Below are 60,948 nucleotides of genomic sequence, written 5' to 3' on the forward strand. Positions count from 1 at the left end.
CCTGGTTCTGGTCCCCGTCCTCAGTGTGGCCCCTGTGTCTGGTCCCCGTCCTCAGTGTGGCCCCTGTGTCTGGTCCCCGTCCTCAGTGTGGCCCCTGTATCTGGTCCCCGTCCTCAGTGTGCCCCTGTATCTGGTCCCCGTCCTCAGTGTGGCCCCTGTATCTGGTCCCCGTCCTCAGTGTGGCCCCTGTATCTGGTCCCCGTCCTCAGTGTGGCCCCTGTATCTGGTCCCCGTCCTCAGTGTGGCCTCTGTGTCTGGTCCCCGTCCTCAGTGTGGCCCCTGTGTCTGGTCCCCGTCCTCAGTGTGGCCCCTGTGTCTCGTCCCCGTCCTCAGTGTGGCCCCTGTGTCTGGTCCCCATCCTCAGTGTGGCCCCTGTGTCTGGTCCCCATCCTCAGTGTGGCCCCTGTGTCTGGTCCCCATCCTCAGTGTGGCCCCTGTGTCTGGTCCCCATCCTCAGTGTGGCTCCTGTGTCTGGTCTCATCCTCAGCGTGGCCCCTGTGTCTAGTCCCCGTCCTCAGCGTGGCCCCTGTGTCTAGTCCCCGTCCTCAGCGGGGCCCCTGTGTCTGGTCCCCGTCCTCGGTGTGGCCCCTGTATCTGGTTCCCGTCCTCATCGTGGCCCCTGTGTCTGGTCCCCATCCTGTATCTGGTCCCCATCCTCAGTGTGGCCCCTGTTTCTGGTCCCCATCCTCAGTGTGGCCCCTGTGTCTGGTCCCCATCCTCAGTGTGGCCACTGTATCTGGTCCCCGTCCTGTGTGGCCCCTGTATCTGATCCCCGTCCTCAGTGTGGCCCCTGTATCTGGTCCCCGTCCTCAGTGTGGCCCCTGTGTCTGGTCCCCGTCCTCAGTGTGGCCCTTGTGTCTGGTCCCCACCCTCAGTGTGGCCCCTGTGACTGGTCCCATCCTCAGTGTGGCCCCTGTGTCTGGTCCCCATTCTCAGTGTGGCCCCTGTGTCTGGTCCCCATCCTCAGTGTGGCCCCTGTGTCTGGTCCCCATCCTCAGTGTGGCCCCTGTATCTGGTCCCCATCCTCAGTGTGGCCCCTGTGTCTGGTCCCCATCCTCAGTGTGGCCCTGTGTCTGGTCCCCATCCTCAGTGTGGCCCCTGTGTCTGGTCCCCATCCTCAGCGTGGCCCCTGTGTCTGGTCCCCGTCCTCAGAGTGGCCCCTGTGTCTGGTCCCCGTCCTCGGCGTGGCCCCTGTGTCTGGTCCCCGTCCTCAGCGTGGCCCCTGTGTCTGGTCCCCATCCTGTATCTGGTCCCCCTCCTTAGTGTGGCCCCTGTTTCTGGTCCCCATCCTCAGTGTGGCCCCTGTGTCTGGTCCCCATCCTCAGTGTGGCCACTGTATCTGGTCCCCGTCCTGTGTGGCCCCTGTATCTGATCCCCGTCCTCAGTGTGGCCCCTGTATCTGGTCCCCGTCCTCAGTGTGGCCCCTGTGTCTGGTCCCCGTCCTCAGTGTGGCCCTTGTGTCTGGTCCCCACCCTCAGTGTGGCCCCTGTGACTGGTCCCCATCCTCAGTGTGGCCCCTGTGACTGGTCCCCATCCTTAGTGTGGCCCCTGTGTCTGGTCCCCATCCTCAGTGTGGCCCCTGTGTCTGGTCCCCATCCTCAGTGTGGCCCCTGTGTCTGGTCCCCATCCTCAGTGTGGCCCCTGTGTGTGGTCCCCATCCTCAGTGTGGCCCCTGTATCTGGTCCCCATCCTCAGTGTGGCCCCTGTATCTGGTCCCCATCCTCAGTGTGGCCCCTGTATCTGGTCCCCGTCCTCAGCGTGGCCCCTGTGTCTGGTCCTCGTCCTCAGCGTGGCCCCTGTGTCTGGTCCCCGTCCTCAGCGTGGCCCCTGTATCTGGTCCCCGTCCTCAGCGTGGCCCCTGTATCTGGTCCCCATCCTCAGTGTGGCCCCTGTATCTGGTCCCCATCCTCAGTGTGGCCCCTGGTTCTGGTCCCCGTCCTCAGTGTGGCCCCTGTGTCTGGTCCCCGTCCTCAGTGTGGCCCCTGTGTCTGGTCCCCGTCCTCAGTGTTGCCCCTGTGTCTGGTCCCCGTCCTCAGTGTGGCCCCTGTATCTGGTCCCCGTCCTCAGTGTGGCCCCTGTATCTGGTCCCCGTCCTCAGTGTGGGCCCCTGTATCTGGTCCCCGTCCTCAGTGTGGCCCCTGTATCTGGTCCCCGTCCTCAGTGTGGCCCCTGTATCTGGTCCCCGTCCTCAGTGTGGCCCCTGTGTCTGGTCCCCGTCCTCAGTGTGGCCCCTGTGTCTGGTCCCCGTCCTCAGTGTGGCCCCTGTGTCTCGTCCCCGTCCTCAGTGTGGCCCCTGTGTCTGGTCCCCGTCCTCAGTGTGGCCCCTGTATCTGGTCCCCGTCCTCAGTGTGGCCCCTGTATCTGGTCCCCGTCCTCAGTGTGGCCCCTGTATCTGGTCCCCGTCCTCAGTGTGGCCCCTGTGTCTGGTCCCCGTCCTCAGTGTGGCCCCTGTATCTGGTCCCCGTCCTCAGTGTGGCCCCTGTATCTGGTCCCCGTCCTCAGTGTGGCCCCTGTGTCTGGTCCCCGTCCTCAGTGTGGCCCCTGTGTCTGGTCCCCATCCTCAGTGTGGCCCCTGTGTCTGGTCCCCATCCTCAGTGTGGCCCCTGTGTCTGGTCCCCATCCTCAGTGTGGCCCCTGTGTCTGGTCCCCGTCCTCAGTGTGGCCCCTGTATCTGGTCCCCGTCCTCAGTGTGGCCCCTGTATCTGTGTGGCCCCTGTGTCTGGTCCCCGTCCTCAGTGTGGCCCCTGTATCTGGTCCCCGTCCTCAGTGTGGCCCCTGTATCTGTGTGGCCCCAGTCTCTGACCCCCGGCCTCCTTATACAGCTGCAGTACACTTCTCCTCTTTGGTCTCCCCGATGCTTCTTGCTGACAGTTTCCAGGATGCAGCGCCCCCTCTGATGCCCCGCTATGTGGGGGAGGGGGCTCACATGCTACCTGGAGGAGCGCTGCTCTGAAGATCACTTGTGGTTATTCTGCTCTTCCTGTTTACCAGGGAACCTTCTATCTCATCACTAATCGGCTGTTTTCACACATTTCACTATTTCTGTCGCTGCCGCCATCCACAGTGAGAGGAAGTGACGGTTACTGAGAGCGGCAGCTCCACTGCTCTAACATAGGGCTGCACCACTGCTGAGATACCTCCACTGCTCTAACATAGGGCTGCACCACTGCTGAGATACCTCCACTGCTCTAACATAGGGCTGCATCACTGCTGAGATACCTCCACTGCTCTAACATAGGGCTGCACCACTGCTGAGATACCTCCACTGCTCTAACATAGGGCTGCACCACTGCTGAGATACCTCCACTGCTCTAACATAGGGCTGCACCACTGCTGAGATACCTCCACTGCTCTAACATAGGGCTGCACCACTGCTGAGATACCTCCACTGCTCTAACATAGGGCTGCACCACTGCTGAGATACCTCCACTGCTCTAACATAGGGCTGCACCACTGCTGAGATACCTCCACTGCTCTAACATAGGGCTGCACCACTGCTGAGATACCTCCACTGCTCTAACATAGGGCTGCACCACTGCTGAGATACCTCCACTGCTCTAACATAGGGCTGCACCACTGCTGAGATACCTCCACTGCTCTAACATAGGGCTGCACCACTGCTGAGATACCTCCACTGCTCTAACATAGGGCTGCACCACTGCTGAGATACCTCCACTGCTCTAACATAGGGCTGCACCACTGCTGAGATACCTCCACTGCTCTAACATAGGGCTGCACCACTGCTGAGATACCTCCACTGCTCTAACATAGGGCTGCACCACTGCTGAGATACCTCCACTGCTCTAACATAGGGCTGCACCACTGCTGCTGAGATACCTCCACTGCTCTAACATAGGGCTGCACCACTGCTGCTGAGATACCTCCACTGCTCTAACATAGGGCTGCACCACTGCTGAGATACCTCCACTGCTCTAACATAGGGCTGCACCACTGCTGAGATACCTCCACTGCTCTAACATAGGGCTGCACCACTGCTGAGATACCTCCACTGCTCTAACATAGGGCTGCACCACTGCTGAGATACCTCCACTGCTCTAACATAGGGCTGCACCACTGCTGAGATACCTCCACTGCTCTAACATAGGGCTGCACCACTGCTGAGATACCTCCACTGCTCTAACATAGGGCTGCACCACTGCTGAGATACCTCCACTGCTCTAACATAGGGCTGCACCACTGCTGAGATACCTCCACTGCTCTAACATAGGGCTGCACCACTGCTGAGATACCTCCACTGCTCTAACATAGGGCTGCACCACTGCTGAGATACCTCCACTGCTCTAACATAGGGCTGCACCACTGCTGAGATACCTCCACTGCTCTAACATAGGGCTGCACCACTGCTGAGATACCTCCACTGCTCTAACATAGGGCTGCACCACTGCTGCTGAGATACCTCCACTGCTCTAACATAGGGCTGCACCACTGCTGCTGAGATACCTCCACTGCTCTAACATAGGGCTGCACCACTGCTGCTGAGATACCTCCACTGCTCTAACATAGGGCTGCACCACTGCTGAGATACCTCCACTGCTCTAACATAGGGCTGCACCACTGCTGAGATACCTCCACTGCTCTAACATAGGGCTGCACCACTGCTGAGATACCTCCACTGCTCTAACATAGGGCTGCACCACTGCTGAGATACCTCCACTGCTCTAACATAGGGCTGCATCACTGCTGAGATATCTCCACTGCTCTAACATAGGGCTGCACCACTGCTGAGATACCTCCACTGCTCTAACATAGGGCTGCACCACTGCTGAGATACCTCCACTGCTCTAACATAGGGCTGCACCACTGCTGAGATACCTCCACTGCTCTAACATAGGGCTGCACCACTGCTGAGATACCTCCACTGCTCTAACATAGGGCTGCACCACTGCTGAGATACCTCCACTGCTCTAACATAGGGCTGCACCACTGCTGAGATACCTCCACTGCTCTAACATAGGGCTGCACCACTGCTGAGATACCTCCACTGCTCTAACATAGGGCTGCACCACTGCTGAGATACCTCCACTGCTCTAACATAGGGCTGCACCACTGCTGAGATACCTCCACTGCTCTAACATAGGGCTGCACCACTGCTGAGATACCTCCACTGCTCTAACATAGGGCTGCACCACTGCTGAGATACCTCCACTGCTCTAACATAGGGCTGCACCACTGCTGAGATACCTCCACTGCTCTAACATAGGGCTGCACCACTGCTGAGATACCTCCACTGCTCTAACATAGGGCTGCACCACTGCTGAGATACCTCCACTGCTCTAACATAGGGCTGCACCACTGCTGCTGAGATACCTCCACTGCTCTAACATAGGGCTGCACCACTGCTGCTGAGATACCTCCACTGCTCTAACATAGGGCTGCACCACTGCTGAGATACCTCCACTGCTCTAACATAGGGCTGCACCACTGCTGAGATACCTCCACTGCTCTAACATAGGGCTGCACCACTGCTGAGATACCTCCACTGCTCTAACATAGGGCTGCACCACTGCTGAGATACCTCCACTGCTCTAACATAGGGCTGCACCACTGCTGAGATACCTCCACTGCTCTAACATAGGGCTGCACCACTGCTGAGATACCTCCACTGCTCTAACATAGGGCTGCACCACTGCTGAGATACCTCCACTGCTCTAACATAGGGCTGCACCACTGCTGAGATACCTCCACTGCTCTAACATAGGGCTGCACCACTGCTGAGATACCTCCACTGCTCTAACATAGGGCTGCACCACTGCTGAGATACCTCCACTGCTCTAACATAGGGCTGCACCACTGCTGAGATACCTCCACTGCTCTAACATAGGGCTGCACCACTGCTGCTGAGATACCTCCACTGCTCTAACATAGGGCTGCACCACTGCTGCTGAGATACCTCCACTGCTCTAACATAGGGCTGCACCACTGCTGCTGAGATACCTCCACTGCTCTAACATAGGGCTGCACCACTGCTGAGATACCTCCACTGCTCTAACATAGGGCTGCACCACTGCTGAGATACCTCCACTGCTCTAACATAGGGCTGCACCACTGCTGAGATACCTCCACTGCTCTAACATAGGGCTGCACCACTGCTGAGATACCTCCACTGCTCTAACATAGGGCTGCACCACTGCTGAGATACCTCCACTGCTCTAACATAGGGCTGCACCACTGCTGAGATACCTCCACTGCTCTAACATAGGGCTGCACCACTGCTGAGATACCTCCACTGCTCTAACATAGGGCTGCACCACTGCTGAGATACCTCCACTGCTCTAACATAGGGCTGCACCACTGCTGAGATACCTCCACTGCTCTAACATAGGGCTGCACCACTGCTGAGATACCTCCACTGCTCTAACATAGGGCTGCACCACTGCTGCTGAGATACCTCAACTGCTCTAACATAGGGCTGCACCACTGCTGCTGAGATACCTCCACTGCTCTAACATAGGGCTGCACCACTGCTGAGATACCTCCACTGCTCTAACATAGGGCTGCACCACTGCTGAGATACCTCCACTGCTCTAACATAGGGCTGCACCACTGCTGAGATACCTCCACTGCTCTAACATAGGGCTGCACCACTGCTGAGATACCTCCACTGCTCTAACATAGGGCTGCACCACTGCTGAGATACCTCCACTGCTCTAACATAGGGCTGCACCACTGCTGAGATACCTCCACTGCTCTAACATAGGGCTGCACCACTGCTGAGATACCTCCACTGCTCTAACATAGGGCTGCACCACTGCTGAGATACCTCCACTGCTCTAACATAGGGCTGCACCACTGCTGAGATACCTCCACTGCTCTAACATAGGGCTGCACCACTGCTGAGATACCTCCACTGCTCTAACATAGGGCTGCACCACTGCTGAGATACCTCCACTGCTCTAACATAGGGCTGCACCACTGCTGAGATACCTCCACTGCTCTAACATAGGGCTGCACCACTGCTGCTGAGATACCTCCACTGCTCTAACATAGGGCTGCACCACTGCTGCTGAGATACCTCCACTGCTCTAACATAGGGCTGCACCACTGCTGCTGAGATACCTCCACTGCTCTAACATAGGGCTGCACCACTGCTGAGATACCTCCACTGCTCTAACATAGGGCTGCACCACTGCTGAGATACCTCCACTGCTCTAACATAGGGCTGCACCACTGCTGAGATACCTCCACTGCTCTAACATAGGGCTGCACCACTGCTGAGATACCTCCACTGCTCTAACATAGGGCTGCACCACTGCTGAGATACCTCCACTGCTCTAACATAGGGCTGCACCACTGCTGAGATACCTCCACTGCTCTAACATAGGGCTGCACCACTGCTGAGATACCTCCACTGCTCTAACATAGGGCTGCACCACTGCTGCTGAGATACCTCAACTGCTCTAACATAGGGCTGCACCACTGCTGCTGAGATACCTCAACTGCTCTAACATAGGGCTGCACCACTGCTGCTGAGATACCTCCACTGCTCTAACATAGGGCTGCACCACTGCTGCTGAGATACCTCCACTGCTCTAACATAGGGCTGCACCACTGCTGAGATACCTCCACTGCTCTAACATAGGGCTGCACCACTGCTGAGATACCTCCACTGCTCTAACATAGGGCTGCACCACTGCTGAGATACCTCCACTGCTCTAACATAGGGCTGCACCACTGCTGAGATACCTCCACTGCTCTAACATAGGGCTGCACCACTGCTGAGATACCTCCACTGCTCTAACATAGGGCTGCACCACTGCTGAGATACCTCCACTGCTCTAACATAGGGCTGCACCACTGCTGAGATACCTCCACTGCTCTAACATAGGGCTGCACCACTGCTGAGATACCTCCACTGCTCTAACATAGGGCTGCACCACTGCTGAGATACCTCCACTGCTCTAACATAGGGCTGCACCACTGCTGAGATACCTCCACTGCTCTAACATAGGGCTGCACCACTGCTGAGATACCTCCACTGCTCTAACATAGGGCTGCACCACTGCTGAGATACCTCCACTGCTCTAACATAGGGCTGCACCACTGCTGAGATACCTCCACTGCTCTAACATAGGGCTGCACCACTGCTGAGATACCTCCACTGCTCTAACATAGGGCTGCACCACTGCTGAGATACCTCCACTGCTCTAACATAGGGCTGCACCACTGCTGAGATACCTCCACTGCTCTAACATAGGGCTGCACCAGTGCTGAGATACCGCCACTGCTCTAACATAGGGCTGCACCACTGCTGAGATACCTCCACTGCTCTAACATAGGGCTGCACCACTGCTGAGATACCTCCACTGCTCTAACATAGGGCTGCACCACTGCTGAGATACCTCCACTGCTCTAACATAGGGCTGCACCACTGCTGAGATACCTCCACTGCTCTAACATAGGGCTGCACCACTGCTGAGATACCTCCACTGCTCTAACATAGGGCTGCACCACTGCTGAGATACCTCCACTGCTCTAACATAGGGCTGCACCACTGCTGAGATACCTCCACTGCTCTAACATAGGGCTGCACCACTGCTGAGATACCTCCACTGCTCTAACATAGGGCTGCACCACTGCTGAGATACCTCCACTGCTCTAACATAGGGCTGCACCACTGCTGAGATACCTCCACTGCTCTAACATAGGGCTGCACCACTGCTGAGATACCTCCACTGCTCTAACATAGGGCTGCACCACTGCTGAGATACCTCCACTGCTCTAACATAGGGCTGCACCACTGCTGAGATACCTCCACTGCTCTAACATAGGGCTGCACCACTGCTGAGATACCTCCACTGCTCTAACATAGGGCTGCACCACTGCTGAGATACCTCCAATGCTCTAACATAGGGCTGCACCACTGCTGAGATACCTCCACTGCTCTAACATAGGGCTGCACCACTGCTGAGATACCTCCACTGCTCTAACATAGGGCTGCACCACTGCTAAGATACCTCCACTGCTCTAACATAGGGCTGCACCACTGCTGAGATACCTCCACTGCTCTAACATAGGGCTGCACCACTGCTGAGATACCTCCACTGCTCTAACATAGGGCTGCACCACTGCTGAGATACCTCCACTGCTCTAACATAGGGCTGCACCACTGCTGAGATACCTCCACTGCTCTAACATAGGGCTGCACCACTGCTGAGATACCTCCACTGCTCTAACATAGGGCTGCACCACTGCTGAGATACCTCCACTGCTCTAACATAGGGCTGCACCACTGCTGCTGAGATACCTTAACTGCTCTAACATAGGGCTGCACCACTGCTGCTGAGATACCTCCACTGCTCTAACATAGGGCTGCACCACTGCTGCTGAGATACCTCCACTGCTCTAACATAGGGCTGCACCACTGCTGAGATACCTCAACTGCTCTAACATAGGGCTGCACCACTGCTGAGATACCTCCACTGCTCTAACATAGGGCTGCACCACTGCTGAGATACCTTAACTGCTCTAACATAGGGCTGCACCACTGCTGCTGAGATACCTCCACTGCTCTAACATAGGGCTGCACCACTGCTGAGATACCTCAACTGCTCTAACATAGGGCTGCACCACTGCTGAGATACCTCCACTGCTCTAACATAGGGCTGCACCACTGCTGAGATACCTCCACTGCTCTAACATAGGGCTGCCCTCTGCTGAGATACCTCCACTGCTCTAACATAGGGCTGCACCACTGCTGAGATACCTCCACTGCTCTAACATAGGGCTGCACCACTGCTGAGATACCTCCACTGCTCTAACATAGGGCTGCACCACTGCTGAGATACCTCCACTGCTCTGACATAGGGCTGCACCACTGCTGAGATACCTCCACTGCTCTAACATAGGGCTGCACCACTGCTGAGATACCTCCACTGCTCTAACATAGGGCTGCACCACTGCTGAGATACCTCCACTGCTCTAACATAGGGCTGCACCACTGCTGAGATACCTCCACTGCTCTAACATAGGGCTGCACCACTGCTGAGATACCTCCACTGCTCTAACATAGGGCTGCACCACTGCTGAGATACCTCCACTGCTCTAACATAGGGCTGCACCACTGCTGCTGAGATACCTCCACTGCTCTAACATAGGGCTGCACCACTGCTGCTGAGATACCTCCACTGCTCTAACATAGGGCTGCACCACTGCTGAGATACCTCCACTGCTCTAACATAGGGCTGCACCACTGCTGAGATACCTCCACTGCTCTAACATAGGGCTGCACCACTGCTGAGATACCTCCACTGCTCTAACATAGGGCTGCACCACTGCTGAGATACCTCCACTGCTCTAACATAGGGCTGCACCACTGCTGAGATACCTCCACTGCTCTAACATAGGGCTGCACCACTGCTGAGATACCTCCACTGCTCTAACATAGGGCTGCACCACTGCTGAGATACCTCCACTGCTCTAACATAGGGCTGCACCACTGCTGAGATACCTCCACTGCTCTAACATAGGGCTGCACCACTGCTGAGATACCTCCACTGCTCTAACATAGGGCTGCACCACTGCTGAGATACCTCCACTGCTCTAACATAGGGCTGCACCACTGCTGAGATACCTCCACTGCTCTAACATAGGGCTGCACCACTGCTGAGATACCTCCACTGCTCTAACATAGGGCTGCACCACTGCTGCTGAGATACCTCCACTGCTCTAACATAGGGCTGCACCACTGCTGCTGAGATACCTCCACTGCTCTAACATAGGGCTGCACCACTGCTGCTGAGATACCTCCACTGCTCTAACATAGGGCTGCACCACTGCTGAGATACCTCCACTGCTCTAACATAGGGCTGCACCACTGCTGAGATACCTCCACTGCTCTAACATAGGGCTGCACCACTGCTGAGATACCTCCACTGCTCTAACATAGGGCTGCACCACTGCTGAGATACCTCCACTGCTCTAACATAGGGCTGCACCACTGCTGAGATACCTCCACTGCTCTAACATAGGGCTGCACCACTGCTGAGATACCTCCACTGCTCTAACATAGGGCTGCACCACTGCTGAGATACCTCCACTGCTCTAACATAGGGCTGCACCACTGCTGAGATACCTCCACTGCTCTAACATAGGGCTGCACCACTGCTGAGATACCTCCACTGCTCTAACATAGGGCTGCACCACTGCTGAGATACCTCCACTGCTCTAACATAGGGCTGCACCACTGCTGAGATACCTCCACTGCTCTAACATAGGGCTGCACCACTGCTGAGATACCTCCACTGCTCTAACATAGGGCTGCACCACTGCTGAGATACCTCCACTGCTCTAACATAGGGCTGCACCACTGCTGAGATACCTCCACTGCTCTAACATAGGGCTGCACCACTGCTGAGATACCTCCACTGCTCTAACATAGGGCTGCACCACTGCTGAGATACCTCCACTGCTCTAACATAGGGCTGCACCACTGCTGAGATACCTCCACTGCTCTAACATAGGGCTGCACCACTGCTGAGATACCTCCACTGCTCTAACATAGGGCTGCACCACTGCTGAGATACCTCCACTGCTCTAACATAGGGCTGCACCACTGCTGAGATACCTCCACTGCTCTAACATAGGGCTGCACCACTGCTGAGATACCTCCACTGCTCTAACATAGGGCTGCACCACTGCTGAGATACCTCCACTGCTCTAACATAGGGCTGCACCACTGCTGAGATACCTCCACTGCTCTAACATAGGGCTGCACCACTGCTGAGATACCTCCACTGCTCTAACATAGGGCTGCACCACTGCTGAGATACCTCCACTGCTCTAACATAGGGCTGCACCACTGCTGAGATACCTCCACTGCTCTAACATAGGGCTGCACCACTGCTGAGATACCTCCACTGCTCTAACATAGGGCTGCACCACTGCTGAGATACCTCCACTGCTCTAACATAGGGCTGCACCACTGCTGAGATACCTCCACTGCTCTAACATAGGGCTGCACCACTGCTGAGATACCTCCACTGCTCTAACATAGGGCTGCACCACTGCTGAGATACCTCCACTGCTCTAACATAGGGCTGCACCACTGCTGAGATACCTCCACTGCTCTAACATAGGGCTGCACCACTGCTGAGATACCTCCACTGCTCTAACATAGGGCTGCACCACTGCTGAGATACCTCCACTGCTCTAACATAGGGCTGCACCACTGCTGAGATACCTCCACTGCTCTAACATAGGGCTGCACCACTGCTGAGATACCTCCACTGCTCTAACATAGGGCTGCACCACTGCTGAGATACCTCCACTGCTCTAACATAGGGCTGCACCACTGCTGAGATACCTCCACTGCTCTAACATAGGGCTGCACCACTGCTGAGATACCTCCACTGCTCTAACATAGGGCTGCACCACTGCTAAGATACCTCCACTGCTCTAACATAGGGCTGCACCACTGCTGAGATACCTCCACTGCTCTAACATAGGGCTGCACCACTGCTGAGATACCTCCACTGCTCTAACATAGGGCTGCACCACTGCTGAGATACCTCCACTGCTCTAACATAGGGCTGCACCACTGCTGAGATACCTCCACTGCTCTAACATAGGGCTGCACCACTGCTGAGATACCTCCACTGCTCTAACATAGGGCTGCACCACTGCTGAGATACCTCCACTGCTCTAACATAGGGCTGCACCACTGCTGCTGAGATACCTTAACTGCTCTAACATAGGGCTGCACCACTGCTGCTGAGATACCTCCACTGCTCTAACATAGGGCTGCACCACTGCTGCTGAGATACCTCCACTGCTCTAACATAGGGCTGCACCACTGCTGAGATACCTCACTGCTCTAACATAGGGCTGCACCACTGCTGAGATACCTCAACTGCTCTAACATAGGGCTGCACCACTGCTGAGATACCTTAACTGCTCTAACATAGGGCTGCACCACTGCTGCTGAGATACCTCCACTGCTCTAACATAGGGCTGCACCACTGCTGAGATACCTCAACTGCTCTGACATAGGGCTGCACCACTGCTGAGATACCTCCACTGCTCTGACATAGGGCTGCACCACTGCTGAGATACCTCCACTGCTTTAACATAGGACTGCCCCACTGCTGAGATACCTCCACTGCTCTAACATAGGGCTGCATCACTGCTGAGATATCTCCACTGCTCTAACATAGGACTGCACCACTGCTGAGATACCTCCACTGCTCTGACATAGGACTGCACCACTGCTGAGATACCTCCACTGCTCTGACATAGGGCTGCACCACTGCTGAGATACCTCCACTGCTCTAACATAGGGCTGCACCACTGCTGAGATACCTCCACTGCTCTAACATAGGGCTGCACCACTGCTGAGATACCTCCACTGCTCTAACATAGGGCTGCACCACTGCTGAGATACCTCCACTGCTCTAACATAGGGCTGCACCACTGCTGAGATACCTCCACTGCTCTAACATAGGGCTGCACCACTGCTGAGATACCTCCACTGCTCTAACATAGGGCTGCACCACTGCTGCTGAGATACCTCCACTGCTCTAACATAGGGCTGCACCACTGCTGCTGAGATACCTCCACTGCTCTAACATAGGGCTGCACCACTGCTGAGATACCTCCACTGCTCTAACATAGGGCTGCACCACTGCTGAGATACCTCCACTGCTCTAACATAGGGCTGCACCACTGCTGAGATACCTCCACTGCTCTAACATAGGGCTGCACCACTGCTGAGATACCTCCACTGCTCTAACATAGGGCTGCACCACTGCTGAGATACCTCCACTGCTCTAACATAGGGCTGCACCACTGCTGAGATACCTCCACTGCTCTAACATAGGGCTGCACCACTGCTGAGATACCTCCACTGCTCTAACATAGGGCTGCACCACTGCTGAGATACCTCCACTGCTCTAACATAGGGCTGCACCACTGCTGAGATACCTCCACTGCTCTAACATAGGGCTGCACCACTGCTGAGATACCTCCACTGCTCTAACATAGGGCTGCACCACTGCTGAGATACCTCCACTGCTCTAACATAGGGCTGCACCACTGCTGAGATACCTCCACTGCTCTAACATAGGGCTGCACCACTGCTGCTGAGATACCTCCACTGCTCTAACATAGGGCTGCACCACTGCTGCTGAGATACCTCCACTGCTCTAACATAGGGCTGCACCACTGCTGCTGAGATACCTCCACTGCTCTAACATAGGGCTGCACCACTGCTGAGATACCTCCACTGCTCTAACATAGGGCTGCACCACTGCTGAGATACCTCCACTGCTCTAACATAGGGCTGCACCACTGCTGAGATACCTCCACTGCTCTAACATAGGGCTGCACCACTGCTGAGATACCTCCACTGCTCTAACATAGGGCTGCATCACTGCTGAGATACCTCCACTGCTCTAACATAGGGCTGCACCACTGCTGAGATACCTCCACTGCTCTAACATAGGGCTGCACCACTGCTGAGATACCTCCACTGCTCTAACATAGGGCTGCACCACTGCTGAGATACCTCCACTGCTCTAACATAGGGCTGCACCACTGCTGAGATACCTCCACTGCTCTAACATAGGGCTGCACCACTGCTGAGATACCTCCACTGCTCTAACATAGGGCTGCACCACTGCTGAGATACCTCCACTGCTCTAACATAGGGCTGCACCACTGCTGAGATACCTCCACTGCTCTAACATAGGGCTGCACCACTGCTGAGATACCTCCACTGCTCTAACATAGGGCTGCACCACTGCTGAGATACCTCCACTGCTCTAACATAGGGCTGCACCACTGCTGAGATACCTCCACTGCTCTAACATAGGGCTGCACCACTGCTGAGATACCTCCACTGCTCTAACATAGGGCTGCACCACTGCTGAGATACCTCCACTGCTCTAACATAGGGCTGCACCACTGCTGAGATACCTCCACTGCTCTAACATAGGGCTGCACCACTGCTGAGATACCTCCACTGCTCTAACATAGGGCTGCACCACTGCTGCTGAGATACCTCCACTGCTCTAACATAGGGCTGCACCACTGCTGCTGAGATACCTCCACTGCTCTAACATAGGGCTGCACCACTGCTGAGATACCTCCACTGCTCTAACATAGGGCTGCACCACTGCTGAGATACCTCCACTGCTCTAACATAGGGCTGCACCACTGCTGAGATACCTCCACTGCTCTAACATAGGGCTGCACCACTGCTGAGATACCTCCACTGCTCTAACATAGGGCTGCACCACTGCTGAGATACCTCCACTGCTCTAACATAGGGCTGCACCACTGCTGAGATACCTCCACTGCTCTAACATAGGGCTGCACCACTGCTGAGATACCTCCACTGCTCTAACATAGGGCTGCACCACTGCTGAGATACCTCCACTGCTCTAACATAGGGCTGCACCACTGCTGAGATACCTCCACTGCTCTAACATAGGGCTGCACCACTGCTGAGATACCTCCACTGCTCTAACATAGGGCTGCACCACTGCTGAGATACCTCCACTGCTCTAACATAGGGCTGCACCACTGCTGCTGAGATACCTCCACTGCTCTAACATAGGGCTGCACCACTGCTGCTGAGATACCTCCACTGCTCTAACATAGGGCTGCACCACTGCTGCTGAGATACCTCCACTGCTCTAACATAGGGCTGCACCACTGCTGAGATACCTCCACTGCTCTAACATAGGGCTGCACCACTGCTGAGATACCTCCACTGCTCTAACATAGGGCTGCACCACTGCTGAGATACCTCCACTGCTCTAACATAGGGCTGCACCACTGCTGAGATACCTCCACTGCTCTAACATAGGGCTGCACCACTGCTGAGATACCTCCACTGCTCTAACATAGGGCTGCACCACTGCTGAGATACCTCCACTGCTCTAACATAGGGCTGCACCACTGCTGAGATACCTCCACTGCTCTAACATAGGGCTGCACCACTGCTGAGATACCTCCACTGCTCTAACATAGGGCTGCACCACTGCTGAGATACCTCCACTGCTCTAACATAGGGCTGCACCACTGCTGAGATACCTCCACTGCTCTAACATAGGGCTGCACCACTGCTGCTGAGATACCTCAACTGCTCTAACATAGGGCTGCACCACTGCTGCTGAGATACCTCCACTGCTCTAACATAGGGCTGCACCACTGCTGAGATACCTCCACTGCTCTAACATAGGGCTGCACCACTGCTGAGATACCTCCACTGCTCTAACATAGGGCTGCACCACTGCTGAGATACCTCCACTGCTCTAACATAGGGCTGCACCACTGCTGAGATACCTCCACTGCTCTAACATAGGGCTGCACCACTGCTGAGATACCTCCACTGCTCTAACATAGGGCTGCACCACTGCTGAGATACCTCCACTGCTCTAACATAGGGCTGCACCACTGCTGAGATACCTCCACTGCTCTAACATAGGGCTGCACCACTGCTGAGATACCTCCACTGCTCTAACATAGGGCTGCACCACTGCTGAGATACCTCCACTGCTCTAACATAGGGCTGCACCACTGCTGAGATACCTCCACTGCTCTAACATAGGGCTGCACCACTGCTGAGATACCTCCACTGCTCTAACATAGGGCTGCACCACTGCTGAGATACCTCCACTGCTCTAACATAGGGCTGCACCACTGCTGAGATACCTCCACTGCTCTAACATAGGGCTGCACCACTGCTGCTGAGATACCTCCACTGCTCTAACATAGGGCTGCACCACTGCTGCTGAGATACCTCCACTGCTCTAACATAGGGCTGCACCACTGCTGCTGAGATACCTCCACTGCTCTAACATAGGGCTGCACCACTGCTGAGATACCTCCACTGCTCTAACATAGGGCTGCACCACTGCTGAGATACCTCCACTGCTCTAACATAGGGCTGCACCACTGCTGAGATACCTCCACTGCTCTAACATAGGGCTGCACCACTGCTGAGATACCTCCACTGCTCTAAACATAGGGCTGCACCACTGCTGAGATACCTCCACTGCTCTAACATAGGGCTGCACCCTGCTGAGATACCTCCACTGCTCTAACATAGGGCTGCACCACTGCTGAGATACCCTCCACTGCTCTAACATAGGGCTGCACCACTGCTGCTGAGATACCTCAACTGCTCTAACATAGGGCTGCACCACTGCTGCTGAGATACCTCAACTGCTCTAACATAGGGCCTAGCACCACTGCTGCTGAGATACCTCCACTTGCTCTAAATAGGGCTGCACCACTGCTGCTGAGATACCTCCACTGCTCTAACATAGGGCATGCACCACTGCTGAGATACCTCCACTGCTCTAACATAGGGCTTGCACCACTGCTGAGATACCTCCACTGCTCTAACATAGGGCTGCACCACTGCTGAGATACCTCCACTGCTCTAACATAGGGCTGCACCACTGCTGAGATACCTCCACTGCTCTAACATAGGGCTGCACCACTGCTGAGATACCTCCACTGCTCTAACATAGGGCTGCACCACTGCTGAGATACCTCCACTGCTCTAAACATAGGGCTGCACCACTGCTGAGATACCTCCACTGCTCTAACATAGGGCTGCACCACTGCTGAGATACCTCCACTGCTCTAACATAGGGCTGCACCACTGCTGAGATACCTCCACTGCTCTAACATAGGGCTGCACCACTGCTGAGATACCTCCACTGCTCTAAACATAGGGCTGCACCACTGCTGAGATACCTCCACTGCTCTAACATAGGGCTGCACCACTGCTGAGATACCTCCAATGCTCTAACAAAGGGCTGCACCACTGCTGAGATACCTCCACTGCTCTAACATAGGGCTGCAACCACTGCTGAGATACCTCCCACTGCTCTAACATAGGGCTGCACCACTGCTGAGATACCTCCACTGCTCTAACATAGGGCTGCACCACTGCTGAGATACCTCCACTGCTCTAACATAGGGCTGCACCAGTGCTGAGATACCGCCACTGCTCTAACATAGGGCTGCACCACTGCTGAGATACCTCCACTGCTCTAACATAGGGCTGCACCACTGCTGAGATACCTCCACTGCTCTAACATAGGGCTGCACCACTGCTGAGATACCTCCACTGCTCTAACATAGGGCTGCACCACTGCTGAGATACCTCACTGCTCTAACATAGGGCTGCACCACTGCTGAGATACCTCCACTGCTCTAACATAGGGCTGCACCACTGCTGAGATACCTCCACTGCTCTAACATAGGGCTGCACCACTGCTGAGATACCTCCACTGCTCTAACATAGGGCTGCACCACTGCTGAGATACCTCCACTGCTCTAACATAGGGCTGCACCACTGCTGAGATACCTCCACTGCTCTAACATAGGGCTGCACCACTGCTGAGATACCTCCACTGCTCTAACCATAGGGCTGCACCACTGCTGAGATACCTCCACTGCTCTAACATAGGGCTGCACCACTGCTGAGATACCTCCACTGCTCTAACATAGGCTGCACCCACTGCTGAGATACCTCCACTGCTCTAACATAGGGCTGCACCACTGCTGAGATACCTCCACTGCTCTAACATAGGGCTGCACCACTGCTGAGATACCTCCAATGCTCTAACATAGGGCCTGCACCACTGCTGAGATACCTCCACTGCTCTAACATAGGGCTGCACCACTGCTGAGATACCTCCACTGCTCTAACATAGGGCTGCACCACTGCTAAGATACCTCCACTGCTCTAACATAGGGCTGCACCACTGCTGAGATACCTCCACTGCTCTAACATAGGGCTGCACCACTGCTGAGATACCTCCACTGCTCTAACATAGGGCTGCACCACTGCTGAGATACCTCCACTGCTCTAACATAGGGCTGCACCACTGCTGAGATACCTCCACTGCTCTAACATAGGGCTGCACCACTGCTGAGATACCTCCACTGCTCTAACATAGGGCTGCACCACTGCTGAGATACCTCCACTGCTCTAACATAGGGCTGCACCACTGCTGCTGAGATACCTTAACTGCTCTAACATAGGGCTGCACCACTGCTGCTGAGATACCTCCACTGCTCTAACATAGGGCTGCACCACTGCTGCTGAGATACCTCCACTGCTCTAACATAGGGCTGCACCACTGCTGAGATACCTCAACTGCTCTAACATAGGGCTGCACCACTGCTGAGATACCTCAACTGCTCTAACATAGGGCTGCACCACTGCTGAGATACCTTAACTGCTCTAACATAGGGCTGCACCACTGCTGCTGAGAAACCTCCACTGCTCTAACATAGGGCTGCACCACTGCTGAGATACCTCAACTGCTCTGACATAGGGCTGCACCACTGCTGAGATACCTCCACTGCTCTGACATAGGGCTGCACCACTGCTGAGATACCTCCACTGCTTTAACATAGGACTGCCCCACTGCTGAGATACCTCCACTGCTCTAACATAGGGCTGCATCACTGCTGAGATATCTCCACTGCTCTAACATAGGACTGCACCACTGCTGAGATACCTCCACTGCTCTGACATAGGACTGCACCACTGCTGAGATACCTCCACTGCTCTTACATAGGGCTGCACCACTGCTGAGATACCTCCACTGCTCTAACATAGGGCTTCTCCACTGCTGAGATACCTTCACTGCTCTAACATAGGGCTGCACCACTGCTGAGATACCTCCACTGCTCTAACATAGGGCTGCACCACTGCTGAGATACCTCCACTGCTCTAACATAGGGCTGCACCACTGCTGCTGAGATACCTCCACTGCTCTAACATAGGGCTGCACCACTGCTGAGATACCTCCACTGCTTTAATATAGGGCTGCACCACTGCTGCTGAGATACCTCCACTGCTCTAACATAGGGCTGCACCACTGCTGCTGAGATACCTCCACTGCTCTAACATAGGGCTGCACCACTGCTGAGATACCTCCACTGCTTTAACATAGGGCTGCATCACTGCTGAGATACCTCCACTGCTCTAACATAGGGCTGCACCACTGCTGAGATACCTCCACTGCTCTAACATAGGGCTTCTCCACTGCTGAGATACCTCCACTGCTCTAACATAGGACTGCCCCACTGCTGAGATACCTCCACTGCTCTAACATAGGGCTGCACCACTGCTTATCTTAGCAGAGGTCACAGGATAAACGTTTCATAAAGGAGGGAACAGGACAGCAGCACAGAGGATGTCAGGAGAGGCGTGTTATGGCGGGCACACTGGGTGATTATAATACTGACTATCATGTAGGCCATTTTGGAGGCTATCATTGTGACTATCATAGTGGCTATCATGGTGGCTGTCATAGTGACTACCATGGAGGCTTTCATAGTGACTACCATGGAAGGCTGTCATAGTGACTAACATGGAGGCTTTTATAGTGGCTATATTGGAGGCTATCATGGTGGCTATATTGGAGGCTGTCATAGTGACTATCATGGTGCTGTCATAGTGACTATCATGGTGGCTATTAGTGACTATCGTGGTGGCTATTATAGTGGCTATATTTGAGGCTATCATGGAGGCTATCATGGTGGCTATCATGGAGGCTATTATAGTGGCTATATGGAGGCTATCATGGAGGCTATTATAGTGGCTATATTGGAGGCTATCATGGAGGCTATTATAGTGGCCATCATGGAGGCTATCATAGTGACTATAATGGAGGCTGTCATAGTGACTATCATGGAGGCTATCATAGTGACTATCATGGTGGCTATTATAGTGACTATATTTGAGGCTATCATGGAGGCTATCATGGTGGCTATCATGGAGGCTATTATAGTGGCTATATTGGAGGCTATCATGGAGGCTATATAGTGGCTATATTGGAGGCTATCATGGAGGCTATTATAGTGGCCATCATGGAGGCTATCATAGTGACTATAATGGAGGCTGTCATAGTGACTATCATGGAGGCTATCATAGTGACTATCATGGTGGCTGTCATAGTGACTATCATGGTAGGCCATATTGGAGGCTATCTTTGTGGCTATATTGGAGGCTATCATTGTGACTATCATAGTGGCTATATAGGAGGCTGTCATAGTGACTATCATGGAGGCTGTCATGGTGGCTATTATAGTGACTATCATGGTGGCTATTATAGTGACTATCATGGAGGCTATTATAGTGGCTATATTGGAGGCTATCATGGTGGCTATTATAGTGACTATCATGGTGGCTATTATAGTGACTATCATGGTGGCTATTATAGTGACTATCATGGCGGCTGTCATAGTGACTATCATGGTGGCTGTTATAGTGACTATCATGGTGGCTGTCATCGTGACTATCATGGTGGCTATTATAGTGACTATCATGGCTATTATAGTGACTATCATGGAGGCTATTATAGTGGCTATATTGGAGGCTATCATGGTGGCTATCATGGAGGCTATTATAGTGGCTATATTGGAGGCTATCATGGATGCTATCATGGTGGCTATCATGGAGGCTATTATAGTGGCTATCATAGTGGCCATCATGGAGGCTATCATAGTGACTATCATGGTGGCTATCATAGTGACTTTCTTGGTGGCTGTCATAGTGACTATTATGGAGGCTATCATAGTGACTATCATGGTGGCTGTCATAGTGACCATAATGGTTTCTATATTGGAGGCTATCATGGTGGCTGTCATAGTGACTATCATGGTGGCTATATTGGAGGCTATCATAGTGGCTGTCATAGTGACTATCATGGTGACTATATTGGAGGCTATCATGGAGGCTGTCATAGTGACTATCATGGAGGCTGTCATAGTGACTATCATGGAGGCTATTATAGTGACTATCATGGTGGCTATTATAGTGACTATCATGGTGGCTGTCATAGTGACTATCATGGTGGCTATTATAGTGACTATCATGGTGGCGGACCACACTGGACAAACACTTCATACTCTACATGAGCGCTAGTAAAACCCCTCTTTGTCCCGCCGAATAACCATATTGTTGATGTAGATCTTATAGGGAAGACCCCATAAGATTGTGTTGTCTTCTCTTCCCCCAGGAGGCCCTTTCGGTGGTCACCGATGACCCCACCATCTTTCCACTTCTGATGAAGACAGAGATGCCCGAAGAATATCCATCCAGCATTAAGGGCCGTGCAAGCCTTCCCGAGACCACATGGGTGTCCTCCAGCGACCGCCAGCATAATATCAAACAGGAGACAGAGGAGCAAACCCGGACAGGTGAGGAGGGGCCGGGGGAAAGGGACATGGCTGAGGTGGAGATATATGGTCGGGGGGGAGATGAATGGCCGGGGTGGAGAAGATACATGGCTGGGGGGAAAAGATAAATGGCCGTGAGGAAAGATACACGGCCGTGGTGTAGATACATGGTCGGGGGGGGGGGGAGATACATGGCCGGGAGGAAAGATACACGGCCGGGAGGGAAGATACATGTCCGGGGGGAGAAGATGCATGGCCTGGGTGGAGAAACATGGCCGGGAGGGGAGATGCATGGCTGGTGGGCAGATACAAGGCCAGGGGGGTGAGGACGGGCCGGGGGGAAAGATACATGGCCGTAGGGAGAGATACATGGCCGAGAGGGGGAAAAACATGGCTGGGTGGGGGGAGATACATGGCCGAGAGGAGGGAGATACATGGCCGGGAAAGGGGGGGAACGTACATGGCCGCGGGGGGAGATACATGGCCGGGGATGTGGGGGTAGGGGGTGATGCATTTCCTGGCCGGGGGGGGGGGGGGTGATACATGGCTGGGAGGGAGGAGATACATGGCCGGGAGGGGGGAGATACATGGCCGGGGAAGGGGGGGAATCAGGGGCGTAGCTAGGATTCATGGGGCCCCATAGCAAAAAAACTGTATGGGGCCCCATGAATCCTGTATGCCCCCCCCCCCCCCCCCCCCCCCCCCCCCCCCCCCCCCCTATCCCCCCCCCCCGGCAAACACAGACAATGACGCACATATACACACACAGAGGCACCAATAACATATATACAGATATACCACTGACATACACACACATATACACTGTGATGTGATGACACTAGTACAGATGTATACACCATGAGTAGACTGTATACAGGGAAATCATCTCAGTGTAATAAGAAATACTCAACCAGAAATAAAAGAAAATGCTGCAGATATTAGTGGTGGGTTCTTTTATTAGAGCCCAGCATTAATAGAAGCTGCTGCAGAACATCTTTGGGAGCAAACCTGTCAATCACTTGAGACACTACTGACATACACAAACACACACATATACACCAGTGTTACAGACACTACTGACACACACACACATATAGCCACAGATACATACACATACTGACAAATAAATATATACACAGATACATATATACACACTGACATATACATATACCCACAGATACATATATACACACACTGACATATACATATACCCACAGATACATATATACACACACTGACATATACATATACCCACAGATACATATATATACACACTGACATATACATATACCCACAGATACATATATACACACACTGACATATACATATACCCACAGATACATATATACACACACTGACATATACATATACCCACAGATACATATATATACACACTGACATATACATATACCCACAGATACATATATACACACACTGACATATACATATACCCACAGATACATATATACACACACTGACATATACATATACCCACAGATACATATATACACACACTGACATATACATATACCCACAGATACATATATACACTCACTGACATATACATATACCCACAGATACATATATACACTCACTGACACACATACACAGCACTTACAGCTCCCAGGCTTCCCCCTCCTCCTCCTGTAGTCCGGGCTGATCTTCACATAGGTATTGAGGACCTTTGGGTCATGTGACCCAAAGGTCCTTCATCCCTCTCCTGTGCCGTCTGGCAGGTCCTGCTCCTCTGTTCAGCCCGCTCTCCCGGCACTACAGTGAGGGGGCTGAACAGTGCAGTGGGGGTCCCTCTTCCTCTCTGGACCCCTGGGGGAGCGGGGTACCTACCATAAAGGCAGCCCCCTTCCTGCAGGGGCCCCATAGCCGTCGCCTTCCCTGCCTTCATAGTAGCTACGCCACTGGGGGGAATACATGGCCAGGGGAGAAGATACATGACTGGGGGGGGGGGGGGAAGAGGTGCAAGGCCGGGGGAAGACACATTGACCATGGGGAAATACATGGCCGGTAGGGAAGATACATGGGTGGGGGGAAGATCATGCATGGCTGGGGAGGGGCGGGAGATATATGGCCGGGGTGGGGAAGATATATGGCTGGGGTGGAGATACATGGCTGGGAGGAAAATACATGGCCGGTTGGGAAGATACATGGCCGGTTGGGAAGATACATGGTCGGTGGGGCAGATACATGGTCGGTGGGGCAGATACATGGTCGGTGGGGCCGATACATGGCCGGTGGGGCAGATACATGGCCGGTGGGGCAGATACATGGCCGGTAGGGCAGATACATGGCCGGTAGAGAAGATACATGGCCGGTGGGGCCGATACATGGCCGGTAGGGAAGATAAATGGCCGGTAGGGAAGATAAATGGCCGGTAGGGCAGATACATGGCCGGTAGGGCAGATACATGGCCGGTAGGGCAGATACATGGCCGGTAGGGAAGATACATGGCCGATACATGGCCGGTAGGGAAGATACATGGCCGGTAGGGAAGATACATGGCCGGTAGGGAAGATACATGGCCGGTAGGGAAGATACATGGCCGGTAGGGAAGATACATGGCTGGTAGGGAAGATACATGGCCGGTGGGGCCGATACATGGCCGGCAGGGAAGATATATGGCCGGTAGGGCAGATACATGGCTGGTGGGGCAGATACATGGCCGGTGGGGCCGATACATGGCCGGTAGGGAAGATACATAGCTGGTAGGGAAGATACATGGCCGGTGGGGCCGATACATGGCCGGCAGGGAAGATACATGGCCGGTAGGGCAGATACATGGCTGGTGGGGCAGATACATGGTTGGTGGGCCAGATACATGGCCGATGGGGCCGATATATGGCCGGTAGGGAAGATACATGGCCGGTAGGGAAGATACATGGCCGGTAGGAAAGATACATGGCCGATAGGGAAGATACATGGCCGTCAGGGAAGACACATGGCCGGTGGGGCCGATACATGGCCGGTGGGGCGATACATGGCCGCTAGGGGAAGATACATGGCCGGTGGGGCGATACATGGCCGCTAGGGAAGATACATGGCCGGTAGGGAAGATACATGGCCGGTGGTGCCGATACATGGCCCATAGGGAAGATACATGGCCGGTGGGGCCGATACATGGCCGGTAGGGAATATACATGGCCGGTAGGGAAGATACATGGCTGGTGGGGTAGATACATGGCCGGTAGGGAAGATACATGGCCGGTAGGGAAGATACATGGTTGGTGGGGCAGATACATGGTCGGTGGGGAAGATACATGGCCGGTGGGGAAGATACATGGCCGGTGGGGGCGATACATGGCCGGTAGGGAAGATACATGGCCGGTGGGGCCAATACATGGCCGGTAGGGCAGATACATGGTTGGTGGGGCAGATACATGGCCGGTGGGGCCGATACATGGCCGGTAGGGAAGATACATGGCCGGTAGGGCAGATACATGGTTGGTGGGGCAGATACATGGCCGGTGGGGCCGATACATGGCCGGTAGGGAAGATACATGGCGGGTAGGGCAGATACATGGTTGGTGGGGCAGATACATGGCCGATGGGGCCGATATATGGCTGGTAGGGAAGATACATGGCCGCTAGGGGAAGATACATGGCTGGTGGGGCGATACATGGCCGGTAGGGAAGATACATGGCCGGTAGGGAAGATACATGGCCGGTGTGGCAGATACATGGCCGGTGGGGCAGATACATGGCCCATAGGGAAGATACATGGCCGCTAGGGGAAGATACATGGCTGGTGGGGCGATACATGGCCGCTAGGGAAGATACATGGCCGGTAGGGAAGATACATGGCCGGTGGTGCCGATACATGGCCGGTAGGGAAGATACATGGTTGGTGGGGCAGATACATGGCCGATGGGGCCGATATATGGCTGGTAGGGAAGATACATGGCCGGCAGGGAAGATACATGGCCGCTAGGGGAAGATACATGGCCGGTGGGGTGATACATGGCCGGTAGGGAAGATACATGGCCGGTAGGGAAGATACATCGCCAGTGGGGCAGATACATGGCCCATCGGGAAGATACATGGCCGCTAGGGGAAGATACATGGCCGGTGGGGCGATACATGGCCGCTAGGGAAGATACATGGCCGGTAGGGAAGATACATGGCCGGTAGGGAAGATACATGGCCGGTGGTGCTGATACATGGCCGGTGGGGCGATACATGGCCGCTAGGGGAAGATACATGGCCGCTAGGGAAGATACATGGCCGCTAGGGAAGATACATGGCCGGTAGGGAAGATACATGGCCGGTGGTGCCGATACATGGCCCATAGGGAAGATACATGGCCGGTGGGGCCGATACATGGCCGGTAGGGAATATACATGGCCGGTAGGGAAGATACATGGTTGGTGGGGCAGATACATGGCCGGTGGGGTAGATACATGGCCGGTAGGGAAGATACATGGCCGGTAGGGAAGATACATGGTTGGTGGGGCAGATACATGGTCGGTGGGGAAGATACATGGCCGGTAGGGAAGATACATGGCCGGTAGGGAAGATACATGGCCGGTGGGGGCGATACATGGCCGGTGGGGGCGATACATGGCCGGTGGGGGCGATACATGGCCGGTAGGGAAGATACATGGCCGGTGGGGCCGATACATGGTTGGTGGGGCAGATACATGGCCGGTGGGGCCGATACATGGTCGGTAGGGAAGATACATGGCCGGTAGGGCAGATACATGGTTGGTGGGGCAGATACATGGCCGATGGGGCCGATATATGGCTGGTAGGGAAGATACATGGCCGGCAGGGAAGATACATGGCCGCTAAGGGAAGATACATGGCCGGTGGGGCGATACATGGCCGGTAGGGAAGATACATGGCCGGTAGGGAAGATACATGGCGGGTGGGGCAGATACATGGCCAGTGGGGCAGATACATGGCCGGTGGGGCAGATACATGGCCGGTAGGGAAGATACATGGTTGGTGGGGTAGATACATGGCCGGTGGGGCAGATACATGGCCGGTAGGGAAGATACATGGCCAGTAGGGAAGATACATGGTTGGTGGGGCAGATACATGGCGGGTGGGGCAGATACATGGCCGGTAGGGAAGATACATGGCCGGTAGGGAAGATACATGGTTGGTGGGGCAGATACATGGTTGGTTGGGCAGATACATGGCGGGTGGGGCAGATACATGGCCGGTAGGGAAGATACATGGTTGGTGGGGTAGATACATGGCCGGTGGGGCAGATACATGGTCGGTAGGGAAGATACATGGCCAGTAGGGAAGATACATGGTGGGTGGGGCAGATACATGGTTGGTGGGGCAGATACATGGCGGGTGGGGCAGATACATGGCCGGTAGGGAAGATACATGGCTGGGAGAAGAGATAGGACTGGGAGACATACATGAGCGGGGGATCGAGAACCAACTAAGAATCCTAAGAGATCCCACTATTTTGAATGAGACGGTAATAAATGCCACTCCACTGCTCCGCCATCTGCTGTACATATATACACACTGCTCAAAAAAATACAGGGGACACCTAAACAACAATATAACTCCAAGTTAATCAAACTTCTGTGAAATGGAATAATAGACGACAGGTGGAAATTATTGCCAATCACCAGACCCCCTCAATAACGGAGGGTCCTGCAGGTGGGGAGCACACACCACTTCTCACTACCTAGGCTTTCTGGCTGATGTTTTGGTCACTTTTGAATGTTGGTGGTGCCCTCACCCATAGAGGTAGCATGAGACGGACTCTACACCCACACAAGTGGCTCAGGTAGTGCAGCTCATCCAGGATGGCACATCAATGCGAGATGTGGCAAGAAGGTTTGCTGTGTCTGTCAGCATAGTGTCCAGAGGCTAGAGGCTACCAGGAGACAGGCCAGTACACCAGGAGACATGGAGGAGGCTGTAGTGTCCAGAGACTGGAGGCTACCAGGAGACAGGCCAGTACACCAGGAGACGAGGAGGAGGCCGTAGTGTCCAGAGGCTGGAGGCTACCAGGAGACAGGCCAGTACACCAGGAGACATGGAGGAGGCTGTAGTGTCCAGAGACTGGAGGCTACCAGGAGACAGGCCAGTACACCAGGAGATGTGGAGGAGGCCGTAGTGTCCAGAGGCTACCAGGAGACAGGCCAGTACACCAGGAGACGTGGAGGAGACCATAGTGTCCAGAGGCTGGCGGCTACCAGGAGACAGGCCAGTACACCAGGAGACATGGAGGAGGCTGTAGTGTCCAGAGGCTGGAGGCTACCAGGAGACAGGCCAGTACACCAGGAGACGTGGAGGAGGCTGTAGTGTCCAGAGACTGGAGGCTACCAGGAGACAGGCCAGTACACCAGGAGACGTGGAGGAGGCTGTAGTGTCCAGAGGCTGGAGGCTACCAGGAGACAGGCCATTACACCAGGAGACGTGGAGGAGGCTGCATTTCTTTGGGGGGCAGCACAGCCCTCCATGTGCTGCCAGAGGTAGCCTGACCGCCATTAGGTAGCGAGACCCTCAGAGCCCTTGTGGGACCATATGCTGGTGCGGTTGGGGTTCCTCCTAATGCAGGACAATGCTAGACCTCATGTGGCTGGAGTGTGTCAGCAGTTCCTACAAGATGGAGGCAGTGACGCTATGGACTGGCCGCCCGTTCCCCTGAATCCCATTGAGCACATCGGGGACATCATGTCTCCTCCATCCACCAACATCACTTTGCAGCACAGACTGTCCAGGAGATGGCGGCTGCTTTAGTCCAGGTCTGGGAGGAGATCCCTCAGGAGACCATCGGCCACCTCATCAGGAGCATGCCCGGGGAGGTTATACAGCCACCTCATCAGAAGCATGCCCGGGCCTTGTAGGGAGGTCATACACCTCATCAGGAGCATGCCCGGGCCTTGTAGGGAGGTCATACAGACACCTCATCAGGAGCATGCCCGGGCCTTGTAGGGAGGTCATACAGACACCTCATCAGGAGCATGCCCGGGCCTTGTAGGGAGGTCATACAGACACCCCATCAGGAGCATGCCCAGGCCTTGTAGGGAGGTCATATAGCCACCTCATCAGGAGCATGCCCGGGCCTTGTAGGGAGGATATGCAGACACCTCATCAGGAGCATGCCCGAGCCTTGTAGGGAGGTCATACAGACACCTCATCAGGGGCATGCCCGGGCCTTGTAGGGAGGTCATACAGGCACCTCATCAGGAGCATGCCCGGGCCTTGTAGGGAGGTCATACAGGCACCTCATCAGGAGCATGCTCGGACCTTGTAGGAAGGTCAAACACCTCATCAGGAGCATGCCCGGGCCTTGTAGGGAGGTCATACAGCTACCTCATCAGGAGCATGCCCGGGCCTTGTAGGGAGGTCATACAGACACCTCATCAGGAGCATGCCCGGGCCTTGTAGGGAGGTCATACACCTCATCAGGAGCATGCCCGAGCCTTGTAGGGAGGTCATACAGCCACCTCATCAGGAGCATGCCCGGGCCTTGTAGGGAGGTCATACACCTCATCAGGAGCATGCCCGGGCCTTGTAGGGAGGTCATACAGGCATCTCATCAGGAGCATGCGTGGGCCTTGTAGGGAGGTCATACAGCCTCCTCATCAGGAGCATGCCCGGGTCTTGTAGGGAGGTCATACAGACACCTCATCAGGAGCATGCCCAGGCCTTGTAGGGAGGTCATACAGACACCTCAGCAGTAACATGCCCGGGCCTTGTACAGAGGTCATACAGACACCTCAGCAGTAACATGCCCGGGCCTTGTAGGGAGGTCATACAGACACCTCATCAGGAGCATGCCCGAGCCTTGTAGGGAGGTCATACAGACACCTCATCAGGAGCATGCCCGGGCCTTGTAGGGAGGTCATACAGGCCTCTCATCAGAAGCATGCCCGGGGAGGTTATACAGCCACCTCATCAGGAGCATGCCCGGGCCTTGTAGGGAGGTCATACAGACACCTTAGCAGTAACATGCCCGGGTCTTGTACAGAGGTCATACAGGCACATGGAGGCCAGACACATTACATATATAATATGCACATATATCTGTAGGGGGTGCTCTCCAGGCATGATGGGAATTGTAGCTGAAGGGCAGAAGCATAGCGCCCCTGGTGGTTAATGTGCGACATAGCAGCCCACAACCCACTCACTGGGTATCATTACTCTTCTCATTTAGACTCCCCCATGGTGGCGTACCCGTACTAGAGGTAAACAAAGCAGAAGAGAGCGAGACACCCCACACAAACTACCAAACCACCTACCCCGACACAACCAGCACCGGAGCCGAGTCACCAAGCCACATCCCCCATGGCGAGGAAAAGAGGGTGATCGTCCCCGCAGGTCAGAGACTACTAATTATTATTATACCATGAGGAGCAGTATTATAGTAGTTATATTCCTGTATATAGGAGCAGTATTATAGTAGTTATATCCCTGTATATATGAGCAGTATTATAGTAGTTATATCCCTTTATATAGGAGCAGTATTATAGTAGTATATTCCTGTATATAGGGAGCAGTATTATAGTAGTATATTCCTGTATATAGGAGCAGTATTATAGTAGTTATATTCCTGTATATAGGAGCAGTATTATAGTAGTTATATTCCTGTATATAGGAGCAGTATTATAGTAGTTATATTCCTGTATATAGGGACCAGTATTATAGTAGTTATATTCCTGTATATAGGAGCAGTATTATAGTAGTTATATTCCGGTATATAGGAGCAGTATTATAGTAGTTATATTCCTGTATATAGGAGCAGTATTATAGTAGTTATATTCCTGTATATAGGGGGCAGTATTATAGTAGTTATATCCCTGTATATAGGAGCAGTATTATAGTAGTTATATTCCTGTATATAGGAGCAGTATTATAGTAGTATAGTCCTGTATATAGGGGGCAGTATTATAGTAGTTATATCCCTGTATATAGGAGCAGTATTATAGTAGTTATATTCCTGTATATAGGGGGCAGTATTATAGTAGTTATATTCCTGTATATAGGAGCAGTATTATAGTAGTATATTCCTGTATATAGGAGCAGTATTATAGTAGTTATATCCCTGTATATAGGAGCAGTATTATAGTAGTTATATTCCTGTATATAGGAGCAGTATTATAGTAGTATATTCCGGTATATAGGAGCAGTATTATAGTAGTATATTCCTGTATATAGGAGCAGTATTATAGTAGTTATATTCCTTAATGTAGGGAGCAGTATTATAGTAGTTATATCCCTGTATATAGGAGCAGTATTATAGTAGTATATTCCGGTATATAGGAGCAGTATTATAGTAGTATATTCCGGTATATAGGAGCAGTATTATAGTAGTTATATTCCTGTATATAGGGGGCAGTATTATAGTAGTTATTGTCTGTAGAGTAATGAGATTTTCTTTCTGACTACAGACCCCTTGGCCTGGACGCAGGATCATGTAGCACAGTGGTTGGACTGGGCTGTGAATGAATATGGACTCTGTGATGTGAATACCTCCTTGATGCAGGGAGTGGATGGGAAGGAGTTGTGCCGGATGACTCGGGAGGACTTTTTACGCATGGCATCATCTTACAGTAGTGAAATACTGATATCGCACCTAGCATTTCTCCGTCAGGGTATGCATCCCCACTCTCCACAAATCGGTTCTCGCCCATTTGACCTCTCTTGTAATAATTCCTAGTTTTTCATTGGTTCTCACAGGCACCCCAGCGGTCACGTATTCTGTGGTTTCCTCTCCTTCACCTCATCCTGTGACCCCCAGAAACACAGTGAAATCAGGTAAATATGGCGTTAATGGTAGTAGTCATGTGACTGGGCCACAGTATTTGCCTCCATTTTACCTGACTATGGTTTCTGGGCTGTTTGTACAGAAACCGTACGACAATGCACAGCAGTACCAGCCAGAGGGGTGAGGACGGGGGTCATTTTTGTAGTTTCCATAATTCCCATAGTCTTTCCCCCTCTTTCCAGGAGCCGGCATGTAGGTCTCAGATGCCCTTTGGACCTCGATTTCTGTTACCGAGTTGTATTTTTATTGGCCCCATATTGGCTATAAATACATTTTTGGGAACGTAGAAAAAAACGTAATTACGCCTTGTTTTCTGGCTTTTACGCTGTTAGTTTTTGTGTGTTAGTTTTATTTTTTTCTATACCTAACCTAATAAACCTTCTTGTAGGAGATTTTTTTTAAATACATTTTATCAATTGACTTTTTCTTTTGTGCTACTTTGTGATAGTTTGATGACACCTGTATCTTCCTTGTCAAACAGATACCCGCCCCTACAGCCCCATTATATCTCTGGATTCAGCATCATTGGGCTAAACGTCAGTCGATCTGTAGCCTCATAGGGGGGCATTTATTAAGTCCGGCGTTTTTTACGCCGGACTTATAAATGCCCCCGCAGCTCCGGCGGTACGGGGATTTATGTAGAGGCGGACTGCCTCTACATGAATACCATGCGCGCCGGTGCGCACCGCCGAAAACCTACGCCAGCTGAGGACTGGAGTAGGTTTTCGGCGTACATTTGGGCGGAACAGATGGTAAATCGCGCGGACTCTGAGTCCGCGCCCTCCGTTCCGCCCACTACACACACCCTTTCCGCCCCCCCTGGCGTACTCGGCGGAAAGTGCCGATTTGCGAATATTTTATTCGCAAATCGGCCATTTGCGAATAAAAAAATACGCAAATCGGCACTTTCTGCTGAAAATCATCCGTTCGCCGGATGATACATGTGGCCCATAGTGTCCTCTGTTCTATTATAGGTTCTCCCCCCCAGACTCCAGGGCTTACCGCTATACCACACCAGGTGGTATAATATACAGATAATATACAACATAATATAATATACAGATAATATACACATAATATAATAGATAATATACAGATAATATACAACATACTATAATACACAGATAACACACAGATAATATAATAAATAACATATAGATAATAAAATATACTATATAATATATGGATAATCTACAAGGTGTCACTAATCAAACCTCGCGACATGGAGAGAAAGGAGCGGCCGCACATCCCACCTATGGCTGACACTAATGCCGCTCGGCTATGTTTAAAAACCAACACCAGGATGTTGGTATATAATTTGATCAAACCATATTGCCCCCTGTACCATGTGCCGGTCTCCTGGTTCACACGGGTCCCTACACTAACTCCACACCGTGTCGGTCAGCGACCGCCAACCCCGCAAGGCGTGCACAACCAGGGAAGGGAGGCCATGGAACGGCCCTGCAGCCCCAATGTCACAGGACCAAACCCAAAGTGCCCCACCAATACCCAGCCGACACCACGGGCGGAGAAGGCTGCCCCCAAACAGCACAAGTATGGATATGGTATTACACTCACCATTACTGCTGCAGATAGAATGGGAAAGATAGGAGATACTGACATGTGAGCACGGGTGTATCCGGCCAATGTGGGTCTTATGAAGGGAGTGCCAGACACTCAGAAAAGGGAGAAATACAAAATGCGACATGGAGAGAAAGCTGTTGCCCATAGCAACCATTTAAGAAATGAAAGCTGCACTGTGATTGGTTGCTGGTTTTATTTTAGACAACCAATCAGAGGATGTCTTTCATGTTTTATACTGCTCTGGTAAAATGAAGGCTGCGCTGTGATTGGTTGCTGGTTTTATTTTAGACAACCAATCAGAGGACGTCTTTCATGTTTTATACTGCTCTGGTAAAATGAAAGCTGCGCTGTGATTGGTTGCCATGGGTAATACGGCCACCCTAACTATCAGACAAGTGTGGAATTTCCTCATTATTTTTGCTGCTTTTTTTTTTTATATCCGGAGGCTGCAGACCCAGTGCAGATCTGATGCTTCTCACAGCTGTGGGTTTGGTACAGTTGTATCGGTCCTCTCCACTGATACATTGGGATCTGCGCTGCTGCTGGCGGTCTGGGTAAAACTGTAACAAACCCTCTGCTGTACTATACCAGTATGAATGTGTATAATGGCTGCGCTCATTCACTGTCGGAAGCGTGACGTCTGGGGGAGACCTCTCTGCATAATCCTATATGTTATATACAATACGCTCATCATATATATTTCCCTTTCAGATCCGTATGAGGTGTTAGGGCCAACAAGCAGCCGGCTGTCCAATCCAGGTGAGCGATCTGCAGATCAGCGCCGTCTGCTCATAGATTTACTCGAGATCTGCAAAACAGCAGCATGAAACGTGGGCTGTGCCACCGACCTAGACCTGACTCTTAAAGGGGACTCCGAAAGCTGGGCCGTGCCACCGACCTAGACCCGACTCTAAAATGGGACTCCAAAAGCTGGGCCGTGCCACCGACCTAGACCTGACTCTTAAAGGGGACTCCGAAAGCTGGGCCGTGCCACCGACCTAGACCCGACTCTAAAATGGGACTCCAAAAGCTGGGCCGTGCCACCGACCTAGACCTGACTCTTAAAGGGGACTCCGAAAGCTGGGCCGTGCCACCGACCTAGACCCGACTCTAAAATGGGACTCCAAAAGCTGGGCCGTGCCGCCGATCTAGACCTGACTCTTAAAGGGGACTCCGACACCTAGGCTGTGACACCGACCTAGACCTGACTCTTAAAGGGGACTCCGAAAGCTGGGCCGTGCCACTGACCTAGACCTGACTCTTAAAGGGGACTCTGACACCTAGGCTGTGACACCGACCTAGACCTGACTCTTAAAGGGGACTCCGAAAGCTGGGCCGTGCCACTGACTTAGACCTGACTCTTAAAGGGGACTCCGACACCTAGGCTGTGACACCGACCTAGACCTGACTCTTAAAGGGGACTCCGAAAGCTGGGCCGTGCCACCGACCTAGACCTGACTCTTAAAGGGGGCTCCGACACCTAGGCTGTGACACCGACCTAGACCTGACTCTTAAAGGGGACTCCGAAAGCTGGGCTGTGTCACTAACCTAGACCTGACTCTTCAAGGGGACTTCGAAAACTGGGTTGTGCCGGGGGCTGCATAACCTCTCTAGGCCAGGAGTCCAGACAGATAACATGGACACAACCTCTGTAAGTCGGGAGTCCAGACAGATAACATGGCTGCACAACCTCTGTAGGCCGGGGGTCCGGACAGATAACATGGACACAACCTCTGTAAGTCGGGGGTCCAGACAGATAACATGGACACAACCTCTGTAGGCCGGGGGTCCGGACAGATAACATGGACACAACCTCTGTAAGTCGGGGGTCCGGACAGATAACATGGACACAACCTCTGTAAGTCGGGGGTCCGGACAGATAACATGGACACAACCTCTGTAAGTCGGGGGTCCAGACAGATAACATGGACACAACCTCTGTAGGCCGGGGGTCCGGACAGATAACATGGACACAACCTCTGTAAGTCGGGGGTCCGGACAGATAACATGGACACAACCTCTGTAAGTCGGGGGTCCGGACAGATAACATGGACACAACCTCTGTAAGTCGGGGGTCCGGACAGATAACATGGACACAACCTCTGTAAGTCGGGGGTCCGGACAGATAACATGGACACAACCTCTGTAAGTCGGGGGTCCGGACAGATAACATGGACACAACCTCTGTAAGTCGGGGGTCCGGACAGATAACATGGACACAACCTCTGTAAGTCGGGGGTCCGGACAGATAACATGGACACAACCTCTGTAAGTCGGGGGTCCGGACAGATAACATGGACACAACCTCTGTAAGTCGGGGGTCCGGACAGATAACATGGACACAACCTCTGTAAGTCGGGGGTCCGGACAGATAACATGGACACAACCTCTGTAAGTCGGGGGTCCGGACAGATAACATGGACACAACCTCTGTAAGTCGGGGGTCCGGACAGATAACATGGACACAACCTCTGTAAGTCGGGGGTCCGGACAGATAACATGGACACAACCTCTGTAAGTCGGGGGTCCGGACAGATAACATGGACACAACCTCTGTAAGTCGGGGGTCCGGACAGATAACATGGACACAACCTCTGTAAGTCGGGGGTCCGGACAGATAACATGGACACAACCTCTGTAAGTCGGGGGTCCGGACAGATAAGATGGACACAACCTCTGTAAGTCGGGGGTCCGGACAGATAACATGGACACAACCTCTGTAAGTCGGGGGTCCGGACAGATAACATGGACACAACCTCTGTAAGTCGGGGGTCCGGACAGATAAACATGGACACAACCTCTGTAAGTCGGAGGGTCCGGACAGATAACATGGACACAACCTCTGTAAGTCGGGGGTCCGGACAGATAACATGGACACAACCTCTGTAAGTCGGGGGTCCGGACAGATAACATGGACACAACCTCTGTAAGTCGGGGGTCCGGACAGATAAGATGGACACAACCTCTGTAAGTCGGGGGTCCGGACAGATAACATGGACACAACCTCTGTAAGTCGGGGGTCTGGACAGATAACTAGGACACAACCTCTGTAAGTCGGGGGTCCGGAGCTCTGTAAACCAGAGGATTAGTGACACCGTCCGCCCTGTTGTGTCAGTAAACATCGCCATGTTGTAACACACATCATGGTGTCTCCTTATACTGAGGATTGTCGGTGGTTTCCCCCAGTCTCCGGTTTCATCCCCCCATCGATTACGTCCGTCCTCCCAGCTGGCGGCCACTTGTAGCTCTCAGTGTGTGGACAGCAGATTAGAGCGCTCCGCAGGACGCCGGCCCTTTAATTACAGGGGATGAATGTGTGGTGTTTGTCTTGTCTGATCAATGAGCTGTAATCTCCTTATAATGGAAACTGGAGAGAATGGAGCGGCTGCACATCCCATCTATGGCTGATACTAATGCCGCTAGGCCTATATTAAAAATCAACACCAGAGTGTCTGTATATGATTTGACCAAGCCATATTGCCCCGTGTACCACCGCGCAGGTCCTCTGATCCACACGGGTCCCTACGCTAACTCCACACCGTGTCGGCCAGTGACCGCCAACCCCGCAAAGCGTGCACGTGCAGGGAAGGGAGGCCATGGAACAGCCCTGCAACCCCAATGTCACAGGACCAAACCCAAAAAGCCCCACCAAAACCCAGCCAGCACCACCGGCGGGGAAGGCTACCCCCAAACGACACAAGTATGGATAAGGTATTGCACTCACCATAGCTATCATTCTGTGAGAGCAGCAATGGTCCTTTATAAGACCCACATGACCAAAATTAGCAGGATATGTCTGTGCTCACATGTCAGTACCTTATGTCTTCCCCATTCTGTGAGAGCAGCAATGGTAAGTGTAATACCATATCCATACTTGTCGTTTGGGGAGCAGCCTCCCCCGCCGGTGGTGCTGGCTGGGTTCTGGTGGGGCATATTGGGTCTGGTCCTGTGACATTGGGGTTGCAGGGCCGTTCCATGGCCTCCCTTCCCTGCACGTGCACGCTTTGCGGGGTTGGCGGTCGCTGACCGACACGGTGTGGAGTTAGCGTAGGGACCCGTGTGAACCAGAGGACCTGCGCGGTCGTACACGGGGCAATATGGCTTGATCAATTCATATACAGACACTCTGGTGTTGATTTTTGATATAGGCCTAGCGGCATTAGTATCAGCCATAGATGGGATGTGCAGCCGTTCCTTTCTCTCCAGTTTCCGAATCTCCTTATAATGAGGCGGCCATATTGGACAGTTATCTGACTGAGAGGGGAGGGCGGCCATGATGGGACGTGACAGACTCCATTATAGCTCAGTCTGTTGGGCTCTGTCATCTTGGTTATACTGGGGGGCCATGATGAGACCTGACAGACCCCGTTTATAGCTGTCTTTTGGGCTCGGCCATCTTGATTATATCGGGGGCCATAATGAGACCTGACAGACCCTGTTACAGCTCAGTCTGTTGGGCTCGGCCATCTTGTTTATACTTGGGGGCCATTATGGGGCCTTACAGACCCTGTTATAGCTGAGTCTGTTAGGCTCAGCCATCTTGGTTATGCTGGGGCCCATGATGTTACAGCTCAGTCTGTTGGGCTCGGCCATCTTGGTTATACTGGGGGTATCTTGATTATATTGGAGGCCATGATCGGACCTGACAGACCCTGTTATAGCTGTCTGTTAGGCTCGGCCATCTTGATTATACTGGGGGCCATGATGAGACCTGACAGACCCTGTTATAGCTCAGTCTGTTGGGCTTTGCCATCTTCGTTATACTGGGGGCATCTTGATTATATTGGAGGCCATGATCGGACCTGACCGACCCCATTTATAGCTCAGTCTGTTGGGCTCAGCCATCTTTGTTATATTGGAGGCCATGATGAGACCTGACACCCCATTCTAGCTCAGTCTGTTGGGCTCGGCCATCAGGGTTATACTGGGGGCCATGAGGAGACCTTAAAGACCCCCTTATTGCTCAGTCTGTTGGGCTCGGCCATCTTGGAGGCCATGATGAGACCTGACAGACCCTGTTATAGCTCAGTCTGTTTGCTTCAGCTATTTTGGTTGGATGGGGGCCCCGGATGGAGGTGTGAACGTGAGGCGCAGATCCTGGCTGACGTTGTTCTTGGTTTTCAGGGAGCGGTCAGATCCAGCTGTGGCAGTTCCTCCTGGAGCTCCTGTCGGACAGCGGGAATGCCGGATGCATCGCCTGGGAGGGGCTGAATGGAGAATTCAAGATGACGGACCCGGATGAGGTGGCCCGGCGCTGGGGTGAACGCAAGAGCAAACCCAACATGAACTATGACAAGCTGAGCCGGGCGCTGCGCTACTACTACGACAAGAACATCATGAGCAAGGTGCACGGCAAGAGATACGCCTACAAGTTTGACTTCCAGGGCATCCAGGTGGTCCAGCAATCCCACAACAATGACCCCACCAGCAAATACCAGGAGGGGAACTACTATATCCAACAAGCCAAGCCCACCGCCTCACTACCCCCCACCCAGAGCCAGCCCCCTGCCCTGCCCACCATCATTCCACTGCAGTACTTCACCCCGACCCCTGGTGGTGGGGTCATGTACCCGCAGCAGCCAAAGCAACCGTATGTCCACAACCAGCTGGCCTCAACCCTGATGACAGGTTACTACTGAGTCACAGCAGGAGAGTCGTGACAATGGAGAAGAGGACGGAGAACTCCTGGCAGATACAGATAGGACACCGCACTGGGGCCCGGAATGTGGGCTGATTTAGGAGTGCCCTCAGTATCGGGGGGGGGGGTCTCTTGGTAAAGGATTTACATGGGACTGCATTCATCGCTGGGTATAGAGGGTCTTGCCCCGCTCTTTGAATCTTGTTTTTGGTGGGGGGGGTTTTATTGTCATTTATGTTATTTGTATTTTTTATTATATTTTATCATTAAAGGCATTAGGCTCTGGTTTCCTCCCGGTCTATCCACTGCACCTCATTGCATCTACCAGAACAGTAAACCGTGGAGCGGGCACTGGTACTGGGGAGTGGGCATTTGGCATGGGAAGCGGGCACTGTGATCAGTTGCTGGTGATGGGGAGCGGCCGCTGGGGGGCAAGCACTGGGGAGTAAGCACTGGTGGTCGGGCACCGGGGATCAGGTACTGCCGAGCAGGGACTGGGGTTTAAGAGCTGGTGATGGGAGCGGGTACTGGGGATGGGGAGAAGGCACTGTGATCAGGCACTGGGGATGGGGTTCTGGGAGTGGGTACTGGGGAGTAAGCACTGGTGGTTGAGTACTTGGGATGGGGAGCGGGCGCTGGGAGGAAGCACTGGTGGTTGGGTGCTGGGGATCAATCGCTGGTAATAGGAGCGGGTACTGGGGAGCAGGTGCTGGGGAGCAAGCGCTGGTGATGGGAGCGAGTACTGAGGATGGGGTGCAGGTGCTGGGAATAGGTACTGGGGATTGGGCACTGGTGATGGGAGCGGCCACCGGGAAGCAGGTACTGGGGATGGGGTGCAGGTGCTGGGAGTAGGTACTGGATTGGGCACTGGTGATGGGAGCGGCCACCGGGGAGCAGGTACTGGGGATGGGGTGCAGGCTCTGGTGATGGGAGCGAGTACTGAGGATGGGGTGCAGGCGCTGGTAGCGGGCACCGGGAAACAGGCTCTGGGGATGGGAGTGGGCACTGGGGGTTGGTCGCTGGGGATCAGGTAATGGAAGTGGGTACTAGGGAGCAGATGCAAGTACTGGGGATGGGGAGCAGGTACTGGTGATAGGAGCTGAGACTGGGGGGCAAGCACTGGGGATTAGGTACTGGGGTGCAGGCACTGGTAGCGGGTACTGGGGATGGGGATGGGGAGCAGGTGCCAACACTATGGGGCGGGGCAGGCAATGAGAGGGTTTGTATCAGCTGTGTAAGGCTGCACTCCCAGCATGTCCTCTCAGGGAGCTGCAGGTTAGAGAACACTGCCCTACGCTATGAGTGACACTACTGGGGCATGCTGGGAGTTGTAGTTCAGCACCGGGATGATGGTGTCCCATGACAAACATTCTGGAGCCCCCACTATTCTGGGTCTTATATGATCAGTCAGGACTTGTGAGCTGTGACAGAGACCCCTGTATCCTGTGTGACCCCCCCCTCCTCCGGCACACAATGCACATCCTGTACACTGCGCTGCCTTCCTGTTTATCAGGAAATAGGACAATGGCCGCCCCCCCCTCCCCCATGCACGAGTAACAGGGGCACCGATACACGTCATACAGCAATGGGGGAATAAGAGGGGGCAAAGAGTCTGCCACACACTATGGGGGCCCCCCTAACACACAGAATGGAGCGAGTATACACAGGGTGCAGTTATGGGGTACAGTGCGGTAGGACAGTATACATAGGGTGCGATTATTGGGGGGGGGGGGGTCAGCTCAGGACACAGGAATATCACGGGGCGAGGCAGTAATAAGGAATTCGGTCATGTGATAGAATAAAAATAAATATAATAGAACGAAAAAAATCTTGTTTATTTACACTGCACATGGGACTCCAATGCTCAGCACCCCCGGGGGGGTGTACCCTGCACTAAGCTCACACGGGGGGCGGGGGTATTGTCAGGTTGGACACCCTATGCTCAGAATACACTGGAGAACCCGGGCACTTAGGACATGCAGGGGTGGGGGACCCTGATGGGAACACGGGGTGGGGGGGGGGGGGGGGGTTGAGGTAATTGCCGACCTAATTATACTGTAAAAACAAGATGAGAAACCATGGTCCTGGATGAGTGGCCATGTGTAATCCCTGTATGATGGCGCCACCATCCTGCCATCAGTGGTGCTGCAGGTCAGGTTGGTCTGACTGTTCTACAGATGGGGACAGAGCAGCCGGGAGCACCATGGAGAAGTCTATAGTAGCCTCTGCTGCCAGCAGTGAGGGGCATTGTGGGTAGAGGGCGGCTGCCCGGACCCCTCACACTCCCAGTCCTTCTTCCCCCATTATTATCTGAGGCCGAGCTTCTTCTTCTCTCGCTGCTTCTTGCGCACAATGTCAATGTTGCGGTCCTTCCACATACTCTTCCTCAGCTTGATGGGCCGAGAGCCGACATATTTACCTGCAGGAGACGACACATGTCAGACACGGGGGCGCCAGCAGACCCAGAGCAACCCTGACCAGACCCCGATCCTTAAAGGGCGGAAAACTCCTTAATTCCTCTATAGCTTACAGTCAGTGAGCAGAAACCTTCTTGTTTACAGTCAGCCCCCCCCCCCCAGACTGGAGCCATCTGGGGGTCACAGGGCTATGATGCAGATGTGAACACAATCATACAGGGTATCTAACTCTCTGGCTGCGATTCCACCAAGTGTAAGAAGGATGTTCTATTATATGAGGATGCCCCCCCCCCCCACACACACACACACACACACTCACCGTTCATCTCCCTCATGGCCCGGACGTAGTCGTTGGGGTCTTTGAAGCTCACAAAGCCATAGCCTTTAGTCTTGCCGGTGCGCTTGTCTCGGATGACTTTGGCCTTCAGGAAGGAAGGGTAGCGGCTGAACGCTCGTGCCAGGATGTCGTCATTCACCTCGTTCCCCAGATCCCCGCAGAAGATCCGGAAGTCGTCTGTATAAGAATACACTGTGGTAAGGACCCCCATCATCCAGGGGTGACCCCCCCCCCCCCCAGTGATTAGGACCTCCATCATCCAGGGGGTGACACCACCCAGTGATTAGGACCACCATCATCCAGGGGGTGACACCACCCAGTGATTAGGACCACCATCATCCAGGGGGTGACACCACCCAGTGATTAGGACCACCATCATCCAGGGGGTGACACAACTCAAAGGGCGAGGCTTGCCATCATCCAGGGAGTGACACTATATCTCTCTGCCTGTCGGACCCCTAGCACAGGCCTCAAGGGCATTATGAGCCACCCACACACAGGCCGATGTCACATTGGGGGCCAGACTACAGCAAAACAGATATAAGAACCCCTCTAATTCACACTGACCAGCTGCACCACTGACTCCCCCCAATATCAACACTGATCTCTCCAATATGCCCAAGCCTAAAATATCTATGGGAACTCTGCATGCACAACAGCGCCACCCTGTGACATGACAGAGGACTGAAAACTCTCACCGGATGTAGGCGGACCATAAAGCTTTGGCGCCCTCAGCCTTCCTACAGAGGAATAGACACTAGAGTAGATAGGCACAGTCTCCATTCAGGGCTGTGGTACAGCTGTGTGACCAGACCCCCCATCCTCACCTGTATCCCACTCCAGCAGACTCTGGTCCTCCCAGCAGGTGCCGGCAGCGGTGCGGATACAACGCTTCAGCTTCTCCGGCTTCATTTTCTTCTTGTCTTCCTGCACCGGCTCCAGCACAACCTACAGAAGAATGAGTGTAAATAGCAGACAGGACTACAGCCCCCATCATCCCCAGCAGCTACGGGCACTGACCTCAGGCTGTACCGGCTCCAGCTCCGGCATGCTGGGTCCGATCACCGCTTCATCATAGCTCAGCTCCTTGTCGTCCGTCAGGGCCGGAGCCTCTGGGATCTCCTCCTACACACAAGACGAGAGATGAGAGAGCGGCAGAGGGAGGGGGGATAAAGCAGAGCTAACAGTGCGCACTTACCTCTACCTTCCTCACAGGGGGCGCTGTATACACTGTAGGTGCTGCCTGAATGACTGTGGGGTTGATTTTAGGAGATGACTGTACAACAGGGCGAGGAGGGGGCGGCAGGGGGCCCACGGGTGCCGGCTGCAAACACAACAAGACAGACATTATTACATTGAGTAAGGTTACATCCAGAGCTGCATTCATAGTTCTGCTGCCTGACAATAGGATCCAATACAATATCCTATAGAAAGTCAAGGATTGCAGCTCTGGAGGTGTCTGGAGTAGTAAAGGGGTACTGCAGTGGGAAAAAAAAATCTTCCAAATTAACTGGTGCCAGAGATTTGTTATTTACGTCTAATTAAAAATCTCCAGTATTCCCATACTTATCAGCTGCTGTATGTCCTGCAGGAAGTGGTGTATTCTCTCCAGTCTGACACGGTGCTCTCTGCTGCCACCTCTGTCCATGTCAGGAACTGTCCAGAGCAGGAGAGGTTTTCTATGGGAATTTGCTGCTGCTCTGGACAGTTCCTGACATGGACAGAGGTGGCAGCAGAGAGCACTGTGTCAGACTGGAGAGAATACACCACTTCCTGCAGGACACACAGCAGCTGATAAGTACTGGAAGACTGAAGATTTTTAAATAGAAGTAAATTACAAATCTGTATAACTTTCGGAGACCAGTTGATTTGATTTTAACAAAAACCATACATGATCTCCTATCTTTGCACTATGTGATGGCATTTGGGTGTTGTTACTATAGTAGAATATTTCTAGGGTTCTTCTGCCATCTAGTGGCTGTTGTTCGCATTGCCCATACCTGTGTGCACTCACTCGCTCGTTCGTTCTCGACTTTCAGCTTCCAATTCTTACAGGTTTTTAAAATACATTTTTTGAGTGAACAAATAAAATACTATATAATAATATATATATTTTTGTCCTGCGTGTTTTTTTGTGATCCATTTTTGGATAATTTCTGCTGTTTTGATTTTTTCTGTGCTGGAGTTCCCCTTTAAGCACAATGAATTCCTTACAACAAGATGAAACTTTATTAAAAGCATAAACCTTATAATGTAAGATGGCAGACTTACCGGGGGTCCGGCTCGCATGTTCATCGGGGGTGGAGGCATGTGACTCATGAGCGGCGGGGGAGGGCCGTGCATCGGGTGTGACATCAGAGGCTGCGGGGGAGGCATGCCAGGGTGACGGGGGCCCACTGAGAAAGAGATCAAGGTCAGTAATTCACCAGGAGAGGCGGCCGGATGCCAGGAGGGCCCCTCACCAGATCCCAGGAGGGCCCCTCACCAGATCCCAGGAGGGCCCCTCACCAGATCCCAGGAGGGCCCCTCACCAGATCCCAGGAGGGCCCCTCACCAGATCCCAGGAGGACCCCTCACCAGATCCCAGGAGGACCCCTCACCAGATCCCAGGAGGGCCCCTCACCAGATCCCAGGAGGGCCCCTCACCAGATCCCAGGGGGACCCCTCACCAGATCCCAGGGGGACCCCTCACCAGATCCCAGGGGGACCCCTCACCAGATCCCAGGGGGACCCCTCACCAGATCCCAGGGGGACCCCTCACCAGATCCCAGGGGGACCCCTCACCAGATCCCAGGGGGACCACTTACTGGAGCGATGCTGCTGCTGCAGGACATGTGGGATGAAGGACGGCCGAGGCATCACTGCGTGAGGTTCAGAGGGTCTCTGCAGGGCGTGGGGGATGAAGCTGGGCCGCATAATGGGGGGCCGGGGGGGAGGGATCGCTGGAAGAGAAACATTTATAACAAGATGTGAGAACATAGTGATCCAGAGCAGGACCCCACAGCGTATGCAGCCCCCCCCCCATAACAACCAGCAACCTCTCCACTGTGAGAAAACCCACATAGACCATAATTATGCTGAACTATAATGGCAGCTTGAAAGACTCCCTACCTTGTCCATATTTATCGGGTTGGGACAAAAATACAGAAGGAACTTAACGGGGAACAGTCCGCAGCAACAAAGCCACAGATGAAAAAATGTTCCAGCACAAAAAAGTCCTTAAAAACACTTTATTGTAGAAAAAACTTCCATAAAACACAGCATGTGAACAGGTACGTGTGAGCTAGACGCGTTTCGCCTGTTACCAGCCTTTATCACAGCTAAATGGACATATATATATATATATATATATATATATATATATATATTAGGGCTGGGCGATTAATCGAATTAATTCGATTAATTCGCCCAGAAGGTTAGAATCGATTTGATTTTTTGTGAAAATCGTAAATTCGATTTTCACAAAAAATAATTGCGGGCAGAGAAGCGCGGAGAGTCAGTCGGGCGGGCGGACGGGAGGTGCAGGTGCCGGGCGGGAGATGGAGGGCGGGCAGCACTGCGTGGAGGTGCCGGCCGGGCATGAGGTGCAGGTTACGGCCGGCGGGAAGTGAGGGGGCGGCGCTGCATGGAGGTGCCGGGCGGGCGGGAAGTGCGGCGAGGTGCAGGTCGGTCGGCAGTCCCCCAGAGCCACGACCGACCGCCCCCAGCTGTACACATAGCGTTCCGTTCCCCTACCGGCCACACATGCAGGTCCCGGTCTCTGCAGGAGGCTGCAGGGACTGTAGTGGTGATAGCGTCGCTGCCATTACTGGAGCTGTACAGCAGGATCTTCACCCCTGATCCCGCTGTACAGCTCCAGTAATGGCAGCGACGCTATCACCACTACAGTCCCTGCAGCCTCCTGCAGAGACCGGGACCTGCATGTGTGGCCGGGGTGAGGGGAGGAGGGCTATGTGTACTCGTTCCCAGCTGCCCCAGCCCCCCTCCATCTCCCCCAGTCCCCCTTCATCACCCCCAGTCGCCCTCCTCCATCACCCCCAGTCGCCCTCCTCCATCACCCCCAGTCGCCCTCCTCCATCACCCCCAGTCCCCCTTCAATCACCCCCAGTCCCCCTTCAGTCACCCCCAGTCCCCCTTCAGTCACCCCCAGTCCCCCTTCAGTCACCCCCAGTCCCCCTTCAGTCACCCCCAGTCCCCCTTCAGTCACCCCCAGTCCCCCTTCAGTCACCCCCAGTCCCCCTTCAGTCACCCCCAGTCCCCCTTCAGTCACCCTCCATCACCCCCAGTCCCCCTTCAGTCACCCCCAGTCCCCCTCCATCACCCCCAGTCCCCCTCCATCACCCCCAGTCCCCCTCCATCACCCCCAGTCCCCCTCCATCACCCCAGTCCCCCTCCATCACCCCCTAGCTGCCCATCTATACCTGTACTACTACAGCCCTCATCTGTACCTGTACTACCACACCCCTCATCTATACCCGTACTACCACACCCCTCATCTATACCTGTACTACTACTGCACCCCTCATCTATACCTGTACTACTACTGCACCCCTCATCTATACCTGTACTACTACTACACCCCTCATCTATACCTGTACTACTACTACTACACCCCTCATCTGTACCTGTACTACTACTACATCCCTCATCTATACCTGTACTACTACTACTACACCCCTCATCTATACCTGTACTACTACTACACCCCTCATCTATACCTGTACTACTACTACACCCCTCATCTATACCTGTACTACTACTACCACACCCCTCATCTATACCTGTACTACTACTGCACCCCTCATCTATACCTGTACTACTACTGCACCCCTCATCTATACCTGTACTACTACTGCACCCCTCATCTATACCTGTACTACTACTACACCCCTCATCTATACCTGTACTACTACTACACCCCTCATCTATACCTGTACTACTACTACATCCCTCATCTATACCTGTACTACTACTACACCCCTCATCTATACCTGTACTACTACTACACCCCTCATCTATACCTGTACTACTACTATACTCCTCATCTATACCTGTACTACTACTACACCCCTCATCTATACCTGTACTACTACAGCCCACATCTATACCTGTACTACTACTACACCCCTCATCTATACCTGTACTACTACTACACCCCTCATCTATACCTGTACTACTACAGCCCTCATCTGTACCTGTACTACTACACCCCTCATCTTTACCTGTACTACTACTACTACACCCCTTATCCACTATACCTCCACTACTAAACACACAAAGAAGATCTCCTATACTATATGGGGGCCCAGAATGGCACACAGGGGGCTTGTCTACTACAGGGGAGCACTGTTACAGTGAGAAGCAATACAGTTGTCTCAAATGTCATTAAAATAGTATCTGATGCTGCAAGGACAAAACTATTCTGTTTATTTAGCAAAAAGGAAAAAAAATCGAGATTTAAATCGAGAATCGTCCAAAATTTAAAAAAAAAAAAAAAAAAAAAAAAAAAAAAAAAAAAAAAAAAAAAATCGAGATTTTATTTTTTGGCCATATCGCCCAGCTCTAATATATATATATATATATATATATACATATATATACACACACACACACACATACAATAAGGTAAGAAGGCGGCACTCCGAAATAGTGAAAAAATGCGGTGGATTTACTCACCCATAATGTGCAATACAACGTTTCAGTTTCTCGATGAAACCTTTTTCAAGCAACATATACGCATGTGGAGGAAGGGGCTGGTATTTACAGTCCATAAGCTCCGCCCATAATCAGTGACATCATAATTACATGATTATATAAACAATCTTCAAAAATACTTATTACAGTCTACAAATTCCATTTTAAACATAATACAGTGTGAAGTGATAGTGACTGATCATAAAAATAAAGAAATATAAAAATAAAGTCCGATCCTGTATCGTCCACATAATTCATAATAGATCCAGCTCATATACATTAAATTGGAGACGGCCTCTCTCCATTAACCCTTTAATGTATATGAGCTGGATCTATTATGAATTATGTGGACGATACTGCATCGATACAGGATCGGACTTTATTTTTATATTTATCTTTATTTTTATGATCAGTCACTATCACTTCACACTGTATTATGTTTAAAATGGAATTTGTAGACTGTAATAAGTATTTTTGAAGATTGTTTATATAATCATGTAATTATGATGTCACTGATTATGGGCGGAGCTTATGGACTTTAAATACCAGCCCCGTCTACACCTACCTGATACATATATATATATATATATATATATATATATATACATACATACATATATATATACATACATACATACATACACATATACATATATTTTTTTTTTTTTTTTTTTTTTTTTATTACACATATATACACATACACACAGATAAAAACAACAGAAGAAACACCCTCTCACCACATGGTGTCCAGTCAGGTTCACACAACCTGCAACCTGCACAATGCTGATTAGCTATTACAATTGTAGAGCCAAATTCACATGGAAAGAAAGCAGACGTCCTAAGGATGAAAGAGTGGTGCACTACAAGTATCAGCATAGGGATTTTTTTTTTTTTAATAAATAAAAAACTATTCATAGATATAAAGAAGATCTGATCTGAAGCTTAAACCTGCTGGAAAGTGTGTATTTAGTTTGAGAAGCTTCTGCTTCCAGTCACCACCTCTTACATTCTAATTACATCTCCTTCATGGTGATCAATAAAGTGCTTAGCTGCACCTGAGGATTTTACATGTCCGCTAGGCAGGTGTTCATTTTCCGGGCAGTGCATCCCACATACATAAGGTTACAAGAGGAACAATGAATGGCATAAACTGCATGGTGTGAATAGCAGCTAATAAATGACTGGATATTGTGGGACTTGTTCGTACCTACAAATGTTTTTGTCTTGTGCGCAAACTTGTACACATTGGCTGAAACAGAAAGGCTTTTTTGCCAGATGCACTCTATTACTGGAGGCCTGGGGTAGCATCGATGGGGACACTCTTACTGGAGGCCTGGGGTAGCATCGATGGGGACACTCTTATTGGAGGCCTGGGGTAGCATCGATGGGGACACTCTTACTGGAGGCCTTGGGTAGCATCGATGGGGACACTCTTATTGGAGGCCTGGGGTAGCATCGATGGGGACACTCTTACTGGAGGCCTGGGGTAGCATCGATGGGGACACTCTTACTGGAGGCCTGGGATAGCATCGATGGGGACACTCTTACTGGAGGCCTGGGATAGCATCGATGGGGACACTCTTACTGGAGGCCTGGGGTAGCATCGATGGGGTCACTCTTACTGGAGGCCTGGGATAGCATCGATGGGGACACTCTTACTGGAGGCCTCGGGTAGCATCGATGGGGACACTCTTACTAGAGGCCTGGGGTAGCATCGATGGGGTCACTCTTACTGGAGGCCTGGGATAGCATCGATGGGGACACTCTTACTGGAGGCCTCGGGTAGCATCGATGGGGACACTCTTACTAGAGGCCTGGGGTAGCATCGATGGGGTCACTCTTACTGGAGGCCTGGGGTAGCATCGATGGGGACACTCTTATTGGAGGCCTGGGGTAGCATCGATGGGGACACTCTTACTGGAGGCCTTGGGTAGCATCGATGGGGACACTCTTACTGGAGGCCTGGGGTAGCATCGATGGGGACACTCTTACTGGAGGCCTGGGGTAGCATCGATGGGGACACTCTTACTGGAGGCCTTGGGTAGCATCGATGGGGACACTCTTACTGGAGGCCTGGGGTAGCATCGATGGGGACACTCTTACTGGAGGCCTTGGGTAGCATCAATGGGGACACTCTTACTGGAGGCCTGGGGTAGCATCGATGGGGACACTTACTGGAGGCCTGGGGTAGCATCGATGGGGACACTCTTACTGGAGGCCTGGGGTAGCATCGATGGGGACACTCTTATTGGAGGCCTGGGGTAGCATCGATGGGGACACTATTACTGGAGGCCTGGGGTAGCATCGATGGGGACACTCTTACTGGAGGCCTCGGGTAGCATCGATGGGGACACCCTTATTGGAGGCCTGGGGTAGCATCGATGGGGACACTCTTACTGGAGGCCTCGGGTAGCATCGATGGGGACACTCTTACTGGAGGCCTGGGGTAGCATCGATGGGGACACTCTTACTGGAGGCCTCGGGTAGCATCGATGGGGACACTCTTATTGGAGGCCTGGGGTAGCATCGATGGGGACACTCTTACTGGAGGCCTCGGGTAGCATCGATGGGGACACTCTTACTGGAGGCCTGGGATAGCATCGATGGGGACACTCTTACTGGAGGCCTGGGATAGCATCGATGGGGACACTCTTACTGGAGGCCTGGGGTAGCATCGATGGGGACACTCTTTCTGGAGGCCTCGGGTAGCATCGATGGGGACACAATATTGCCAACTGAAGTGCCAGGACGTGCCACTAGCTGCCAACCATTCTATAAGATGTCACTCAGCTTCCTGTCCTGATACAGGATTGGCAGGTGTTTATGAATGACATGTATAACCATAGTAAGCTGCCTGCTATAGGATGGGGAAAGAACAGGTTTCCCTATTTTCCTATTATTTTTGTCACTGTCCTGTTACCGACTGGCTGGAGGAGCGAGTCCCTGTCTCTAGAGGCGGCCATTTCTCTGGCTCTCCTTAGCATCCATGGTCATAGCCTCTTTTCCTGAGTCTCTCCTCCAGCATAACAGTCTGCTGTTGGTAATCTGCATCATCTGAAAAGGCGCGTCTAATGCTGCGTTTACACGGAACGCTTATCGTTTGAATTTTCGCAGTAACGATCGCATTTGAGCGATAATCGTTCCATTTAAACACAGCAAACGATCAAGTGATGAGCAAAAAAAAAAATCGTTCATTTTGATCTTTTAACATGTTCTCAAATCGTTGTTCATCGTTTACACGAAACAATCTGCGAATTTTTAGCAAACAGTCTTTATACATCGTCCACATGACAGCACCACATGGAGGATGTCACCCTTGACCTAACAGGAACAGGAAATACAGAGAGGTTAAAAGGGCACTTCCCCAATCCCACCTCAGTGTTTTTCCTGTTCCTGTCAGGATCAGACGGAATACAGAGTTACCTGTGATCCTTTCAGGTCATGGGTCGGGACTATAGCCTTAGGATGCGGTCCGGAGTGGTCCTCTGTTCCCCCTGCAAGGTCCGGTCGTGGCTCAGTGTTGGGCCCCTCGTTGGATCCCTCGTGGTCCCGGTCTCCCTGCGGCGCTCAATATGGGTTGATGCAGGGAGAAGATCCAGGTTGACGCTTCCCCTCGTGAGCTGAGGTGCACCTAGGCGCGCGGCGGATGTGACATACGGATGGCGTCAGACGCCGGCGCACGATGCCCTGTATGGATTTCCGGGATCGCGGCATTACGTTTTTGGCGCCAAATACAAAAAAAACTCCTATCCAGAGACGTGCAGGAGGCGGACCGGAAGTTCGGCAGTGGCGTCAGGTGACTCAGTGGGTGCCAAATTCAAATCGGACCCAGCAGAATTTAAGGGTAAGAGGTACCTATCTCTCTCTCTCTCTCCTTGCCATCATGGATTCTCCTGCTGCTACAGGAGAGGCTGCGGAGTCTACTGCCGCCTCTGTGAGTTAACCCCTTGGGGTCTCTCTTTTCACTTAGGAAAAGCGATCCTTTATGCTGATTCCTTTTTCCTATAATTGTTTCCTTGGCTCGCTCTTCTTTCTCTTAGGGCGCCTTCACACCTACCGGATCCACAGCGGATCTCACCTCTGCGGATTCGAGGCGAGAACCGCTGCGGATCCGGTCACATTCACCTCTATGAGAGCACATATTCGCAGCAGGATTAACATCCCGCTGTGAATATGTGCTTTAACCCCTCGCTGTCAGCAGCCCTGCCGCCGCATCCCCATCCCCCGCCGCATGCAGCAGCCCGCATCCTGCAGCCTGCCGCCGAGAGCATAAAGTACCTGCTCGGCGGCACAGCTCCAGTGAGGCTCCCGCCCATTAGCGATACCGGAGCTGGGAGCCTCACTGCAGCCGCAGCGGCGGGTTGCAGGATGCGGCCGGGGATGCGGGCTGCTGGATGCGGCGGGGGGATGCGGCCGAGGATGGGCTAATGCGGCAGCGGGGCTGCGAACAGCGAGGGGTTAAAGCACATATTCACAGCGGGATGTTAATCCCGCTGCGAATATGTGCTATCATAGGGGTGAATGGTACCGGATCCGCAGCGGTTCTCACTTCGAATCCGCAGAAGTGAGATCCGCTGTGGATCCGGTAGGTGTGAAGGCGCCCTTAGGGAGAAAAAGAGACACAAAAAAAAGCCAAAAAGTAGAAGATGTGTGGGCTGTGATGATAAAATACCCGATGATTATGCTAAGCAACTATGTAAAGTGGGCTACAATAAGCTGCATCCCTCTTCACGTGTATCCATCTCAGAGGAATTGCGCAAGGTTATTCCTCAGGAAATTAAATCCTCTGTGTCTAAATTAACCCCCTCTGCTACAACCACTTCCGCTACCACTTCCCCTGCTTGCAAATCTCCACCTCCACCCAAAAAGCGCAAATATGTTATATCAGATTTTGAGTCTGAGGAGAGAAAAGGAAGATTCTGAAGAGGTGAGATCCCTACTGATCCCGCCCCTAAGGAATCTGGGAAGTTTTACTTTTCCTCTGAGGACTCAGAAAACCTAATTAGAGCCATAAGAAGTGTCATGGGTATTGATGATTCTGAACAGCCTGTATCTATTCCAATTGCTATCCTCGGAGGCCTTAAAGGACAACTCCCAAGAAAATTTTTTTTAGCTTATTTAGCACACATCACAAAGTTATATAAACTTTGTAATGTGGTTAAATACCCGGTCTGGCCCCCTTCCCCCACTTTTGGACTCCCTCCCCCCGGAAGTTAAAGAATGTATACATTACCTATTACAATCGTCACAGTCCTCTTCTCCCAGGCGGCATCTGGTGACGACGACGTCAGAGGCGCGGTGCGGTCCGGGTCTTCCTCTTCGGCGTCTTCATAGAAAGTGAATGGGACGCACATGCGCACCAGCAGCCTTTTCATTGGCTGGAGCGCATCACATGGCTTCCAGCTTGCTCAGCCCTGATTGGCTGAGGTTGCTGGAAGCCATGTGATGCACTCCAGACAATGAAAAGGCTGCCGGTGCGCAAGTGCACCGGCAGCCTTTTCCATCCCCAGGACCCGGAAATCAGAGACATCGCTGGACGTCGGAGAGGCGGACGGTGGGCGAATCGAGTGGCGATCGTCACCGGAGGGATGGTGAGTATGGTGACTGTGTTTTGGTTTTTTTTGTGGGGTCCCGCGGGAGTTGTCCTTTAAGCCCAAGAAAAAGAAAGTTTTCCCCATTCATGAAAATATGAAAGATCTTATTAAAGCAGAGTGGAAGGAGACCTGAAAAAAGATTGTTTGTACCTAAAGAATTTAGTAACAGACTAATTTTTGATGAAAAGGATACTGAAACATGGGCTAGTATTCCCAAAGTATCCAAGATAATAAAGAAGACAATGCTTCCTTTTGAAGATGCCTCCCAGCTAAAAGATGCAATGGATAGAAAAATGGAAGGACTACTGAGGAAATCCTGGGAAGCTTCTGCAGCTATTATTAATCCAAATATAGCAGCTACAAACATATCCAGGGCGCTCTTCATATGGTTAGAAGAGTTAGAAGCACACCTGGGAGGTACTACCTCTAGGGAAGACATCCTTAAAACCATCCCTATGCTGAAATTGGCAACAGGTTTTTTGGCAGATGCTTCTGCTGAATCAGTTAGGATGGCCGCCAAGTCAGCTGCCCTCTCGAACGCAACCAGAAGATCCCTTTGGTTAAGAAATTGGCAGGGCGATGCAGCATCTAAAATAAAACTGGGTCAAATTCCTTTTGAAGGCGATCTACTCTTTGGTTCCTGCCTTGAGGAGATCCTGGATAAGGCGGCTGATAAGAAAAAGGATTTCCCTACGCCTAAACAAGAGAAAGGTAAGAAACCTTTTTGTCACTACACACAGTACACCCAAAGAAGAGACGAGTTTAAAGGTAAAGGAGGAAGATGGTCCTACCCTAAAGGAGGACGCGGCAAGGGATTCCTCCTTAATCCCTCTTGATGGAAAAAACAAGTGACAGCTCCAGAGTGGGGGGAAGGCTGTCTTTGTTCCACAGTCAATGAGAGAAGATTACAAAAGATACGCTCCAGCAACACCACGGTGATCTTCATAGCTCCCCACTGGCCGAAGAGGAGTTGGTTCAGTCTCCTATTCTCCATAGCAACTCAAGATCCCTTTCCTCTTCCTCTCCAAGCAGATCTCCTGTCCCAGGGACCTCTTCATCATCCGGACCTACAAAGCCTCCATTTAACTGCCTGGCTACTGAAAAGTCCATCCTTACAGCCAGGGGCTTGTCCTCTAGAGTAGTGAATACTCTCCTGAAAAGTAAGAAAAACATAACATCGACCATATACCTTAAACAGTGGAAGACGTTTTGCTCCTGGTGTGGGGATCCTCCTCCTGATTTAGCACAACCAGACATTCCAAAAATATTGGACTTTCTCCAAGCTGGACTAGACAAAGGTCTCTCCTTAAGTACTTTGAAGGTTCAGGTCTCGGCTTTAGGATGCATTTAGGATACCAGAATTGCTGAGCATCAATGGATCAAGAGATTCTTCAAGGCAGTATCTAGAATCAAGCCGTGGGACTTGAATACTGTTCTTCTAGGTCTCTCAGACAGACCATTTGAGCCCTTACACGAGATTTCTCTGAAATTACTTACTATCAAAACTGCTTTTCTTATTGCTATAACAGCAAGGAGAGTAGGAGAGATTCAGGCATTGTCTATTATGCAACCTTACTGTACCATTCTAGATGACAAAATAGTGTTTAAACTAAACCAATTTTCACAGGTCCCAAGACATCATTATTCCTTCATTCTGTGACAAACCGAAAAATGAGAAAGAAAAGTCATTTCATCACCTGGACGTTAGACGTTCTATCCTTCAGTATCTGGAAACCACTAAACCTTGGAGGAAGGATGAAAATCTGTTGGTCCAGTTTCAAGGCCCTAACAAAGGTAAAAAAGCCTCCAAAGGTTCTATAGCCCGTTGGATCAAGACTGCCATCTGTGAGTCTTACTCGGCCAGAGGGAAAGAAGCTCCATCGGGTCTTAAAGCTCATTCTACCAAAGCCACTGCAGTCTCCTGGGCAGCCAAATCAGCAGCCTCTCTAGAACAAATCTGCAAGGCTGCTACCTGGTCCTCGCCTCACACCTTCTTCAGCCATTATATCATACATCATGGTGCTTGTCATGTTTTATCAACTGCAGATTGTGTTAAGTGGGCAGGGCCTTATGGCATTAGCGCCACTTAGCCCCGCCCACAATGTTACAGTTGGCCCCGACCCTCGCCAACGGTGCCGTTGTGGGCGGGGCTAAGTGGCGCTAATGCCATAAGGCCACGCCCACTTAATACAATCTGCAGTTGATAAAAGGACACTTTTTACTTGAACAAACACCATGATGTAAGATATGAAATAAGGTGTGAAAACTGCTAAATTTAAAAACGATCACATTAACGATTTTTCTTACAAATTTTCTTACGATTTTTCTAAAGATTTATTCGTCTAAACACTGATTGTTATAAAAAAAAAATCGTTGCTTCAAAATCGTTAAACGATCGATTGGGTGAATTATTGCTCCGTGTAAACGTAGCCATGATTGTGTGCATGGGGTGACAACTTGCTGCCTGAAGGTTACCAGGGAAGGCTTTCGGCTCGAGACAGGAAACTCCCAGCATGCCGAGCGGCGGGAAGGGCTACCATGAGCCTTTGCCCGCCGCTCTGTGAATACACAGCGATCTCGCGCTATACAGCGTGAGATCGCTGTGTATGTCTGTCCTGACTCACCCTGTTAGTGTAACCATGAAGATACAGACTGCCTTTGCAGTCTGTATCTTATACTTTACCTGATCTTCTTGTTCGCTGCAGTAAGGCCGGTGCCGCCATCTTGATTACGTCACTTGCGTTCCACAGCGGTCCAGAACAGGATCAGGTAAAGTATAAGATACAGACTGCAAAGGCAGTCTGTATCTTCATGGTTACACAAAATGAAGGTACAGGCTGCCTTTGCAGTCTGTATCTTATACTTTACCCAATCCTCTTTTGCAGTGCAGGAAGGCCGGCGCCTTCTTGATTACGTCACCACTGTGGAACGCAAGTGACATAATCAAGATAGCGGTGCCCGGCCTTGCTGCACCGAAAACCAGGAATTGGGTAAAGTATAAGATACAGACTGCAAAGGCCGCCTGTATCTTCATAGACAGACTTAGGGAGAGTTGTACTTTGATAATAGGGAAAGTGATTTTTAGGTGATAGGTTCTCTTTAAGCAATTCTGTGCAATACCATTTAGTCATTGGAAATGGGCGGACAATATCACAGATTCCATCAGTGTCATAGTGCCAAAGTATAAATGGTCTCCATTTCTTAAAGAAAAGTTTAGTACCCGAATCCTTGTGTCTCTCAGTATCAACCCTATCTACCCCTAGAAAGAATTTCAGTTGTGATATCCCCATATCTATATCTGGTACATTAGGTTGCAGCCAGTTAGTGAACAAACATCTCAATGCCCCCAATAATGTAATATGCACTAACTGGGGTATGGTCTTAGGTCTGTCAGCGCTTTCAGGGGGCCCAAGTTGGTGGAACAACAGTTCTTTTGGATAGAGTCAGCTTCCCCTTATAGTGGTCCCAAATATGAGACCATCATATTCCAGTAGGACACAGTTGATGCGCATGTCCACACGCCATGCCATAAGTTAGTCAGTGGAGTGCGGCATTTTGGGCAGTCTGTGATTCTATCGGGGAGGGATGGGGTTAAATCCGTATAAAGCAGAATGTGCCAGCTTAAAATAAGTCTCTCTCCATCTTTCATTCACCACACACTTTCTAATAGTCGCCCAACCCTCCAATATCACCTCCGTAATATCGTCATCCCCCGTTAGCGGGGCCCCACTTGTGGAAGATGGTTTTAGGGTTAATTTTCAGGAAATTATTCTGTAGGGCCTTGTAGAGCATGTGGATGGAGGCTTTATTGGGCGAGTTCCCTATGATGCCATCCAATTTGTTGGTGTGATTCCTTCCTCACATCCCTTAGCCTAGTTATACAGAATTTATGGACCTGCTTTACATACAGATTATGTGTCTGCGGCAATTGGAACTTAAGTTGAATTTCGCTGGGAGCGAGTGAGTGTAAAGTATTATTATTGATGAAATGAATGAAGTCTGGTACGGACGTCACATCGGTGGTCGATAGAACGTCCGGGCCAGACTATACTGCCTCTGAATGGATGTGTCTCCTCCTCCCACCGCGACATGTATAGATTTACCAGGGTGGGCGAGAAGCACGAGCCCATTGGAGCTCCAGTCACCTGTAAATAATACCGCCCCTCAAATCAACCGCTGCAATAAAGAACTCAGGAACTTCAGGGGAATAAAGGTTGTGCCTGTTCAGATGATGCTGTAATGCCACTAAAGCAAGATCATGGGGTATGTGGGAATATAACCCCACTACATCACATGTGAGCCAATGATAGTCAGGCTGCCACTGTCACCTGTACACACACAGCTCAGCTACATCACCACTATACAGCTATACTAGATAGTGACCTCACCAGCAGCATAGTGAGCGCAGCTCTGGGGTATAATACAGGATCAGTAATGTAATGTATGTACACAGTGACCCCAGCAGCAGAATAGTGAGTGCAGCTCTGGGGTATAATACAGTATCAGTAATGTATATATGTACACAGTGACCTCACCAGCAGCATAGTGAGCGCAGCTCTGGGGTATAATACAGGATCAGTAATGTATGTATATACACAGTGACCCCAGCAGCAGAATAGTGAGTGCAGCTCTGGGGTATAATACAGTATCAGTAATGTATATATGTACACAGTGACCTCACCAGCAGCATAGTGAGCGCAGCTCTGGGGTATAATACAGGATCAGTAATGTATGTATATACACAGTGACCCCACCAGCAGAATAGTGAGTGCAGCTCTGGGGTATAATACAGGATGTAACTCAGGATCAGTAATGTATGTACACAGTGACCCCACCAGCAGAATAGTGAGTGCAGCTCTGGAGTATAATACAGGATGTAACTCAGGATCATTAATGTAATGTATGTACACAGTGACCCCACCAGCAGAATAGTGAGTGCAGCTCTGGAGTATAATACAGGATCAGTAATGTAATGGTTGTAAACAGTGACCTCACCAGCAGAATAGTGAGTGCAGCTCTGGGGTATAATACAGGATGTAACTCAGGATCAGTAATGTATGTACACAGTGACCTCACCAGCAGAATAGTGAGTGCAGCTCTGGAGTATAATACAGGATGTAACTCAGGATCAGTAATGTATGTACACAGTGACCCCATCCAGCAGAATAGTGAGTGCAGCTCTGAGGATCAGTACATTGGATATAATCCCACACAATCTTTATACTAACCTGGTCCGACAAATGGCACAGGGGGAACCATTAGAGGAGTGACCACACTTGCTGCCGCAGCTGCCCGCGCCTCCAGACTCTGCTGCACCTGTTATGGAGAGGGATGGCAGACATTAGTGCTGCATCAGGACACAAGCTGCATAATAGTTGTGGTGTGGCTGGGGTCGCACTGAAGAGGTAGTGCAGCCCGCCCTTGCACTGAGATGACCCCTCACCTGACTGTAGGTGTTTGTGGCTATAATGGGACGTATGACAGGAACAGCAGGGATGGCCAATGGTACAGGCAGCGGAACAGGCTCTCCGGGGGGCAGCGCCACAGGGGCCCCCAGCACCTCCTGCTCAAACCTGCAATACAAACAGCCAATGAAGTCACATTATATGTCTGATAAGTATAAATCACCCCCTCCACTACTATGAGGGAGTGGCTGTATACAGGACCCCCCTCCACTACTATGAGGGAGCGGCTGTATACAGGACCCCCCTCCACTACTATGAGGGAGCGGCTGTATACAGGACCCCCCTCCACTACTATGAGGGAGCGGCTGTATACAGGACCCCCCTCCACTACTATGAGGGAGCGGCTGTATACAGGACCCCCCTCCACTACTATGAGGGAGCGGCTGTATACAGGACCCCCATACACTGCCTGCTCTTCCTTATAGAGGGTCCCCCATACACTGCCTGCTCTTCCTTATAGAGGGTCCCCCATACACTGCCTGCTCTTCCTTATGGAGGGGCCCCCATACACTGCCTGCTCTTCCTTATGGAGGGGCCCCCATACACTGCCTGCTCTTCCTTATAGAGGGTCCCCCATACACTGCCTGCTCTTCCTTATAGAGGGGCCCCCATACACTGCCTGCTCTTCCTTATGGAGGGGCCCCCATACACTGCCTGCTCTTCCTTATGTTGGGGCCCCCCATACACTGCCTGCTCTTCCTTATGTTGGGGCCCCCCATACACTGCCTGCTCTTCCTTATGGAGGGGCCCCCCATACACTGCCTGCTCTTCCTTATAAAGGGGCCCCACATACACTGCCTGCTCTTCCTTATAGAGGGGCCCCCATACACTGCCTGCTCTTCCTTATAGAGGGTCCCCCATACACTGCCTGCTCTTCCTTATAGAGGGTCCCCCATACACTGCCTGCTCTTCCTTATGGAGGGGCCCCCATACACTGCCTGCTCTTCCTTATGGAGGGACCCCCATACACTGCCTGCTCTTCCTTATGGAGGGGCCCCCATACACTGCCTGCTCTTCCTGATGGAGGGGCCCCCATACACTGCCTGCTCTTCCTTATGGAGGGGCCCCCATACACTGCCTGCTCTTCCTTATGGAGGGGCCCCCATACACTGCCTGCTCTTCCTTATGGAGGGGCCCCCCATACACTGCCTGCTCTTCCTTATGGAGGGGCCCCCATACACTGCCTGCTCTTCCTTATAGAGGGGGCCCCCATACACTGCCTGCTCTTCCTTATGGAGGGGCCCCCCATACACTGCCTGCTCTTCCTTATGGAGGGGCCCCCATACACTGCCTGCTCTTCCTTATGGAGGGGCCCCCCATACACTGCCTGCTCTTCCTTATAGAGGGGGCCCCCATACACTGCCTGCTCTTCCTTATGGAGGGGCCCCCCATACACTGCCTGCTCTTCCTTATGGAGGGGCCCCCATACACTGCCTGCTCTTCCTTATGGAGGGGCCCCCATACACTGCCTGCTCTTCCTTATGGAGGGGCCCCCCATACACTGCCTGCTCTTCCTTATAGAGGGGCTCCCCATACACTGCCTGCTCTTCCTTATAGAGGGGCCCCCATACACTGCCTGCTCTTCCTTATAGAGGGGCCCCCATACACTGCCTGCTCTTCCTTATGGAGGGGCCCCCATACACTGCCTGCTCTTCCTTATGGAGGGGCCCCCATACACTGCCTGCTCTTCCTTATGGAGGGGCCCACACTGTAGAGCAGCTATGTAAGACACGAGGGTGGGGGCAGCACACTACGTACAGCGCCATCTCCGCCTCCATCTCCTTCAGCTTCTCCTCGCCGCTCTTCGCCGCCATGATGCCGCCTCACAGGGCCGCAGCAGCCGCTGAACCGGGCTCCTTCTCTACCGTACACACAGAATTCTTTGCAGCGCACAAATTCTACGTCACTTCCGCTTCAGACCTCGGGTGGGCGGTGCCCGACGTTCGCAGTTCGTCTGCTTCGTGACGTAGAGAATCGCCGCCATGTTGCTTTAGGGCAGAGTGAGGGCACGTGAGTCTCCGGGCACTTCTCCTCCACAGTGAGATCACGGCGGAACCTCGGGACTCACGGCAGCCAATCAGAGCCCAGGTTTCATCCCGCTATCAGTGCTGGGTGAAATAAACAGGGGCTCTGATTGGTTACTGTGACGGGGTGTGGCGAGGGATCCGCTGGCTGGCTGGTTGCTATGCAACGCACCCCTGGATTAGTGATGGGAAATCTAGTTCGTTTTGGTGATGAGTTCAGTTAGTTCCGTATTTCTCTGGATTCTGCTGAGAAGATATTGATCAG

The 60,948-nt window shown here is 52.2% G+C and overlaps 2 protein-coding genes across 2 annotated transcripts; one reads left to right on the forward strand and one right to left on the reverse strand.

Moving 5' to 3' along the window:
• Positions 1-30,323: 30,323 nt before the first annotated feature.
• Positions 30,324-39,291, forward strand: ETV2 (ETS variant transcription factor 2). The gene is made up of 5 exons (XM_069948279.1): positions 30,324-30,483; positions 31,554-31,757; positions 31,843-31,920; positions 34,226-34,273; positions 38,639-39,291. Exons 2-5 carry the CDS (start codon positions 31,643-31,645, stop codon positions 39,151-39,153), a joined length of 756 nt encoding a protein of 251 aa, XP_069804380.1. The 5' UTR covers positions 30,324-30,483; positions 31,554-31,642; the 3' UTR covers positions 39,154-39,291.
• A 1,675-nt stretch (positions 39,292-40,966) lies between these two features.
• Positions 40,967-60,645, reverse strand: RBM42 (RNA binding motif protein 42). Its single transcript, XM_069947269.1, has 10 exons — positions 60,418-60,645; positions 58,638-58,767; positions 58,423-58,510; positions 44,714-44,848; positions 44,178-44,302; positions 43,105-43,230; positions 42,927-43,031; positions 42,734-42,854; positions 41,889-42,083; positions 40,967-41,571 (listed from the first exon to the last, which is right to left on the reverse strand). The coding sequence occupies exons 1-10, from the start codon at positions 60,471-60,473 to the stop codon at positions 41,459-41,461; spliced, it is 1,194 nt and encodes a 397-aa protein (XP_069803370.1). The 5' UTR covers positions 60,474-60,645; the 3' UTR covers positions 40,967-41,458.
• Between the last annotated feature and the right edge of the window lie 303 nt (positions 60,646-60,948).

This window comes from Dendropsophus ebraccatus, chromosome 12 (genome assembly GCF_027789765.1).
Source record: "Dendropsophus ebraccatus isolate aDenEbr1 chromosome 12, aDenEbr1.pat, whole genome shotgun sequence".
Lineage (NCBI taxonomy): Eukaryota > Metazoa > Chordata > Amphibia > Anura > Hylidae > Dendropsophus > Dendropsophus ebraccatus.

Coding starts and splice junctions, on each gene's coding strand:
- ETV2 (XM_069948279.1), top strand. CDS start 31,643: ATGCAGGGAGTGGATGGGAAGGAGTTGTGCCGGATGACTCGGGAGGAC. Junction 31,758..31,842: donor CCTAGCATTTCTCCGTCAGG/GTATGCATCCCC, acceptor TGGTTCTCACAG/GCACCCCAGCGGTCACGTAT. Junction 31,921..34,225: donor CAGAAACACAGTGAAATCAG/GTAAATATGGCG, acceptor TTTCCCTTTCAG/ATCCGTATGAGGTGTTAGGG.
- RBM42 (XM_069947269.1), bottom strand. CDS start 60,473: ATGGCGGCGAAGAGCGGCGAGGAGAAGCTGAAGGAGATGGAGGCGGAG. Junction 43,231..44,177: donor ACATGCGAGCCGGACCCCCG/GTAAGTCTGCCA, acceptor TTGTGTTTGCAG/CCGGCACCCGTGGGCCCCCT. Junction 42,855..42,926: donor TGGAGCCGGTACAGCCTGAG/GTCAGTGCCCGT, acceptor ATTCTTCTGTAG/GTTGTGCTGGAGCCGGTGCA.